The sequence below is a fragment of the Abrus precatorius genome, unplaced genomic scaffold (assembly GCF_003935025.1).
Source record: "Abrus precatorius isolate BTA unplaced genomic scaffold, Abrus_2018 Scaffold2, whole genome shotgun sequence".
NCBI lineage: Eukaryota > Viridiplantae > Streptophyta > Magnoliopsida > Fabales > Fabaceae > Abrus > Abrus precatorius.
The window spans coordinates 4,899,601-4,971,689 of record NW_020874362.1 but is presented as its reverse complement, the minus strand read 5'-3'; positions in this window follow the sequence as shown (position 1 = coordinate 4,971,689).

Below are 72,089 nucleotides of genomic sequence, written 5' to 3'. Positions count from 1 at the left end.
CAGTTTTGGTCTCTTTTGGTACCCTTTTTGCTTCCCGGCAAAGGAAGACATGCGAAACTCGTCTCAGGCCACTGAAACTCCTTGAATATCACTCCTAGGACTCAAAGGAAGGCTTTCTCACCAACTTCTCCTCTTCTGGCACTTTCCAGCCCCTTTGGAACCAAATTCCAGTTTTGGTCTCTTTTGGTACCGTTTTTGCTTCCCGGCAAAGGAAGACATGCGAAACTCGTCTCAGGCCACTGAAACTCCTTGAATATCACTCCTAGGACTCAAAGGAAAGCTTTCTCACCAACTTCTCCTCTTCTGGCACTTTCTGGCGCCTTTGGACCCAAGTTCGAGTTTTAGTCTCTTTTGGTCCCCTTTTGCTTCCCGGCAAAGGAAGACGTGCAAAACTCGTCTCAGGCCACTGAAACTGCTTCAATATCACTCCCAGGACTCAAATAAAGACTTTCTCACCAACTCCTCCCCTTCTGGCACTTTCCGGCGCCTTTGGACCCAAGATCCAGTTTTGGTCTCTTTTGGTCCCCTTTTGCTTCCCAGTAAAGAAAGACGTGCAAAACTCGTCTCAGGCCACTGAAACTCGTTGAATATCACTCCTAGTACTCAAAGGAAAGCTTTCTCTCCACCTTCTCCCCTTCTGGCACTTTCTGGCACTTTCTGGCACCTTTGGACCCAAGTTCCAATTTTGGTCTCTTTTGGTCCCTTTTGCTTACCGACAAAGCAAGACGTGCAAAACTCGTCTCAGGCCACTGAAATTCTTTGAATATCACTCCTAGAACTCAAAGGAAAGCTTTCTCTCCACCTTCTCCCCTTCTGGCACTTTCTGACACCTTTGGACCCAAGTTCTAGTTTTGGTCTCTTTTTGTCCCCTTTTGCTTCCTGGCAAAGGAAGACATGCGAAACTCGTCTCAGGCCATTGACACTCCTGGAATATCACTCCTAGGACTCAAAGGAAGGCTTTCTCACCAACTTCTCCCCTTCTGGCACTTTCCGGCGCCTTTGGAACCAAGCTCCAGTTTTGGTCTCTTTTGGTCCCCTTTTGCTTACCGGCGGAGGAAGACGTGCGAAACTCGTCTCAGGCCACTGAAACTGCTTGAATATCACTCTTAGGACTCAAAGGAAGGCTTTCTCACCAACTTCTCCCCTTCTGGCACTTTCTGGTCCCTTTGGATCCAAGTTCTAGTTTTGGTCTCTTTTGGTCCCCTTTTGCTTCCTGGCAAAGGAAGACATATGAAACTAGTCTTAGGCCACTGAAACTCCTTGCATTTCACTCCTAGTACTCAAAGGAAGGCTTTCTCACTAACTTCTCCCCTTCTGGCACTTTCTGGCGGCTTTGGACCCAAGTTCCAGTTTTGGTCTCTTTTGGTCCCCTTTTGCCTCCTGGCAAAGGAAGACGTGCGAAACTCGTCTCAGGCCACTGAAACTCCTTGAATATCACTCTTAGGACTCAAAGGAAGGCTTCCTCACCAACTTTTCCCCTTCTGGCACTTTCTGGCACCTTTGGAAGAGGAACATATTGCTCAAAATTTTCTTCTGCCTCGGTAGAAGTGGTATGAGCAGTAGGAGCAAATTCTACACTTGCTGGGCTGCAATCATTTGTTGGAGCAGTAGCATTAAGATCTTTATCTATTGGTTGCTACTTTTGCGGGTCTTGAATGGTCTTTCTTGAACTCAAAGTAACATTCTCTGGTTCAACAATTGGTTGTGCAGAAAGATTACTAGGACCTTGAGACTTCAGCTCGTTTACTGTTGTTGCCAACTGAACAATCTTATTTTTCAAGTTTTGAATGGATGCTTCTGTTCTTAGTTGGAAATTCAGATCGTTAATTGTCATCTCCCTTATCAACTCTTCCAAGGAGGGCTCATTCTTGGAAGGTGCAACATTTTATGGTGGGGGTTGATACTGTTGCTGCGTAAAATTCTCCCATCCCATGTTTGGATGACTCATCCAACCTGCAGGCTCATACAATGTAGGAAAGAAATTAGTATGATGTTCAGGTGAATTACAAATTTCACACAACATTATAGCCATTTGTGACAATGTCAATTGCTCGATCAAAGAAGCTAAATCATCTACCTTGTTCTCTAGTCTTCTATGATCAGCCATATAAAAAATTGTCTGAGCCATAATATCTAAATAAGAATGAAAAGAAATAATTTTTTTCAAAAACCACCAACCGGCCTCTGACCTATTGCCATAGCGTAGATGTAACGCCCCAATTTTCATAAATTAACTAATAGTTCTTAGATTTTAATTATTTATTGATTCTGACTTGCTAGTGTTGGAATAATTAGATAGATGCTGAATTTTCTATTTTTATTCACTAAGGAGAATAGTAACTTGATCTCTAAGTTCTGCATTTTAGAGTAACTGCATGCAATACACTTGGCTTCGATATCATCCAAGAATTGTCCTGATTGTATTCAGCTGTATTACCCAAAAATACCCCTGAGAATCTTGTTCAAAAAGCCATATTTTGTCTTATTTAAATTATTGAAAAATCGTAATTATCATTCTCGAAAAATGTGAGATTTTATAATTATTACGTAGATTTTGTAATCATTACGAAATATTCTATATTTATTTCAAAGGATTTTGTAATCACTGCAAAAAGATTTTGTAATCGTTACAAAATATTCCATATTTATTTCAAAAGATTTTGTAATTACTGCAAAACGATTTTGTGATCATTACATAGATTTTGTAATCATTTCAAAAGATTTTATATTTATTTCAAAAGATTTTATAATCATTTCAAAAGATTTTGTAATCATTACTTAGTCCTGTTATCATTACTTGAAATCTTTACAAATCTAGTATCGGCCACTAGATTTTCATGCAAAATATTCTTGTCCCCTAAAGTGCAAACACCATGATTACCCGAATCTTCCAAAATCTAGTACCGACCACTAGAATTACATGCAAGAGATTCTTGTCTCCCGATTCACCGGCAAAGTCATTTCGGAACTTTCTTTTCATCATGTCTTCCAAATTTCCGACACCATAATTACCTTAATTAATTGTCTTTCTTGAAATTAGCACCACATCAAATGTCTCGTCCAACCTAGTCATGTCGCATTCTTTTTCGAACAATCAAATTACATGCATTTGCTGCCCAAAATCTTAACCTTGGAGTTTTGTGCCAATTTTTGTAAATTGCTCCACCCAAAACCCTTTGCATGCAGCCCTAAATTATTCCATGCATTTTACTTGCCAAAATATACTAACTTTGCTTGCAAGTTTCCCTAAAAATATCTATTCCTACACTAAAAACCACAACACCTTTTTCTTGCACCATTCTTACCTATTTCACTTCAATTCTACTTCTTTTGTACCGTGAGCAAATTTTGGGACTTCCAAGGCTTATCCAATAAGCTAACCGTGAGTTCCTAATTACCTTGGACCATTAAGACCTTAACCTCCATATAAATTATTCATATTTTTTCCATTTGCCCATTTTGGAAACAAGAAATCGAGACCTCACTTCTCATTCTCTCCACTTGATTCTCATTTCTCTCTCTCACTTTGCTTCATCATTTTTATTCTCTCAAAGTCTCAAATTCTCTCAAACTCTCTCAAGAAAACCGAGAGCTTCCAGCCCCTCAAACACCACAATTTCTTCATCCAAATCACTCAAACACTTCACCCTTCCACCACTAACTTCTTTCTCCATCTTCTCTCCAATTTTCGTGTGCAAGGAACTAACCTTGAAGGAGAACTTTGAAGAACTTGGTTGCTGTTTTTGGTCCAGCAAGCTCTCTTTGAAGATCCACAAAAATCCAGCCCTTTCTCTCACCATTTCACGCCCAAAACTCAAAGGCAAGGGGGAGTTCTCACCTTTTATTTTGATTCTTGCTTTCCCTTGGTTAAATTGTGAAAAATCCTTAGAAAGTTTTCATTTTTATCTTCAATGATCTTGGACAAAATGATTGAACCCTTTGCATGTTAAGTTTGCATCTTGCTCTCCACTTTTATTACTTCTATATTCTCGATTTTATGCTTGGATGAGTGGACCCTTTGAAAGTTTGAATTTTTATTCTTTGCATGTTGAATCTTTTGGTGCATATCTTGATTTTACACTTGTCTTGGCTGAATCTTTGGTTTGAAAAATGGTTTACCCTTGGAGTCTTGGAACCGTGAAATGATTTGTTAAAATCCCTTTTTTTGCATGTTGATTTTGAACCTTGAAGGTTTCGGTTTTCCACTTTCTAAACTCAATATTAGTTTTTAACCAATGATCTTGCACTTGACTACTCAAATGATGCCTTGCATGTCTTGAACCCCTTTTGAGATCTATCTCTCTTTAAATAAGTGTACTCTTTGGATCACTAAAATGAAAGATCTAAGTGTCGAAAACCCTTATGTATTGCCTCGGTTTAGACTTTTTAAACTTAACCCTTTGCTGAAAATTAAAGTATTGCACTTGGATGATGGAACCTTGTGTTTGCATGTTGATTTTTCTCTATTTTGCTTATTGTGGACTTGATGAAAAATGAGTTTTTAAAGGCTGCACAGTTTTGATTATTATGAGGAAAAAGGCTAAGATTTATATATTTTGAAACCTTGGGACATTTGGAAAGGATTGGTATGATTCATTGTAATTAATTTCATAAAAAGAGAAAAGGAAAATCGCTTGGATGGTTTCGGTTTTGACATTCAAATGTGTTGCAAAATTTCTGAAAAATATCTTGTATGTACCTTGCATTTTAAGGAAACTAAAATTGAATTTGAAAGTGTGTTGCATTGATTTCAATGCCTTGAACCGTGTGGGACTTGGTTGAGTGTGTGATTGAATGATTGATTGTAAAATTGATTGTGATTGACCTTGATGTTGCTTGGTATTGGTACTTGAAATTGGTGATGTTTGCTTGAATGAGTTGCTGAAAAAATTAGAAGTGATGTGAAATAGTGTACTATTCATGAATTGTGTTATTCCTTAAAAAAAAAAACCGTGAAAAGGTTGAATTGACACTGTGTTAATAATACTACATGCATCATTTGCATCTCACTACAAAAGACTTGATGAACCAAGAGATTGTGCAGCGAAAAAATAATTATACAATGATATATTGATGTTGATCTAGAGCCCTTGAGGGCTGAATTATCAAAAAGGACCTTGGACCTAAATGGAATTATTGGAAATATTATGAATTTGACATATATTGAGTGGTTGAGTAAGTGGAGTGAGAAAACCACATATATCTTATAAGAAAAGTGTGAAAACCCGAGAGGATAGGACTTTGAACACCCTTAGATTATTGTGAATTAACTTGTTTAATTGATGGTTTAGAAAGGAATTAAGTTTTATGAATTGTACTTTTATGGAGAGAAAAAACCGAGAGGAAGAAATCAAGATAGCAAGAGTTTGAGTTGAATGATTTATGGTTTAGAAGGTGTTAGAGATTGATGGAAATAAATGTAATGGTTAGGATGAACTTGAATGGCGAGATTGCAAGGATGGGATTGTATTAAATTGAAAGAGAGATTGGACTTGAAATGTAAAAAAAAATGGTGAATTGAGAGAGAGGAAATGAATCAAGAAGGCTTGAATGATTTGCCTATGTTATGGTCCAATATATTAAGTGCTGCACTAAAATTATCCATGAGTGGGAAAATATAAAACCATGAGACTATAAATCTATGATGAAAGATATATTCTAAGCTATGAGTTCCAGAAACTATATTACTTTGAACTACTATGAACTCATTGAAATTGCTATGAAAACTCATGGAATCTATCCATGCTACTGTGAAACTCATGAATCTATCCATGCTACTAAGCCCTGTGATGGCTTCTATTATATTCTACTGTGCCTAGCCTCTAAGTGGCTACATGAAATGAGAAAACTATCAAAGAAAACTGAAAAATATCATTTTATGCATCATACTATTATTTTGAACGATTTGGAGGCATTACCGCGGCACAGCTTGGAGGTGTTGTAGGTTCGGTCCCGAGTAGATCTACTGGGGGTGGCAAAAGGGGGAATAGTCGACCTAAGTGGCGACAGTGATGCGCCTCTGTGGCCGGGTCGTGACCCACTGCAAACCTTAGCCAAACCTGACAAGGACCGCACATCCTATGGTCGTCGAGGTCCATTCCTGAAGAGACCCATCTTGGGCCAAACACCAGTGGTGTTCTACCAAAGCTAAATGCTGCTTCTATTCTATTCTACTATGCCAATCTAAATGCAGGGAATGGAGTCCTCCGATCGCCTCACGACTTGAATCTATCTATCTATGAGACTCTATGGTAAAAGCTGGGCAAGTCGCCAGTCATAGAGTGATGGGATCCCCATGCATCATTGCATACTATTAAAACATGAGAGACGATATGGGTGAGATTGAAACCTGCATTCATACATCATATGCATTACTACTAAGAATGATTGATTGACTGTGAAATTGGTAATGAATATGACTATTGCTTATTATTCTAATCTACTACTGAATACTTGATGATGGTGAATGCTGATTGTTGAAATTGCTTGTGATTGTGATGCCGCCTTCCTTGGGGTATGGCTATTTGATTATTGTTTGTGTGTGGAGAACTCACCCCTTTGAATTGTGTTGTATTGTGTCGTCCTTCTCTTTTATCTATATAGAGGGACCAGAACGAGGTGAAGGTATGGATCCTTCCTTCCGAGGAGGATCTATGGGTGTTCGACTCTGTGGCTCAGCAAAGTATCTCCCATGGACTAGCTCGTGTGAATCATGGATTAGAGAATGGAGGCTCTGTTGCTGCGGCTGCTTCTAGTTCTTCTTCCCTTACTTCCTTTGAGGAGTCGGATCCTATTAAGGATTACTCCCCTTACGACTATTGCTTTTGTTTGACTATGTATTAGGGGAATTGCTCTTAGGAAGTCTGGTCTTATTCTGTTATGTTTTGTATTTGGATAATGCTAATCGTCTTTAATTATGAATAAGTACTTGACTATGCTGCCAAACTGATATTTAATATATCAAGGTGTTATCATATTATGAGTTGTGTCTATTCTTACTCTATTAGGCTGTTGGGATTGAAATGTGGAATGATAATTAGCTATGGTATGGTTAGATGTTGAACAGATATGTATATTAACTCTCTTTTTCCAGAAAAAGGGAACCTATACTTATATTTCTATGTATGAAGAAAAAAAAAATTTACCAGATCTTGGTGTTTTTTGAGTTACTACATTAATAAAGAGAATAGGAATAACATTGGTCCTTAGACAAATCAAGCCATAACATACATTTATTCTCCTTGGACTTCCTTTTCCCTTCATCAAAATTTCCCATTTTCTTTGTAATAATTTTTTTTATTTATTATTTTTTTTCTTCTTTTTATTTCTTTTTCTTCATTTTTTTTTCTTCTTCTTGCATTCTTTCCGAACCCCCACACTTGAAATACAATAACATTAATGAAACCAATGCACTCCTTATTCCCTAAGGTTAGGTATAACATGGTTTTCCACTTAAAGCTTATAATGTGCTAGAAGCCAAAGAATGGTCCACAAGGCTCAAAGGGGCTAAACAAAGGGCAAAATGCAAGGTAAGCTATATGGCCAAGTGGGTAAAAATTTGAAAGAATACCTCTATCATGTTCATAATTGCATATGAAAATTGTAGACTCAAAGAAGAATCAAAACAAGTTCTAGAATGACAAAATCTAAGAGGGAAAGCACACAAGAAAGAAAAGAATGGCATGAACTTCAACCATCCAAAAATAAGGCTCAAAAGCTCACAAAGGTAAAGTCTAACATACTCAATCATACAAATCAAAATCAATCACCCAATTCACATATATCAAGAGGAAGAAGCAAGAATGAAATCATGTAGGAACTCTATCCTCCTTAATGACTAATGCCTTAACTTAACAACTTCCAATTCAACAAAGGAAAACAAAACAAAAACAATGCTAAAAAAAATAAAAATATTTATTTATTTATTTTTTATCAATAACCTATCATTCTCCCTCCCACACTTCAATTTTACATTGTCCTCAATGTAATGTATAATGGAAATGTAAGTAAAATATAGTAAGGAAAGGAAGAGGGGAACTCCCTAATTAAGCATAAGTGGCCGCTAGTAAGCGGACCTCCTCAGTGGTCTCCAAGGGTACGTCCTCATGAAATGGCTTTAAGCGGTGGCCATTCACTGTGAGTACTTTATTCGTTCCAGGCTTCAAAATCTGCACAGCACCATAGGAAAAATCTTAGTCACGATATAAGGCCCAAGTCACCTAGAACGAAGCTTACCTAAAAAGAACTTGAGGTGAGAAACTCAAATACAAGACCATTATTGAATGTAGAAAATAAATTGAAAACTTCTAAAAGAAAAAAAAATAATTGTGAGTTGTATCCCTAAATATTCCTCATTTTTCTCATAAATTTGCAGCACTTCATTTAATTGGGAACATTGAAGAAATAGTCACGGAGGGATTTCCAGCTGCTTCATGAATTTAATAAGCTTCTCTTCATGCTCTTCATTTCCTTGATGTGCAGAACATTGTGTCTTGCTGCTATACCTAGGCTGCTCCCTTGAATATACAATGATGTAATATTTATATTTCAACTGCTCAGGAAATGGCTTTAACTCAAATGCAGGGGGCAACTTTAGAGAAGGAGGCAGTGTAAAAATTGGAGTTGAATCTGCTGTGGATGCATCATGATTTACTTTTTCAGAATCTATAATAGCTACATCAAAATCACCATAAACATATGTATCAATCTCAACACAGATGCTACATTTTGCAGAATCATTACATGCATCGCAAGTAAAAGAATTAGGATAATTGGCTAGGTTAGGATAATTAATACAATCTGAAAATTCAGAAAACTCAGCCAAATTATCATCAACTAAATCATTCAACAAATTATCATATAAAACCGAATGAAATGGAAGAGGAACATATTGCTCAAAATTTTCTTCTGCCTCGGTAGAAGTGTTATGAGCAGTAGGAGCAAATTCTACACTTGATGGGCTGCAATCACTTGTTGGAGCAGTAGCATTAAGATCTTTATCTATTGGTTGCTGCTTTTGCGGGTCTTGAATGGTCTTTCTTGAACTCAAAGTAACATTCTCTAGTTCAACAATTGGTTGTGCAGAAAGATTACTAGGACCTTGAGACTTCAGCTCGTTTACTGTTGTTGCCAACTAAACAATCTGATTTTTCAAGTTTTGAATGGATGCTTCTGTTCTTAGTTGGAAATTCAGATCGTTAATTGTCATCTCCCTTATCAACTCTTCCAAGGAAGGCTCATTCTTGGAAGGTGCAACATTTTGTGGTGGTAGTTGATATTGTTGCTGCGTAAATTTCTCCTATCCCAAGTTTGGATGACTCATCCAACCTGCAGGCTCATACAATGTAGGAAAGAAATTAGTATGATGTTTAGGTGAATTACAAATTTCACACAACATTATAGCCATTTGTGACAATGTCAATTGCTCGATCAAAGAAGCTAAATCATCTACCTTGTTCTCTAGTCTTCTATGATCAGCCATATAAAAAATTCTCTGAGCCATAATATCTAAATAAGAATGAAAAGAAATAATTTTTTTTCAAAAACCACCAACCGGCCTCCGACCTATTGCCATAGCGTAGATCTCGTCGAGCTATATGAAATGCATATATTACAATAAGAAATAGGAGTTGTATGCAAAAAGTTATGTCACTTTTAAGTTTGGATAGAGATCTACATGTTCAGATATACAGCCGTGTACTTTTTCGATGAATGCAAAATGCAAAAATGCAGAAACACAACACAAAATGTAGAGAATTGAATGATGTAATACTAAGCAAGGATAGATGACTACCTACTATGCTATTCAAAGGCTACTAAAATAGAATGCATAGACACAATTATGCTAAATGAAAAAAGCTAATTATGCAGAATCCTAATTAGATGTAAAACGCAACACAAAATATGCAATGCAATCAAATTAACACATAATGATATAATCAAATAACATCATCATCCCCGGCAACGGCGCCAAAATTTGATCACGAGTGTCGCTCTCGGACAAATTAATAAAAATCGAATTGCATAAAAATTATGTAGTAAGTGGTGCAATCTGAGTCGTCTCCCAATGATGATAACGTTATACGATTATAAAATTTTTAGAGGGAGTTTGATTTATAGAATAACTAATTAGAATCAAAAGTTAAAAATAATTAAAAACTCTAATCCAAGAATTTAGAAGAACTACGACCACTCTATCACCGGATTCCAAGAGGATGCATCAACCAACAAATTAGTGATTAACATTAAATTCGAATGAAACCTCAATTCAAATTAAGCATTCACACAAGAACCCTCATGCATTCGATTAACACACAATTCACTCAAAGTTCAGAAACCTCTAAAACCTAATTGATTTGTGTTAAACCAATGCCATTAATCTTAGATCTCAAACTTGAAAATCTAATTCACAAACCTTCAAGAATTAATTACATACATCAATTGAATAATATGTAATCAAACAACTGCACAATTATCAATCCAAATGAACAACTTCAATTCAAAATCATAATTAGTAAAAGGAGAAAGAAGGAAGAGATGAAACCGAATTTATTGTTGAATAAATTGCAAAACCGATCCTCAAGAGTGTCTCAGCCCTTTTTCAATCCTTGGACTAGATGAAAATCTAAGCCTCCATGGATGGAGGGAAACAATTCGTGAAAGGGGAGAAAAAAAAATGAAAAAGAGAAGAGAAAAGAAGAAGAGAGGAGAGGAGCCAAAAACAACTTAAAATTTAAAATTCAAAATTCAAAAATTATGTTCGTCACTTTGTTCCCTTTTTTCTACTATGAAAACGACCTCCTTTTGGTTCGTGACCTTGCTTAGGATCCGTGACTGCAGCGTTCTGACTTTTTCCAGGCCCAGTTTCAGCTTCTTATCATCATAATTGGTTTCTAACCTCTTCATAGTCATTGTGCACCTTTCTCTTAGCTTTCCTACAAATCAAGAATCACAATTAAAGGAGTTCTACAACTCAAGATCTGGTCCAGAAACCAAAACAGTATCAGAATTTGCCAAATACTGGAAAAATTAAATAAAGTCCAAATAAAATCCAAACATCATAAAATGATCCAATTCAACCAAATAGGCATAAAAGAGGATTAATGAGCTAGGAATTAGAGGAAATAATGTTATAAAAATCCAATTGATCACTTACCGGCAAGGAAAGACGTGCGAAACTCGTCTCAGGCCGCTGAAACTCCTTAAATATCACTCCTAGGACTCAAAGGAAGGCTTTCTCACCAACTTCTCCCTTCTGGCACTTTCCGGCACCTTTGGACCCAAGTTCCAGTTTTGGTCTCTTTTGGTCCCCTTTTGCTTACAGGCAAAGGAAGACGTGCAAAAATCGTCTCAGGCCGCTGAAACTCGTTGAATATCACTCTTAGGACTCAAAGGAAGGCTTTCTCACCAACTTCTCCCCTTCTAGTACTTTCTGGCGCCTTTGGACCCAAGTTCCAGTTTTGGTCTCTTTTCGTCCCTTTTTCCTTACTGGCAATGGAAGACATGCAAAACTCGTCTCAGGCCACTGAAACTCCTTGAATATCTCTCCTACGACTCAAAAGAAGGCTTTCTAACCACCTTTTCCCCTTCTGACACGTTTCGGCACCTTTGTCCCCAACTTCCAGCTTTGGTCTCTTTTGGTTCCCGTTTGCTTACCAGCAAAGGGGGACGTGCAAAACTCGTCTCAGGGCACTGAAACTCCTTGAATATCACTCTGAGGACTCAAAGAAAAGGCTTTCTCACCAACTTATCCCCTTCTGGCACTTTCCGGCGCTTTTGGAACCAAGTTCCAGTTTTGGTCTCTTTTGGTCCCCTTTTGCTTACGGTGAAGGAAGACGTACGAAACTCGTCTCAGGCCACTGAAACTCCTTCAATATCACTCCTAGGACTCAAAGGAAGGCTTTCTCTCCACCTTTTCCCCTTCTGGCACTTTCTGGCACGTTTGGACCCAAGATCAAGTTTTGGTCACTTTTGGTCTGCTTTTGCTTACCGGCAAAGGAAGACGTGCGAAACTTGTCTCCGGCCACTGAAACTCCTTGAATATCACACCTAAGACTCAAAGGAACGCTTTCTCACCACCTTCTCCGCTTCTGGCACTTTCTGGCGCCTTTAGGCCCAAGATCTAGTTTTGGTCTCTCTTGTTCCCTTTTTGCTTACCGGCAAAGGAAGACGTGTGAAACTCGTCTCAGGCCACTGAAACTTATTGAATATCACCCCTAAGACTCAAAGGAAGGCTTTCTCACCAATTCCAGTTTTAGTCTCTTTTGGTCCCCTGTTGCTTCCCGGCAAAGAAAGACGTGTGGAACTCGTCTCAGCCCACTGGAACTCCTTCAATATCACTCCTAGGACTCAAAGGAAGGCTTTCTCATCAACTTCTCCCCTTCTGGCACTTTCTGGTGCCTTTGGACCCAAGTTCTAGTTTTGGTCTCTTTTGGTCCCCTTTTGCTTACCGGCAAAGGAAGACGTACAAAACTCATTTCAGGCCACTGAAACTGCTTGAATATCACTCCTAGGACTCAAAGGAAGGTTTCTCTCCACCTTCTCCCCTTCTGGCACTTTCTGGCGCCTTTGAACCCAAGTTCTAGTTTTGGTCTCCTTTTGCTTACCGACACAGGAAGACGTGCGAAACTCGTCTTAGGCCACTAAAACTCCTTGAATATCACTCCTAGGACTCAAAGGAAGGCTTTCTCTCAACCTTCTCCCTTTCTGGCACTTTCTGGTGCCTTTGGACCCAAGTTCCAGTTTTGGTCTCTTTTGGTCCCCCTTTGCTTACCAGCAAATGAAGATGTGTGAAACAAGTCTCAGGCCACTGAAACTCCTTGAATATCACTCCTAGGACTCAAAGGAAGGCTTTCTCACCAACTTCTCCCCATCTGGCACTTTCTAGCGCCTTTGGACCCAACTTCTTGTTTTGGTCTCTTTTGGTCCCCCTTTCCTTACCGGTAAAGGGAGACGTGCGAAACTCGTCTCAGGCCACTGAAACTCCTTGAATATCACTCCTAGGACTCAAAGGAAGGCTTTCTCTCCACATTCTCCCATTCTGGCACTTTCTGGCGCCTTTAGACCCAAGTTCCAGTTTTCGTCTCTTTTGGTCCCCCTCTGCTTACCAGCAAAGGAAGACGTGCAAAACTCGTCTCAGGCCACTGAAACTCCTTGAATATCACTCCTAGGACTCACAGGAAGGCTTTCCCACCAACTTCTCCCATTCTGGCACTTTCCGACGCCTCTGGACCCAACATCTAGTTTTGGTCTCTTTTGGTCCCCTTTTGCATACCGGCAAAGGAAGACGTGCAAAACTCGTCTCAGTCCACTAAAACTCCTTGAATATCACTCCTTGGACTCAAAGGAAGGTTTTTTCCCCACCTTCTCCCCTTCTGGCACTTTCTGGTCCTTTGGACCCAAGTTCCAGTTTTGGTCTCTTTTGGTTCCCAGTTGCTTACCGGCAAAGGGAGACGTCTGAAATAAGTCTCAGGAAACTGAAACTCCTTGAATATCCCTTCTGGGACAAAAAGGAAAGCTTTCTCACCAACTTCTCTTCTTTTGGCACTTTCTGGCGCCTTGGACCCAAGTTCCAATTTTGGTCTCTTTTGTTCCCCTTTTGCTTACCGACAGACGAAGACGTGCGAAACTTGTTTCAGGCCACTGAAACTCCTTGAATATCACTCCTAGGACTCAAAAGGAAGGGTTTCTCACCAACTTTTCCAGTTCTGGCGACTTTGGACCCAAGTTCCCGTTTTGGTCTCTTTTGGTCTCCTTTTGCTTACCGACAAAGGAAGACGTGCGAAACTCGTCTTAGGCCACTAAATCTCTTTGAATATCACTCCCCGGACTCAAAGGAAGGCTTTCTCATCAACTTCTCCCTGGCACTTTCCGGCGCCTTTGGACTCAAATTCCAGTTTTGGTCTCTTTTGGTCCCTTTTTGCTTAACAACAAAGAAAGACGTGTGAAACTCGTCTCAGGCCACTGAAACTCCTTGAATATCACTCCTAGGACTCAAAGGAAGCCTTTCTCACCACCTTCTCCCCTTTTGGCAATTTCTGGTACTTTTGGACCCAAGTACTAGTTTTGGTCTCTTTTGGTCCCCTTTTGCTTACAGGCAGAGGAAGACGTGCGAAACTCGTCTTAGGGCACTGAAACTCCTTTAATATCACTCTTAGGACTCAAAGCAAGGCTTTCTCACCAACTTCACCCGTTCTGGCACTTTCTTGCGCCTTTGGACCCAAGTTCTAGTTTTGGAGTCTTTTCGTCCCCTTTTGCTTACCGGCAGAGGAAGCATGCGAAACTCGTCCTAGGCGACTGAAACTCCTTAAATATCACTCCTAGGATTCAAAGGAAGGCTTTCTCACCAACTTCTCCCTTTCTGGCACTTTCTGGCGCCTTTGGACCCAAGTTCCAGTTTTGGTCTCCTTTTGGTTACGACAAAGAAAGACGTTCGAAACTCGTCTCAGGCCACTGAAATTCCTTGAATAGCACTCCTAGGACTCAAAGGAAGGCATTCTCACCACCTTCTCCCCATCTGGCACTTTCTGGCGCCTTTGGACCCAACTTCCAGTTTCGATATCTTTTTGTCCCTTTTTGCTTATCGGCAAAGATAGACGTGCGAAACTCGTCTCAGGCCACTAAAACCCCTTGAATATCACTCCTAGGAGTCAAAGGAAGGCTTTCTCCCCAACTTCTCCCCTTCTGGCACTTTCCTGCGCCTTTGGACCCAAGTTTCAGCTGTGGTCTCCTTTTGCGTACCGACAAAACAAGACGTGCGAAACTCGTCTCAGGCAACTTAAACTCCATGAATATCCCTCCTAGGACTCAAAGGAAGGCTTTCTCACCAACTTCTCCCCTTCTGGCACTTTCCGGCGCCTTTGGACCTAAGTTCTAGTTTTGGTCTCTTTTGGTCCCCTGTTGCTTACCGACAAAGGAAGACGTGCCAAACTCGTCTCAAGCCTTTGAAACTCCTTGAATATAACTCCTAGGACTCAAAGAAGGCTTTCTCTCCACCTTCTCCCCTTCTGGCACTTTCTGGCGCCTTTGGACCTAAGTTCCAGTTTTGGTCTTTTTTGGTCCCCTTTTGCTTACCAGCAAAGGAAGATGTGTGAAACAAGTCTCAGGCCACTGAGACTCCTTGAATATCACTCCTAAGACTCAAAGGAAACCTTTCTCACCAACTTCTCCCCTTCTAGCACTTTCCGCCGTATTTTGGACTCAGGTTCCAGTTTTGGTCTCTTTTGGTCTCCTTTTGCTTACAACAAAGGAAGACGTTTGAAACTCGTCTCAGGCCACTGAAATTCATTCAATAGCACTCCTAGGACTTAAAGGAAGACTTTCTCACCACCTTCTCCCCTTCTGGCACTTTCTGGCGCCATTGGACCCAACTTTCAGTTTCGATATCTTTTGGTCCCTTTTTGCTTATCGGCAAAGAAAGACGTGCGAAACTCGTCTCAGGCCACTAAAACCCCTTGAATATCACTCCTAGGACTCAAAGGAAGGCTTTCTCCCCAACTTCTCCCCTTCTGGAACTTTCCGGCACCTTTGGACCGAAGTTCCAGCTGTGGTCTCCTTTTGCTTACCGACAAAGAAAGACGTGCGAAACTCATCTCAGGCAACTGAAACTCCTTGAATATCACTCCTAGGACTCAAAGGAAACCTTTCTCACCAACTTCTCCCTTTCTGGCACTTTCCGGCGTCTTTGGACTCAGGTTCCAGTTTTGTTCTCTTTTGGTCTCCTTTTGCTTACGACAAAGGAAGACGTTTGAAACTCGTCTCAGGCCACTGAAATTCCTTCAATATCACTCCTAGGACTCACAGGAAGGCATTCTCACCAACTTCTCCCCTTGTGGCACTTTTCGGCGCCTTTGGACCGAAGTTCCAGTTTTGGCCTCTTTTGGTCCCTTTTTGCTTACCAACAAAGAAAGACGTGCCAAACTCGTCTTAAGCCATTGAAACTCCTTGAATATCATTCCTAGGACTCAAAGGAAGGCTTTCTCTCCACCTTCTCCCCTTCTGGCACTTTCTGACGTCTTTGGACCCAAGTTCCAGTTTTGGTCTCTTTTGGTCCCCATTTGCCTACCGGCAAAGGGAGGACTGAAACTACTTGAATATACTACTAGGACTCAAAGGAAACCTTTCTCACCAACTTCTCTCCTTTTGGCACTTTTCGGCGCCTTTGGACTCAGGTTCCAGTTTTGGTCTCTTTTAGTCTCCTTTTGCTTGTCGACAAAGGAAGACGTGCGACACTCGTGTTAGGCCACTAAAACTCCTTGAATATCACTTCTAGGACTCAAAGGAAGGCTTTCTCACAAACTTCTCTCCTTTTGGCACTTTCTGGTGCCTCTGGACCCAAGTTCAAGTTCTGGTCTCTTTTGTTCCCCTTTTGCTTACCGACAAACGAAGACGTGCGAAACTTGTTTCAGGCCACTGAAACTCCGTGAATATCACTCCTAGGACGCAAAGGAAGGATTTCTCACCAACTTCTCCACTTCTGGCACTTTCCGGCGCCTGTTGTTTGCAGTCTAAACACTAGCAAGTGCACTAGGATTGCAGCAAGTAATGAGTAAATTTAAGATCCGAGTATCGTTTCCACAAGGAATTAGGAACTCAATTATCACTTCACAGAAAAATAACCATTTGAGCCATACGAATTGGGAAAGAGAGTTGTATCATATAAAAGCAATAATCAGAGCAATCAAAAGTAAAGAACTTGCAGAAAAACAGAGTATAAGATTTGTGATGAAATGAAATAGCAATGAAGGATAGTTAGGAATTTACTTCACAAGAATATCAATATCAATCCAATTAAATCCTCTGAACATTCAAGCAATTGAATAATTGACAATCAGTTTCACATATACCTAGCCAAAGGCTAATTCCTTAACTCATTGACCCTAACAATCCACTAAACCTCCCTAATCCCTTAGGTGAGATTCAATTTCAGGTTGCATTAAGAATTAGAACTATAAGATTGCAGAATTAGGTCTCCTTATCCCTAAGAAATCCCTAAACTCTGGTTGCCAATTCAGATCGGAGCAAACAATCCAATTCCCATTGGTAAAGATTCCTCTTGATTAATCAAATGAATTTCCATTCAAAGATTGCATGAAAAGCAGAATTAACAACTCAATTAATCCAAGAACTTAAAGTTCAGAAGATAAAGTCGAATCAATACATCAATTTGAGTTCCATAAACCCCTAACTATGGGAAATTAAGCACACATTGCAACAAAAATAGAGAAAGAAGAAGATGAAGATGAAGAAGAATGCAGAGCAGCCATGGCCACGAGCTCCAATCCAATCCCTCTTCTTGGAGCTTCAAGCTTCGACCCCAATCTTCTCTCCACTCTCTCTCAACGAGAATCTAACTAACAAAACAGAAAATGAGCAAAAGACCCCTAGTTTCGCGCTTCAATCATGTATTTATAGAAACCCCAGTTCTGCGCGTTGTCACTTTTCTTCACAAGAGTAACCATGCAGAAGCTTTATGTAGTGCGCGTGTTCACTTTTAATAGCAAGAGTAACCACGCGCAACTTGCAGAGTTGAAGGCTTCTCTGGAACATTCACTTTAATTCATAAGAGTGGCAACGCAGGAGGTCGAGGGCTGCGCGTGATCACTTTCGTGAGTAATAGTAACCACGCGCAAGCTGTCCTGATACAAGTGCCTCTGGAACGCTCACTTTCGTTGGCGAAAGTGACAACGCGCAACTTATCAAGAATGAAGTCTCTCTGGAACGTTTACTTTCGTTGGCGAAAGTGATAACGCACACTGGCAACGCTCACTCTTGTAAATAAAAGTGATTACGCACAGGCTCCTCTTCTCATTTAGGCTCTGGAATGATCACTTTCACTAACAATAGTGATCACGCCCAGCCTGCATCCCATAATTCTTGTATTTTGGAGTCCAACATTGCCATTCTTCTTCTTCCTTTATATTGATAATCCATTTCCATGACTTTTGCTCAGATTATTCCTTCAAAAACAAGATAAACTCCTTAAGAACTAAGCATAAATTCTACAAATGCGAAAATAACTACAAATTGAAATAAAACTTTCAATCATTCTTTTTTTTTGAGTTTTTCTGCTTTCTTCATATATTTTCCTTATTAAATGAGCTAGAATTATGCTAAAATATCAGTAAAAATATGGATTCATCACTACCCCAAACTTAAATTTTTGCTTGTCCTCAAGCAAATCAAATTAAACCAAGGGTAAGTTCCTCCATTTTCAAATTCAATTAGCAAACTGCTTTTCTCAGATTTTCCAATTTCCAATTCTGTGTTTTCTGAAAAATTTTCAATCAAGTTGTTCATCTAAATACTCATCATGATATTCCTACTGCATAATCATCATTGAGTAAGAATTGCTATCTAAGTTTATATATTTCATCAAAATTCATGTGAGTACAATTAATCAACATGATCACAGCTCACTTGGAAGTGTTTCTCTCATCACTCAACAGTGTTTAGGTGTTGTTTTCACTCTAAATCATTAATTTCACTACACTCTACCATATGCTTGCCCATATTCTCAATCTCCTCTGCCTAATACATGTAATCACACATCTAGAGGACTTTTTCAGGTTATAACAAGGCTAAGGTTAAGGTAGGTATTAAAGAAAATGAAAAACAATACATGCAATTTCAAAAGATCAGAGGCATTTTGAGTGATTTGTTTTAAAACTAGCCTGGATCTGCATTATTCCTCCTTAATTCTCTCACTTATGCTGCAAATAATTTTTTTCTTGCAGCAAAATTTTCATCTCTTTTCTTCTTTTCTTGCTTTCAATCACTATCTTCTTTTTGTTGATATTCTTTTTCTTTTTCTGCAGCACTTTGCTGCACTTCTTTTCTTTTGAACTCACATTTTTGTTTTTTTCATTTTGCTGCAGAACTTTTGTTCTTTCTTTCTGGCTTGTTGAACTCAACTTAGATAGCATGCTATTTCTCACCCCAAACTTAGAACATTGCTTGTCCTCAAGCAATTAAAATCTGGATGCCACCCCAAACTTAGTTTTAAAACTCATTCTTGATTAAACTCATTATGCCTCTGATTAATTGAATGGTAAAAATTGGTTTTTCAGCAAGGCTTATAATGAGGTAATTTCAAGAAAAGGGATATTAAGCTCAAAAGGGTGAACTAAGACATTCAATCATAAAGGAAGGCATTTAGGCTGACTAGGTATAATCAAACATGGCCTCCATCATATATGTGAAAACTGTAAATTGCATATTCAACCAAGAAACAAGGCAAGTTCTAGAGAATGCAGCAAAATATGATCAATCACACATAAAAAGAAGGATGCAGCTCAAGTCTCACTAGGGATTTGTAAGTGACATGCTAATCAATGAACTCACAATTCACTTTTCAGAATTATATGCACCTAGTGGCAAGACTGCCTCATTTTGAAAATACAAGTGTGATTTCATTTTGAGAATGGGAAAAACAACTTAAAAAGAACAAGTTCAAACCGAATTCACAGAATTATCAATTAGCTTCATTTGATTCACAACCAGCAATTTAATATCTTATTCTAATATTTTGGTGTTTTCCAGAAATAATTTCAGTGTAATGTGAAGCTAACACATGAACAAGAGGTAGAGAATAAAACCCCCCTTTCATGGAAGCTTGTGCAAGTGTCATTATCCATTGTGTGTGAGTGCTGTGTGAAAGTGACAACTTCTGCACAAAACACCAAAAATTTATCAATTAGTAAGTAAAAAGGCAATTAATTGGAAAACTAGCAGATATTCAAAACAAAAATGTGAAATTTAAACCAAAATGTACCAAATTGTAATTACATCCCCAAAGGTCTGATATTTAATTACAACTATCTACACAAATTCTAAATGACAAAAATTTTAAAAGTCCTAAGCTATTCATCTGCTTCATCTTCATCTAAGGTTTCTTCTTCTTCTTCTTCTTCTTCTTCTCCACTTTAGCTGGCTGTGGGAAATGAGTTTTATAGATTGGCAGGTTTTTTAAAAACAGAGGAGCGCAAGCACTGAGCATTTTCTGTCAAATCTGGAGTAGAGTACATCTTATCCTTTGTTCTGAGGAGAAGGTTTTCTCTCCACCTTCTCCTCTTCTGGCAAGTTTTGGCTCCTTTGGACCCAAGTTCTAGTTTTGGTCTCTGTTGGTTTCCCTTTGCTTACCGGCAAAGAGAGATGTGTGAAACAAGTCTCAGGCCACTGAAACTCCTTGAATATCACTCGTAGGACTCAAAGGAAGGCTTTCTCACCAACTTCTCCCCTTCTAGAACTTTCCGGTGCCTTTAGACCCAAGTTCCAGTTTTGGTCTCTTTTGGTCCACTTTTGCTTACCAGCAAAGGAAGACGTGCGAAACTCGTCTCAGGGCACTGAAACCCCTTGAATATCACTCCTAGGACACGAAGGAAGGCTTTCTCACCAATTTCTCCCCTACTGGCACTTTCCCACGCCTTTGGACCCATGTTCCAGCTTTGGTCTATTTTTGGTCCCCTTTTGCTTTCCGGCAAAGGGAGAAGTGTGAAACAAGTCTCAGGCCACTGAAACACCTCGAATATCACTCCTAGGACTCACAGGAAGGCATTCTCACCAACTTCTCCCCTTGTGGCACTTTTTAGCGCCTTTGGACTGAAGTTCCAGTTTTGGGGTCTTTTGGTCCCCTTTTGCTTACCGGCAAAGGAAGACGTGCGAAACTCGTCTCAGGCCACTGAAACTCAAAAAAATATCACTCTTAGGACTCAAAGGAAGGCTTTCTCACCACCTTCTCCCCTTCTGGCACGTTCTGGCGCCTTTGGACCCAAGTTTCAGTTTTGGTCCTCTTTTGCTTACCGACAAAGGAAGACGTGCGAAACTCCTCTCAGGCCACTGAAACTCCGTGAACATCAGTCCTAAGACTCAAAGGAAGGCTTTCTCACCACCTTCTCCGCTTCTAGCACTTTATGGCGCCTTTGGTCCCAATTCTAGTGTTGGTCTCTTTTGGTCTCCTTTTGCTTACTGACAAAGGAAGACGTGCGAAACTCATCTTAGGCCACTAAAACTCCTTGAATATCACTCCTAGGACTCAAAGGAAGGCTTTCTCACCACCTTCTCCCCTTCTGGCACTATCTGGCGCCTTTGGACCTTAGTTCCAGTATTGGTCTCTTTTGGTCCCTTTTTGCTTACCGACAAAGGAAGACGTGCCAAACTTGTTTCAGGCCACTGAAACTCCTTGAATATCACTCCTCGGACTCAAAGGAAGGGTTTCTCACCTACTTCTCCACTTTTGGCACTTTCCGGCGCCTTTGGACCCAAGTTCCAATTTTGGTCTCTTTTGGTCTCCTTTTGCTTACTGACAAAGGAAGACGTGCGAAACTCGTCTTAGGCAACTAAAACTCCTTGAATATCACTCCTAGGACTCAAAGGAAGGCTTTCTCACCACCTTCTCCCCTTCTGGCATTTTCTGGCGCCTCTGGACCTAAGCTCCAGTTTTGGTCTCTTTTGGTCCCTTTTTGCTTACCGACAAAGAAAGACGTGCCAAACTCTTCTTAAGCCATTGAAACTCCTTGAATATCATTCCTAGGACTCAAAGGAAGGCTTTCTCTGCACCTTCTCCCCTTCTGGCACTTTCGGATGTCTTTGGACCCAAGTTCCAGTTTTGGTCTCTTTTGGTCCCCATTTGCTTACCGGCAAAGGGAGGACTGAAACTGCTTGAATATACTACTAGGACTCAAAGGAAACCTTTCTCACCAACTTCTCTCCTTTTGGCACTTTTCGGCGCCTTTGAACTTAGGTTCCAGTTTTAGTCTCTTTTAGTCTCCTTTTGCTTGTCGACACAGGAAGACGTGCAACACTCTTGTTAGGCCACTAAAACTCCTTGAATATCACTTCTAGGACTCAAAGGAAGGCTTTCTCACCAACTTCTCTCCTTTTGGCACTTTCTGGCGCCTCTGGACCCAAGTTCAAGTTTTGGTCTCTTTTGTTCCCCTTTTGCTTACTGACAAACGAAGACATGCGAAACTTGTTTCAGCCCACTGAAACTCCGTGAATATTACTCCTAGGACTCAAAGGAAGGGTTTCTCACCAACTTCTCCACTTCTGGCACTTTCTGGCGCCTTTGGACCCAAGTTCCAGTTTTGGTCTCTTTTGGTCTCCTTTTGCTTACTGACAAAGGAAGACGTGCGAAACTCATCTTAGGCCACTAAAACTCCTTGAATATCACTCCTAGGACTCAAAGGAAGGCTTTCTCACCACCTTCTCTCCTTTTGGCACTTTCTGGTGCCTCTGGACCCAAGTTCAAGTTTTGGTCTCTTTTGTTCCCCTTTTGCTTACCAACTAACGAAGACGTGCGAAACTTGTTTCAGGCCACTGAAACTCCTTGAATATCACTCCTAGGACTCAAAGGAAGGGTTTCTCACCAACTTCTCCACTTCTGGCACTTTCCGGCGCCTTTGGACCCAAGTTCCAGTTTTGGTCTCTTTTGGTCCCTTTTTGCTTACTGACAAAGGAAGACGTGCCAAACTCGTTTTAAGCCATTGAAACTCCTTGAATATCATTCCTAGGACTCAAAGGAAGGCTTTCTCTCCACCTTCTCTCCTTCTGGCACTTTCTGACGTCTTTGGACCCAAGCTCCAGTTTTGGTCTCTTTTGGTCCCCATTTGCTTACCGGAAAAGGGAGACTGATAACCACGTCGCAATGGTATCAAACAAGCTAGATTTTCTCAAAAATTTGTGCAATACAAGAAGCAAACCTAGGTCATCTCTCAAGGACATAAAATGCATTTTATTTTTAGTTCCATCATGCAATTTCAAATTAGATTGGGGGAGGATTTGTTTTGAATTTAAACGACAAAATAACAAAAACGAAAATTAAGGATTATGAAATTCAACCAATTCAAGATCTCAATCCCTACAATGCAATTCTTGTCGTTCACACAAATATAATCCCAACGAATTTCCAATCACACTAATTCAATGTGCATCAACAACCCTAAAATCTAAATCTAGATTATGAATTCCATCAAAACAAGAACCGCAATCGCAAACCCAATGCTTTAACAAAATTTAGAACAATTGATTGATTAAATTAGGTAAATCCAATTAATTCAAATCTGAAATTAACCTATTCTTTCTATTTAGGATGCAACGAAAATTCCATATCATGAAAAACGTAATTAACCTAATTAGAAAAGAGGAAGGAAGGGAGGAATTCGATAAAACCTATTTTGAAACTCGAATGCAATGTAGTTTTTGAAACCTTGAATCGGTTGATGAATTAGTCTTGCTTCATAATCATGTTGCTCGACCAATTAGAGAAGGGGATAAAGTTTTCGAAAATAAAAGAGAGGGAGACGAGAGAAATCCTTACGAAAGCTTTTATTTAAAATTCTGAAAATTAAGGCAAAAAAGAGGGAAGAAGATCCCCACGCGAAATCATAAACCCTATTTAAAGACAAAATAATTGGGCTTAATTAAGGCCCAGCTTCCTAACGAGGTTCCTAAAACCCTAATTAAGTAATGTCAGCAATAAAACCAAATTCTGAAAAATTTATTGCAGGACCGCAACACTGTGACGCAGTTTTGGGCCTGAAAATGTTCAAACTGGGCTTTTCTCGCAACAGAGAAGTTGTAGATCTCTCTCTCTTATCTTTCCAGGGACACCAATTTTGTCCAATTCCGAGTAGTGTAGCTCCAGATATGGTCTTTTCAAGAAACTGTGTCAAAACAAGAATTTATGGCGGAAATTAAGAAAGATTTAAATTTAAATCCTAAATGACTTACCAACACAAATCTAAACTAACACATCAAAATAATATACTAAAAAGACTCAATTAAATTGAAAACATAGAGAGAAAGATGTATTAAAATATGACTATCAAATACCCCCACACTTAATCCTTTGCACTCCGGGGCAAAACTTACAAAAATTCTCAAAACTTTCTAATGAATTTCCAATGCAAAGAATAAAGAAAGAGAACAAACACTTCTAGAATCAAGGCAACAAACAATCTATGAGACACAAATGACATTAAGAGTAAGCAAGAAGACAAGTCAAAATAAAGAAAGATTCAACAATGATAGAACCTCACAAGGTAGTATATAGCTCTTAACTGTAAAAAAAAATAAATAAATTTGGCTAGTGTTTACACTCAATCACAACATGAAAACTAGCACACTTAAGTTTTGACAAGCTTCTAATTTCCACAACTTGAAACACATGCAATTAAAGATCAAAAGGACTTTTATTTAGCTTGTAAAGTGGCCAAGGTAAAGGTTAGGTGAGAAAGATATTAAGGCTAAACAACCAAAGAGAAAAGAGGAGCAATGGGGAATAAGTTCAAATAAGCAAAGGGATTACCCCTTGAAACATCTCTTAAATCTTATGTCTTGCAACACATTTAATTTTATTTTTTTTTAATACCAAACAACTCAACATCAATATCCACAATTTAGAATAAGCATTCCCTAGAAGTACCCCCACACTTATTAAAGACCCATTCCCAAAACAATTCCAAAGCTCCTTTAATCCCTAAGGTTATGGAACATCATGGTTATTTAATTTTTTTTTTTATTTTTTTTTTTATAGTTCATAATGAGCTAAAGTCAAGGAAGGGTTATAAAGGCTCAAAGGGGGTAAACAAGTGGAATTAATGCGAGGTAAGTCAATTTGGCAAAGTGGCTACATTTTGAAAGAAGGCCTAAATCATATCAATAATGTATGTGACAAGAAGCTTCAAAAAGATACAAGGCAAAACCAAAGGTAATCTAGCAACATGAGTGAAATCACACAAGAAAGAAGTAAAATATGCTCAAAATTCTCACAAGGTTCATATTCTATCATTAATGAATCAAACTCATCCTTTTTCAAGTAACTTGCTCAACTAAAAATGTAAAAATGACTCATATCAAGTATTGCAACCTATCAACTAAAAATGGTGTAACAACTTTCACAATTCCTACATCTAGAAATTAAAAGGAAAGAATGAAAATTTGTGTAACTACTCCAACAAAACATCATCAAAACAGAAAAGTAGAGGCGCAAAAACATGCAGAATTTGTACTCCAAAACAGTAGAAAAACAGAAAATAGAATTATAAACAGCAGCAGAAAAACGAAATCTGCAACAGAAAATGAAAACTGCAGCAGAAAACGAAAACCAAAAACTGTAGAAATCAGCACAGCAGAAAAAATGAAAATAGAAAACAGCAAAACAGAAACAGCAGAAAATGAAAAATGAAAACAGAAACAGCAGAACAGAAAATGAAAACAGCAAACCAGAAAAATGAAAACAGAAAATAGCAACACAATATGCATGTAACTCCCCCCACACTAAAAATCACATTGCCCTCAATGCAGCAACACAACAAAGACAATTTCAAAGAATACAGAATGGGGAAAGAACTCCCTCAAGGTCCAAGGGTTGGTGCTTCCAAGGCTATGCTTTCTACATTTTTCTCCTCCAACTTTGGACTTTGATGAAATTCCTTGAGTTGATGTCCATTGACCTTGAAAATGCTACCGGTAACTTCATTCTTAATCTCAACTGCACCATGGGAAAACATATTAGTAATAACAAAAGGACCATCCCATCTAGATCTAAGTTTACCGGCTATAAGTTTTAGGCGGGAATTGAACAAAAGCACTTGTTGGCCCACTTTGAACTCCTTTCTCAAAATATTTCTATCATGAAAATGTTTGACTTTTTCTTTATAGATCTTTGAGCTCTCATAGGCCTCCAAGCGAAGCTCCTCAAGTTGTTGTAATTGAAGCTTCCTTTCCATACCTGCTTGTTCAAACTCTAAGTTACAATGTCTAACCGCCCAATATGCTCTATGCTCGATCTCAACGGGCAGATGACATGCTTTACCAAACACAATCCTGTAAAGGGACATCCCAATCGGTGTCCAGTAAGCCGTCCTATGGGCCCAAAGAGCATCCTCCAAAAATTTGCTCCAATCCTTTCTATTGGGGTGGACTATCTTCTGCAAAATCTGCTTGATTTCCCTGTTAAAAACCTCAGCCTGCCCATTAGTTTGGGGATGATAAGCTGTAGACACTCTATGCACAACCCCATACTTATGAAGCAAAGCCTGCATGCTCCTATTGCAGAAGTGGCTTCCCCTGTCAATGATAATGGCTTTAGGCACACCGAATCTGCAAAAAATGTTGGATCTAACAAAATCCACAACAACTTTGGAATCATTAGTTTTGGTGGCTTAGCCTCCACCCATTTAGAAACATAATCAACAGCTAGTAAAATGAATGTGTAACCAAAAGATGCAGGGAATGGACCTATAAAATCAATACCCCAAACATCAAAAACCTCACAGAAATGATCGATTGCTGGGGCATCTCATGCCTGTGTGTAAAGGCCGTCCCTGCTCTTTCACACTGCTCACAGGTGCTAGAGATCTTATGTGCATCTCTGAAAATGGTAGGCCAGTAAAACCCACTCTCCAACACCTTCCTAGCTGTCTTGTATAATCCATAATGTCCTCCCATAGGTGAACTATGACAAAACTGAAGCACAGAATGGATCTCCTGATCTGGAATGCACCTACAGATTACCTGGTCACTGCAAAATCTCCACAAATAAGGGTCATCCCAAACATAATATTTAGCCTCACTTTTCAGTTTGGCTATCTGTGCTCTAGATGCATCTGGAGGAAAGACACCTGCAACCAAGTAATTCACAATATCAGCAAACCAAGGAGTAATATCATGCAACTGCATCAACTGCTCCTCAGGAAAATCATCTCTAATAGGAAAGGGATCAACATTCCCTCCCTCAATCCTACTCAAGTGGTCTGCTACCAAGTTCTCTGCACCACTCCTATCTTTGATCTCAACATCAAACTCCTGAAGGAGAAGCATCCACCTGATCAATCTAGGTTTAGCATCGGGCTTCTTCAACAAGAATTTCAAAGCTGCATGGTCAGAAAACACAATAATCCTAGAGCCTAGCAAATATGAACGAAATTTATCTAAGGCAAATACAATAGCTAGAAGCTCTTTCTCAGTAGTGGTGTAATTAACTTGAGCTGCATCCAACGTGCGAGAAGCATAGGCTATAACATGAGAAAGTCTCCCAACCCGCTGAGCTAAAACAGCTCCAAGTGCAAAGTTGGATGCGTCGCACATGAGCTCAAAAGGAAGCTCCCAATCAGGTGGCTGAACAATGGGTGTGGTGGTCAGCCGCCTCTTCAGCTCCTGAAAAGCTAGCTGACAGGGCTCATCAAAAACAAACTCTACTTCCTTCTGCAGCAGCTTGGACAATGGTAATGCAATCTTGCTGAAGTCCTGTATAAACCTCCTGTAAAAACCAGCATGTCCAAGAAAGGAACGCACTTCTCTCACAGAAGTGGGGTAAGGTAGAGAAGCAATGATATCAATTTTAGCCTTATCAACCTGAATACCCTGACTGGAGACTAAGTGACCCAAGACTATACCCTGTGTGACCAAAAAATGACACTTTTCAAAATTTAACACAAGGTTAGTTTGGATGCACCTATGTAACACCTTCGATAAATTCTCTAGGCATGCATCAAATGAAGAACCATAGACAGTAAAATCATCCATAAACACCTCCATGCAACTCTCCAAAAGGTCAGAAAATATACTAACCATACACCTCTGAAAGGTGCCCGGAGCGTTGCACAAGCCAAATGGCATCCTAGTGTAAGCAAATGTGCCAAATGGGCAGGTGAATGTGGTCTTGTGCTGGTCCTCCGGTGCAATATGAACCTGCATGTACCCAGAAAATCCATCTAAAAAGCAGTAATGGGATTTACCTGCCAGCCTTTCCAATACCTAATCGATGAATGGAAGAGGGAAATGATCCTTTCGAGTTGCCTGGTTAAGTCTCCTGTAATCTACGCAAACTCGCCAACTATTTTGAACTATAGTTGGAACCAACTCATCATCCTGGTTCTTCACCACAGTCATCCCAGTCTTCTTTGGGACCACCTGCACAGGACTAACACACTTACTATCAGAAATAGGATAAATAATACCTGCTACCAGTAGCTTTGTGACCTCCTTCTTCACAACATCTAGAATAGTAGGGTTGAGTCACCTCTGTAGCTGTCTCACAGGTCGAAACTCATCCTCCAATAAAATTCGGTGCATACAAATGGCAGGACTAATTCCAGGAAGATCAGCAAGGGTCTAACCAATGGCCTTCCTATGATCTCTCAAGACCTGCAGTAATCTCTCCTCTTGATCAGATTTGAGATCCCGAGCTATAATGACAGGAAGTCACTGGTTGTCCTCTAGGTAAGCATACTTCAGATGTGCAGGTAAAGGCTTAAGCTCTATTGATGGAGATGGAGCTAGATCAACTGCTGGTAGTGAATCATCTACTGGTGTAACCATATCTGCTGCACCTGCAACATCAACACTACAAACAGCACACATAGAAGAATCATCACAAGCACATGATGGGTCAGTAAGGTCTGAGGAATCAGCAAACAAATCATCTAAATTTGTACAATCATCAACAAGTAAATCAATAACATCCAAATTGAAAACAGAATGGTTTTCTGTTGGGTGTCTCATTGCCTCAAAAATGTTGAACTGCACCAAATTGTCACCAAACTCCATAGAAAGGGTCCCTGCATGCACATCTATCTTTGTTCGCGCCGTCCTCAAGAATGGTCTCCCAAGGATCAATGTAGCATGGCTGGGCAAGTTATCCTCCATCTCTAGAATATAAAAATCAGTAGGGAAAAGGAGGTCCTCAACTTTGACAAGAACATCTTCTACGACACCAAGTGGCTGCACAGTGCTCTTGTTTGCTAGCTGGACTACAATTCCTGTAGGAATCAAATCTCCAATCTGCAAGGATCTAAAAACAAATGCAGGCATAACATTAATTGAAGCACCTAAATCCAGCATAGCATTTGTAAAAACTTCCTCTCCAATAGTGCAAGGGATGGTGAAAGTTCCTGGATCCTTGCACTTCTGTGGCAACTCAGGGAGCAAGTTTTGTGGAATGATTGCAGACACATTTTTATTCTGGAGGAGTGCAGAGCCATTTCTTCCCATGCTCACTCTCTCATTGCCCTTTAGCTTCCTCTTGTTGGTACACAATTCCTTTAGGAACTTTGCATATTTTGGAACTTGTCGGATGACGTCAAGGAGGGGAATATTTACTTCTATTCTGCTGAACATGTCCAGCAACTCATTGTCCGACTCTGGTTTTTTTCTTGCTGCTGTTGGTCTGCTCGGGAAAGGCAACGGAACATGTTTTTTTGTGGCACTACTCTCATTTTCAGAATCTGGTGCTGCAGCTACAACTGTTGGTAACTCTTTTCCACTTCGCAGGGTAATAGCACTCACATTGCCCTTTGGATTCATGATTGTTTGAGAAGGCAAATTACTGGAGCCTTGAGACTGAATCTGACTCACTTGAGTGGCTAGCTGTCCAACCTGAATCTTCAAATCCTGGACGGTTGCTTGCATGTTCTGTTGAAACTGCAGGTTGTTTGCAGCCATCTGTTGCATCATCTCTTGGAATGATGGCTCGCTCCTTTGTGCAGGAGAAGGTGTTGAAGGTGGAGGTGGCTGTTGCCTGAATGGAGGCTGATATTTGCCTGCAGCAAGTTGAAATGAAGATTCTTGACCTTGTTGCTACTGCCCCCATTTCAGGTTTGGATGATCTCTCCAGCCCGGGTTATATGTCTGGGAGTACGGGTTATAATTCTGCTGTTGGTGTGGAGATCTATATTGCTGCTGTTGGTTGGTGTAGATTCCAGAAACATTCACATCCGTCTCTTGCACGGTAGGGCATGAATCTGTAGGATGCTCAGTGGAAGTACATATCCCACAGACTCTTGCTAGCTGCTCACTTACTGGATTCACTTGTTTTTGGCCAATTGCCAAATGCCTCACCATGGTGGTAAGCTCATTTATTTTGTTTTCCAGCCTTTGATTTTCCACACCATAAACAGCACCAGTACCAGCACCAAGTGCTATCTCATTCACTCCCTTAGCGGCTCCTCTGAATCTGAATTGTTGAGTGTTGGCTGCCATGTTTGTAATAAGCTGTCTCGCAGCCTGTGGTGTCTTATCCATCAATGCGCCTCCACTTGCTGCATCTATCATGCTCCTGTCCATCAAAGTTAGCCCTTCATAAAAATATTGAATTAGTAATTGCTCACTTATCTGATGGTGAGGGCAGGTAGCACACAGCTTGTTGAATCTCTCCCAGTAGTCATACAAGGTCTCTCCATTCAGCTGCCTTATACCACAAATCTCTTTTCTTATTGCAGCGGTTCTGGAGGCAGGTGATGAATTCACTTTTTATTATATTTTTACTTGCCTTTTTGGTGCTTTTTAATAGAAGAAATGGACTTAGATAGTGCAAATAATATAGAAATCACATTTTGAGTAAATATCATAGGTTTACTAATTTTTGTTTAATTTGCATTTAATTACATAGATATAGATTACAATTTTAATTATCTTGATGATTTTGTAGAATGCCCAAGTTAAATTTGAGAAATCTTGGTCCTTGGATGAAAATTACCACCAAAGTAGCCACTTTTAGGAGCAAAAGTAGCAACTACAGCAAGTCTGGGCATTAAAAGTTCCAAAGTAGCCACTTTCAAGACCAAAAGTGACAACTCCAGAAGCTCCAGGGACGCTAAATTGGAAGCATGATGCGCGTGGCTACTATTGGCTCTCAAAGTAACCACGCGCACCAAAGTAGCTACTATCAAGCCCAAAAGTGACAACTCCAGAAGTTCTAGGGACGCTAATTTTGAAGCTTTCCTGCACGTGGCTACTATGGGCTCTCAAAGTAACCACGCGCACCAAAGTAGCTACTTTCAGCACAAATAGTGGCAACTCCAGAGAAGCGGCATTCCTTCCATCCTGCGCGTAGACACTTTCAAGGCCCAAAGTGGACACTTTCAAAGGAAAAAGTGGACACTTTGGTGACATGTCATCCACTATAAATAGATTTTAGGAATTAGGGTAGGGACTTTTGACACTTTACACAATTTTTCTTTGCCAAATTGGGATAATTTCTTACAACATTGGAGTCTTGGGTGACAGCCAAGGGTCCTCTATAGGTTTTAATTTCCAATTTCTCCTTTGATTGTTGTTGAATTTACATTAATGATGTTTACGTTCTTTCATTTCTTTCTCTCATTTGTGAAGCCCATCCATATGGAGGGCTAAAATTTCTTGTAATTCCTAGTCAATGCACATGAATCTTGAATTCTTGGGATTAATTGCAATACAAATCTTTCTTTCCTTGAATTTGTTAACCCCAATCTCTGAATGAAATGGAATTTGCATGAAGGGAACATTGCTTAATGAACCCTAATTTACCTAACGAAATTCTAATTCAAAATTGCTTAATTTTGATTAATCCTTGAGGTTGCTTAATCTTAGGGATAGAGATTGGAGCCCATTAAGATGCTTAATTTTAATTGGGATGTTAAAGTTAGTCTTCGCTTGTTAGATTAACTTAATTCAAGGGAAAGAAAGGGGATTATTGAATCATTTGAAAGAATAATGATAGAACTCATTGCTTGACTAGGGATTACTCATTTTAGTTGATTGAATTTCATTAAATTTACATTTCGTTCTTGATTAAAACCCAGAAATTGACAAACTCCTTCCAATTTACTTGCTTTAAAATACATGTTTACACTTGTTCGATGTATGTTCCCAACCAAAAATTCCTTGGAGACGACCTAGGATAAGACCCTAGTACTGCATTCATTTCTTTGCATATTTGATGAGGATTAACAAAAATCTTTTGCATGACGAGTAGCTAAAATTCGTTTCATCGGCAGGGAAGAATTTCTCCAGAAATAACCTCTTCATTTGATTCCATGTGGTGATTGTTGAAGGTAGGAAGTAGAGCCAATCCTTCGCAACACCATCCAGGGAGAAGGGGAACGCCTTCATCTTGACATGGTCTTCAGGCACTCCTTGTGGTCTCATGGTGGAACACACCACATGGAACTCTTTTAAATGCTTGTGAGGATCTTCACTTGCAAGTCCATGAAACTTTGGCAACAAATGGATAAGTCCAGATTTAAGCTCATAAGAGGTTGTTTCATCTTCAGGATATTGGACACACCATGACTGATACACAACATTAGGTGTGGCCAATTCCTTCAAAGTTAGCTAAGGATTATCAGCCATGTTCTCCCTAACAACAGGAATAACAGTAATAGTTTCAGAATCACCAAGTAAGCTACCACTACCACTACCACTATTTTTGCTAGATCTTATCCTCTGAAGTGTTCTTTCTATTTCAGGGTCAGGTTCATGCAATATAACAGGGTTGGCCCTGGTCATTCAAGGTTAGAACCAACAAGAACAAAAAATACTCAATGAATGCACAAAGTCAGTTTACAAAGCAAGTACCATCAAAATGCAAGATATGAATGAAGGGGGACCATGATAAATCTCTTTTTGGTATGGGAAAACACCACAAAAATTTTCAGATTTTTTTGAATTGAATTGCTATGGGAACTAGAAGCCTAAAGTCAAGAAAAATAGGTCAATAAATACCAAAAAATAAAAAACTTTTAGAAAACAAGCAATTTTTGAAATTCTGGGCAGTCTCAACCGGCAAAGCAATTACTTGGAACAGGAAATTTTTTTCTACCCCAAATGCATATGCAATAAGCTCAATTCTGAGTTTTCTAGCAAAAGTTATGCCACTTTGAAGTTTCGCAAAAATTTTCTCGGCCACCAAGATGTATCTTTTTTTCTATAAATGATTTTTGCAATCTACCAACTCTAAACCTTAATAGACACTAAAAGAAATGTGGACACAAAAATTCAGATCAAAATTCAATCTCTAGCTATTTTTTTTGGAATTTTTCAAAATCGGATGAATAGTGCATGAATAGTGTGTGAACAGTACGTGAACAGTGCACGATGAACAGTGAAATCTGATAGCAATTATGCAGCATCTATGTTTTCTATTCCTACTAGTCCTCTGTTTTTCGCATCCAGCCACACACAATTGACCACAATGGCACCAATCACACAACTAAACACTAAAAACACGAATTAAATCTGCAAAACTAAATGTAATAAACAAAAAAAAATAGACAAACAGAATCCCTACGACGAAAACGAAAACGCCCAAGAAAATGCACATGAAAACACAAACAAAAATGCACACGAAAACGCAAATGCAGAAGAGTGAATCACAAAAACACACAATCACAGAATGATGAAATAAAAACAGAATGACTTATGTTCCCGGCAACGGCGCCATTTTGATAACCACGTCGCAATGGTATCAAACAAGCTAGATTTTCTCAAAAATTTGTGCAATACAAGAAGCAAACCTAGGTCATCTCTCAAGGACATAAAATGCATTTTATTTTTAGTTCCATCATGCAATTTCAAATTAGATTGGGGGAGGATTTGTTTTGAATTTAAACGACAAAATAACAAAAACAAAAATTAAGGATTATGAAATTCAACCAATTCAAGATCTCAATCCCTACAATGCAATTCTCGTCGTTCACACAAATATAATCCCAACGAATTTCCAATCACACTAATTCAATGTGCATCAACAACCCTAAAATCTAAATCTAGATTATGAATTCCATCAAAACAAGAACCGCAATCGCAAACCCAATGCTTTAACAAAATTTAGAACAATTGATTGATTAAATTAGGTGAATCCAATTAATTCAAATCTGAAATTAACCTATTCTTTCTATTTAGGATGCAACGAAAATTCCATATCATGAAAAACGTAATTAACCTAATTAGAAAAGAGGAAGGAAGGGAGGAATTCGATAAAACCTATTTTGAAACTCGAATGCAATGTAGTTTTTGAAACCTTGAACCGGTTGATGAATTAGTCTTGCTTCATAATCATGTTGCTCGACCAATTAGAGAAGGGGATGAAGTTTTCAAAAATAAAAGAGAGGGAGACGAGAGGAATCCTTACGAAAGCTTTTATTTAAAATTCTGAAAATTAAGGCAAAAAAGAGGGAAGAAGATCCCCACGCGAAATCATAAACCCTATTTAAAGACAAAATAATTGGGCTTAATTAAGGCCCAGCTTCCTAACGAGGTTCCTAAAACCCTAATTAAGTAATGTCAGCAATAAAACCAAATTCTGAAAAATTTATTGCAGGACCGCAACACTGTGATGCAGTTTTGGGCCTGAAAATGTTCGAACTGGGCTTTTCTCGCAACAGAGAAGTTGTAGATCTCTCTCTCTTATCTTTCCAGGGACACCAATTTTTCCAATTCCGAGTAGTGTAGCTCCAGATATGGTCTTTTCAAGAAACTGTGTCAAAACAAGAATTTATGGCGAGAATTAAGAAAGATTTAAATTTAAATCCTAAATGACTTACCAACACAAATCTAAACTAACACATCAAAATAATATACTAAAAAGACTCAATTAAATTGAAAACATAGAGAGAAAGATGTATTAAAATATGACTATCAAATACCCCCACACTTAATCCTTTGCACTCCAGGGCAAAACTTACAAAAATTCTCAAAACTTTCTAATGAATTTCCAATGCAAAGAATAAAGAAAGAGAACAAACACTTCTAGAATCAAGGCAACAAACAATCTATGAGACACAAATGACATTAAGAGTAAGCAAGAAGACAAGTCAAAATAAAGAAAGATTCAACAATGATAGAACCTCACAAGGTAGTATATAGCTCTTAATTCTCAAAGAAAGACGTGCGAAACTCGTCTTAGGCAAGTGAAACTCCTTGAATATCACTCCTAGGACCCAAAGGAAGGCTTTCTCTCCACCTTCTCCCCTTTTGGCACTTTTTGGCGCCGTTGGACCCAAGTTCCAGTTTTGGTCTCTTTTGGTCCTCCTTTGCTTACCGGCAAAGGAAGACGTGCAAAACTCGTCTCAGGCCACTGAAACTCCTTGAATATCACTCCTAGGACTCAAAGGAAGGGTTTCTCACCAAATACTCCACTTCTGGCACTTTCCGGCCCCTTTGGACCCAAGTTCCAGTTTTGGTCTCTTTTGGTCTCCTTTTGCTTACTGACAAAGGAAGACGTGCGAAACTCGTCTTAGACCACTAAAACTCCTTGAATATCACTCCTAGGACTCAAAGGAAGGCTTTGTCACCAACTTCTCCCCTTCTGACACTTTCTGGCGCCTTTGGACCCAAGTTCCAGTGTTGGTCTCTTTTGGTCCCCTTTTGCTTACCGCTAAAGGAAGACGTGCGAAACTCGTCTTAGGCCATTGAAACTCCTTGAATATCACTCCTAGGACTCAAAGAAAGGCTTTCTCAACACCTTCTCCCCTTCAGGCACTTTCTGGCGCCTTTGGACCCAAGTTTCAGTTTTGGTCTCTTTTGGTCCCCCTTTGCTTACTGGCAAAGGAAGACGTATGAAACAAGTCTCAGGCCACTGAAACCCCTTGAATATCACTCCTAGGACTCAACGGAAGGATTTCTCTCCACTTTCTCCCCTATTGGCACTTTCTGGCGCCTTTGGATCCAAGTTCCGGTTTTGGTCTCTCTTGGTCCCCTTTTGCTTACCGACAAAGGAAGACGTGCGAATCTTGTCTTAGGCCACTGAAACTCCTGGAATATCACTTTTAGGACACAAAGGAAGGCTTTCTTACCAACTTCTCCTCTTCTGGGACTTTCTGGCGCCTTTAGACCCAAGTTCCAGTTTTGGTCTCTTTTGGTCCCCTTTTGCTTACCAGCAAAGGAAGACGTGCGAAACTCGTCTCAGGACACTGAAATTCCTTCAATAGCACTCCTAGGACTCAAAGAAAGGCTTTCTCACCACGTTCTCCCATTCTAGCACTTTATGGCGCCTTTGGACCCAAGTTCCAGTTTTTGTCTCTTTTGGTTCCCTTTTGCTAACCGGCAGAGGAAGACGTGCGAAACTCGTCTCAGGCCACTGAAACTCCTTGAATATCACTCCTAAGACTCAAAGGAAGGCTTTCTCACCAACTTCTCCCCTTCTGGCACTTTCCGGCGCCTTTAGATCCAAGTTCCAGTTTTGGTCTCTTTTGGTCCCCTTTTGCTTACCAGCAAAAGAAGACGTTCGAAACTCGTCTCAGGCCACTAAAACTCCTTGAATATCACTCCTAGGACTCAAAGGAAGGCTTTCTCCCCAACTTCTCCCCTTCTGGCACTTTCCGGCGCCGTTGGACCCAAGTTCCAGTTGTCGTCTCCTTTTGCTTACTGACAAAAGAAGACGTGCGAAACTCGTCTCAGGCATCTCAAACTCCTTGAATATCACCTCTAGGACTCAAAGGAAGGCTTTCTCACCAACTTCTCCCCTTATGGCACTTTCCGGCGCCTTTGGACCCAAGTTCTAGTTTTGGTCTCTTTTGGTCCCCTTTTGCTTACCGACAAAGGAAGACGTGCCAAACTCGTCTCAAGCCTTTGAAACTCCTTGAATATCACTCCTAGGACTCAAAGGAAAGCTTTCCCACCACCTTTTCCCCTTTAGGCACTTTTTGGCGCCTTTAGACCCAAGTTCCAGTTTTGGTCTCTTTTGCTCCCCTTTTGCTAACCGGCAGAGGAAAACGTGCGAAACTCATCTCAGGCCACTGAAACTCCTTGAATATCACTCCTAGGACTCAAAGGAAGGCTTTCTCACCAACTTCTCCCCTTCTGGCACTTTCCGACGCCTTTAGATCCAAGTTCCAGTTTTGGTCTCTTTTGGTCCCCTTTTGCTTACAAGCAATGGAAGACGTGCGAAACTCGTCTCAGGCCACTGAAATTCCTTCAATAGCACTGCTAGGACTCAAAGGAAGGCTTTCTCACCACCTGCTCCCCTTTTAGCACTTTCTGGCGCTTTTGGACCCAAGTTCCAGTTTTGGTGTCTTTTGGTCTCCTTTTGTTTACGACAAAAGAAGACGTTCGAAACTCGTCTCAGGCCACTAAAACTCCTTGAATATCACTCCTAGGACTGAAAGGAAGGCTTTCTCCCCAGCTTCTCCCCTTCTGGCACTTTCCGGCGCCTTTGGACTTAAGCTCCGGTTGTCGTCTCCTTTTGCTTACCGAATAAAAGAAGACGTGCGAAACTCGTCTCAGGCATCTTAAACTCCTTGAATATCACTCCTAGGACTCAAAGGAAGGCTTTCTCACCAACTTCTCCCCTTATGGCACTTTCCGGCGCCTTTGGACCCAAGTTCTAGTTTTTGTCTCTTTTGGTCCCCTTTTGCTTACCGACAAAGAAAGACGTGCCAAACTCGTCTCAAGCCTTTGAAACACCGTGAATATCACTCCTAGGACTCAAAGGAAAGCTTTCACACCACCTTTTCCCCTTCAGGCACTTTCTAGCGCCTTTAGACCCAAGTTCCAGTTTTGGTCTCTTTTGCTCCCCTTTTGCTTACCAGCAAAGGGAGACGTGCAAAACTCGTCTCAAGCAACTGAAATTCCTTCAATAGCACTCCTAGGACTCAAAGGAAGGCTTTCTCACCACCTTCTCCCCTTCTAGCGCTTTATGGCGCCTTTGGACCCAAGTTCCAGTTTTGGTCTCTTTTAGTCTCCTTTTGCTTGCCAACAAAGGAAGACGTGCGAAACTCGTCTTGGGCCACTAAAACTCCTTGAATATCACTCCTAGGACTCAAAGGAAGGCTTTCTCACCAACTTCTCCCCTTCTGGCACTTTCTGGCGCCTTTGGACCCAAGTTCTAGTTTTGGTCTCTTTTGGTCCCCTTTTGCTTACCCACAAAGGAAGACGTGCAAAACTCGTCTCAAGCCTTTGAAACTCCTTGAATATCACTCCTAGGACTCAAAGGAAAGCTTTCACACCACCTTTTCCCCTTCAGGCACTTTCTGGCGCCTTTAGACCGAAGTTCCAGTTTTGGTCTTCTTTTGCTCCCCTTTTGCTTACCAGCAAAGGGAGACGTGCGAAACTCATCTGAAGCCACTGAAATTCCTTCAATAGCACTCCTAGGACTCAAAGGAAGGCTTTCTCACCACCTTCTCCCCTTCTAGCGCTTTATGGCGCCTTTGGACCCAAGTTCCAGTTTTGGTCTCTTTTGGTTCCCTTTTGCTAACCGGCAGAGGAAGAATTGCAAAACTCGTCTCACGCCACTGAAACTCCTTGAATATCACTCCTAGGACTCAAAGGAAGGCTTTCTCAGCAACTTCTCCCCCTTTGGCACTTTGCGGCGCCTTTGGACCCAAGTTCCAGTTTTGGTCTCTTTTGGTCCCCTTTTGCTTACCAGCAAAGGAAGACGTACGAAACAAGGCTCAGGCCACTGAGACCCCTATAATATCACTCCTAGGACTCAAAGGAAAGCTTTCTCACGACCTTTTCCACTTCAAGCACTTTCTGGCGCCTTTAGACCTAAGTTCCAGTTTTGGTCTCTTTTGGTCCCCGTTTGCTTACCAGCAAAGGAAGACAAGCGAAACTCGTCTCAGGCCACTGAAACTCCTTCAATATCACTCCTACAACTCAAAGGAAGGCTTTCTCACCAACATTTCCCCTTCTGGCACTTTCTGGCACCTTTGGACCCAAGTTCCAGTTTTGGTCTCTTTTGGTTCCCTTTTGCTAACCGGCAGAGGAAGAATTGCGAAACTCGTCTCACGCCACTGAAACTCCTTGAATATCACTCCTAGGACTCAAAGGAAGGCTTTCTCATCAACTTCTCCCCCTTTGGCACTTTGCGGCGCCTTTGGACCCAAGTTCCAGTTTTGGTCTCTTTTGGTCCCCTTTTGCTTACCAGCAAAGGAAGACGTACGAAACAAGTCTCAGGCCACTGAGACCCCTATAATATCACTCCTAGGACTCAAAGGAAAGCTTTCTCACGACCTTTTCCACTTCAAGCACTTTCTGGCGCCTTTAGACCTAAGTTCCAGTTTTGGTCTCTTTTGGTCCCCGTTTGCTTACCAGCAAAGGAAGACAAGCGAAACTCGTCTCAGGCCACTGAAACTCCTTCAATATCACTCCTACAACTCAAAGGAAGGCTTTCTCACCAACATTTCCCCTTCTGGCACTTTCTGGCACCTTTGGACCCAAGTTCCAGTTTTGGTTTCTTTTGTTCCCCTTTTGCTTATCGGCAAAGGAAGACGTGCGAAACTCGTCTCAGACCACTGAAACTCCTTAAATATCACTCATAGGACTCAAAGGAAGGGTTTCTCTCCACCTTCTCCCTTTCTGGCGCTGTTGAACCCAAATTCCAGTTTTGGTCTCTTTTGGTCCCCTTTTACTTACCGGCAATGGACAACGTGCAAACTCGTCTCAGGCCACTGAAACTCCTTGAATATCACTCATAGGACTGAAAGGAAAGGTTTCTCTCCACATTCTCCCTTTCTGGTGCTTTTGGACCCAAGTTCCAGTATTGGTCTCTTTTGGTCCCCTTTTGCTTACCGGCAGAGGAAGACGTGCGAAAGTTGTTTCAGGCCACTGAAACTCCTTGAATATCACTCATAGGACTCAAAGGAAGGGTTTCTCTCAACCTTCTCCCCTTCTGGCACTTTTTGGCGCCTTGGAGCCAAGTTCCAGTTTTGGTCTCTTTTGGTCCCCTTTTGCTTATCGACAAAGGAAGACGTGCGAAACTCGTCTCAGACCACTGAAACTCCTTGAATATCACTCATAGGACTCAAAGGAAGGGTTTCTCTCCACCTTCTCCCTTTCTGGCGCTGTTGAACCCAAGTTCCAGTTTTGGTCTCTTTTGGTCCCATTTTACTTACCGGCAAAGGAAAAAGTGCAAACTCGTGTCAGGCCACTGAAACTCCTTGAATATCACTCACAGGACTGAAAGGAAGGGTTTCTCTCCACATTCTCCCTTTCTGGTGCTTTTGGACCCAAGTTCCAGTTTTGGTCTGTTTTGGTCCCCTTTTGCTTACCGGCAGAGGAAGACGTGCGAAAGTTGTTTCAGGCCACTGAAACTCCTTGAATATCACTCATAGGACTCAAAGGAAGGGTTTCTCTCAACCTTCTCCCCTTCTGGCACTTTCAGGCACCTTTGGACCCAAGTTCCAGTGCGAAACTCGTCTCAGGCCATTGAAACTCCTTGAATATCACTCCTACGACTCAAAGCAAGGCTTTCTCACCACCTTTTCTCCTTTTGGCACTTTCTGGCGCCTTTGCACCCATGTTTCAGTTTTGGTCTCTTTTGGTCCCCTTTAGCTTACCGGTAAAGGAAGACGTGCCAAACTCGTCTCAGGCCACTGAAACTCCTTGAATATCACTCATAGGACTCAAAGGAAGGGTTTCTCTCCATCTTCTCCCCTTCTGGCACTTTCAGGCGCCTTTGGACTCAAGTTCTAGTTTTGGTCTCTTTTGGACCCCTTTTACATACCGGCAAAAGAAGACATGCAAAACTCATCTCAGGCCACTGAAACTCCTTAAATATCACTCATAGGACTCAAAGGAAGGGTTTCTCTCCACCTTCTCCCCTTCTGGCATTTTAAGGCGACTTTGGACCTAACTTCCAATGCGAAACTCGTCTCAGGCCACTAAAACTCCTTGAATATCACTCCTAAGACTCAGAGGAACGCTTTCTCACCACCTTTTCCCCTTCTGGCACTTTCTGGCGCCTTTGGACCCAAGTTCTAGTCTTGGTCTCTTTTAGTCCTCTTTTGCTTACTGACAAAGGAACACATGCGAAACTCCTCTCAGGCCACTGAAACTCCTTGAATATCACTTCTAGGACTCTAAGGAATGGTTTCTCTTTACCATCTCCCTTTCGGGCGCTTTTGGACCCAAGTTCCAGTTTTTGTCTCTTTTGGTCCCCTTTTGCTTTCTAGCAAAGGAAGACGTGCGAAACTTGTCTCAGGCCACTGAAACTTCTTGAATATCACTCCTAGAACAAAAAGGACGGCTTTCTCACCAACATTTCCCCGTCTGGCACTTTCTGGCACCTTCTGGCACTTTCTGGCACTTTCTGGCGCCTTTGGACCCAAGTTCTAGTTTTGGTCTCTTTTGGTCCCCTTTTGCTTACTCACAAAGGAAGACGTTTGAAACTCGTCCCAGTTTCACTGAAACTCCTTGAATATCACTCCTAGGACTGAAAGGAGGGCTTTCTCTCCACCTTCTCCCTTTCTGGCGCTTTTGGACCTAAGTTCCAGTTTTTGTCTCTATTGGTCCCTTTTTGTTTATCGGCAAAGGAAGACGTACGAAACTCGTCACAGGCCACAGAAACTCCTTGAATATCACTCCTAGGTCTCAAAGGAAGGCTTTCTCACCCTCTTCTCCCCTTTCTGGCGCCTTTGGACCCAAGTTCCAGTTTTGGTCACTTTTGGTCCCCTTTTGCTTACCGGCAAAGGAAGACATGCCAAACTCATGTCAGGCCACTGAAACTCCATGAATATCACTTATAGGACTCAAAGGAAGGGTTTCTCACCACCTTCTCCCCTTCTGGCACATTCATGCGCCTTTGGACCCAAGTTCCAGTGCGAAACTCGTCTCAGGCCACCAAAACTCCTTGAATATCACTCCTACGACTCAAAGGAAGGCTTTCTCACCACCTTTTCCCCTTCTGGCACTTTCTGGCGCCTTTGGACCCATGTTCCAATTTTGGTCTCTTTTGGTCCCCTTTTTCTTACTGGCAAAGGGTGACGTGCGAACCTCGTCTTAGGGCACTGAAACTCCCTGAATATCACTCCTAGGACTCAAAGGAAGGCTTTCACACCAGCTTCTCCCCTTTTGGCGCTTTGTGACGCTTTTGGACCCAAGTTCCAGATTTGGTCTCTTTTGGCCCCCTTTTGCTTACCGGCAAAGGAAGATGTGTGAAACTCGTCTCAGGCCACTGAAACTCCTTGAATATCACTCATAGGACTGAAATGAAGGGTTTCTCTCCACATTCTCCCTTTCTGGTGCTTTTGAACCCAAGTTCCAGTTTTAGTCTCTTTTGGTCCCCTTTTGCTTACCGGCAGAGGAAGACGTGCGAAAGTCGTTTTAGGCCACTGAAACTCCTTTAATATCACTCATAGGACTCAAAGGAAGGATTTCCCTAAACCTTCTCCCCTTCTGGCACTTTAAGGCGCCTTTGGACCCAAGTTGCAGCGCTAAACTCGTTTCAGGCCACTGAAACTCCTTGAATATCACTCCTACGACTCAAAGGAAGGCTTTCTCACCACCTTTTCCCCTTCTGGTACTTATTGGCACCTTTGGACCCATGTTCCAATTTTGGTCTCTTTTAATCCTCTTTTGCTTACCGGCAGAGGAAGACGTGCGAAAGTCGTTTCGGGCCACTAAAACTCCTTGAATATCACTCCTACGACTCAAAGGATGGCTTTCTCACCACCTTTTCCCCTTCTGGCAAGTTCTAGCGCCTTTGGACCCATGTTCCAATTTTGGTCTCTTTTGGTCCTCTTTTGCTTACCGGCAGAGGAAGACGTGCGAAAGTCGTTTCAGGCCACTAAAACTCCTTGAATATCACTCCTACGACTCAAAGAAAGGCTTTGTCACCACCTTTTCCCCTTATGGCACTTTCTGGCGCCTTTGGACCCAAGTTCCAGTTTTAGTCTCTTTTTATCCCCTTTTGCTTATCGGCAGAGGAAGACGTGCGAAAGTTGTTTCAGGCCACTGAAACTTCTTGAATATCACTCATAGGACTCAAAGGAAGGCTTTCTCAGCACCTTCTCCCCTTCTGGCACTTTCTGGCACTTTTGGACCCAAGTTCTAGTTTTGGTCTCTTTTGGACCCCTTTTACTTACCGGCAATGGAAGACATGCCAAACTCGTCTCAGGCCACTGAAACTCCTTGAATATCACTCATAGGACTCAAAGGAAGGGTTTCTCTCCACCTTCTCCCCGTCGGGCACTTTCATGCGCCTTTGGACCCAAGTTCCAGTGCGAAACTCGTCTCAGGCCACCAAAACTCCTTGAATATAACTCCTACGACTCAAAGGAAGGCTTTCTGACCACCTTTTCCCGTTTTGGTACTTTTTGGCGCCTTTGTACCCATGTTCCAATTTTGGTCTCTTTCGGTCCTCTTTTGCTTACCGGAAGAGGAAGACGTGCGAAAGTCGTTTCAGGCCCCTAAAACTCCTTGAATATCACTCCTACGACTCAAAGGAAGGCTTTCTGACCACCTTTTCCCCTTCTGGCACTTTCTGGCGCCTTTGGACCCCTGTTCCAGTTTTGGTCACTTTTGGTCCCCTTTTGCTTACCGGCAAAGGGAGACGTGCCAAACTCATGTCAGGCCACTGAAACTCCTTGAATATCACTCATAGGACTCAAAGGAAGGATTTCCCTCCACCTTCTCCCCGTCGGGCACTTTCATGCGCCTTTGGACCCAAGTTCCAGTGCGAAACTCGTCTCAGGCCACCGAAACTCCTTGAATATCACTCCTACGACTCAAAGATAGGCTTTCTGACCACCTTTTCCCCTTCTGGCACTTTCTGGCACCTTTGGACCCCTGTTCTAGTTTTGGTCACTTTTGGTCCCCTTTTGCTTACCGGCAAAGGGCGACGTGCCAAACTCATGTCAGGCCACTCAAACTCCTTGAATATCACTCATAGGACTCAAAGGAAGGGTTTCTCTCCACCTTCTCCCCGTCGGGCACTTTCATACGCCTTTGGACCCAAGTTCCAGTGCGAAACTCGTCTCAGGCCACCGAAACTCCTTGAATATCACTCCTACGACTCAAAGGAAGGCTTTCTGACCACCTTATCCCCTTCTGGCACTTTCTGGCGCCTTTAGACCCCTGTTCTAGTTTTGGTCTCTTTTGGTCCCATTTTGCTTACCGGAAAAGGGAGACGTGCAAAACTCATGTCAGGCCACTGAAACTCCTTGAATATCACTCATAGGACTCAAAGGAAGGGTTTCTCTTCACCTTTTCCCTTTTGGGCGCTTTTTGACCCAAGTTCCAGTTTTTGTCTCTTTTGGTCCCCTTTTGCTTTCCAGCAAAGGAACACGTGCGAAACTTGTCTCAGGCCATTGAAACTCCTTGAATATCACTCCTAGAACATATAGGAAGGCTTTCGCACCAACATTTCCCCTTCTGGCACTTTCTTGCACCTTTGGACCCAAGTTCCAGTTTTGGTTTCTTTTGGTCCCCTTTTGCTTACCGACAAAGGATAACGTGTGAAACTCGTCTCAGTTGCACTGTAACTCCTTGAATATCACTCTTAGGACTCAAAGGAAGGCTTTCTCTCCACCTTCTCCCCTTCTGACACTTTTTGGCGTCTTGGACCCAAGTTCCAGTTTTGGTCTCTTTTGCTCCCATTTTGCTTATCGGCAAAGGAAGACGTGCGAAACTCGTCTTAGGCTATTGAAACTCCTTGAATATCACTCATAGGATTCAAAGAAAGGGTTTCTCTCCACCTTCTCCCTTTCTGGCGCTGTTGAACCCAAGTTCCAGTTTTGGTCTCTTTTGGTCCCATTTTGCTTACCGGCAAAGGAAAACGTGCAAACTCGTCTCAGGCCACTGAAACTCCTTGAATATCACTCATAGGACTGAAATGAAGGGTTTCTCTCCACATACTCCCTTTCTGGTGCTTTTGAACCCAAGTTCCAGTTTTAGTCTCTTTTGGTCCCCTTTTGCTTACCGGAAGAGGAAGACGTGCGAAAGTTGTTTCAGGCCACTGAAACTCCTTGAATATCACTCATAGGACTCAAAGGAAGGGTTTCTCTCAACCTTCTCCCCTTCTGGCACTTTCAGGAGCCTTTGGACCCAAGTTCTAGCGCGAAGCTCGTCTCAGGCCACTGAAACTCCTTGAATATCACTCCTAGGACTCAAAGGAAGGCTTTCTGACCACCTTATCCCCTTCTGGCACTTTTTGGCGTCTTGGACCCAAGTTCCAGTTTTGGTCTCTTTTGCTCCCATTTTGCTTATCGGCAAAGGAAGACGTGCGAAACTCGTCTTAGGCTATTGAAACTCCTTGAATATCACTCATAGGACTCAAAGAAAGGGTTTCTCTCCACCTTCTCCCTTTCTGGCGCTGTTGAACCCAAGTTCCAGTTTTGGTCTCTTTTGGTCCCATTTTGCTTACCGGCAAAGGAAAACGTGCAAACTCGTCTCAGGCCACTGAAACTCCTTGAATATCACTCATAGGACTGAAATGAAGGGTTTCTCTCCACATTCTCCCTTTCTGGTGCTTTTGAACCCAAGTTCCAGTTTTAGTCTCTTTTGGTCCCCTTTTGCTTACCGGCAGAGGAAGACGTGCGAAAGTCGTTTTAGGCCACTGAAACTCCTTTAATATCACTCATAGGACTCAAAGGAAGGATTTCCCTCAACCTTCTCCCCTTCTGGCACTTTCAGGCGCCTTTGGACCCAAGTTGCAGCGCTAAACTCGTTTCAGGCCACTAAAACTCCTTGAATATCACTCCTACGACTCAAAGGAAGGCTTTCTCACCACCTTTTCCCCTTCTGGTACTTATTGGCACCTTTGGACCCATGTTCCAATTTTCGTCTCTTTTAATCCTCTTTTGCTTACCGGCAGAGGAAGACAAGCGAAAGTCGTTTCGGGCCACTAAAACTCCTTGAATATCACTCCTACGACTCAAAGGATGGCTTTCTCACCACCTTTTCCCCTTCTGGCAAGTTCTAGCGCCTTTGGACCCATGTTCCAATTTTGGTCTCTTTTGGTCCTCTTTTGCTTACCGGCAGAGGAAGACATGCGAAAGTCGTTTCAGGCCACTAAAACTCCTTGAATATCACTCCTACGACTCAAAGAAAGGCTTTGTCACCACCTTTTCCCCTTATGGCACTTTCTGGCGCCTTTGGACCCAAGTTCCAGTTTTAGTCTCTTTTAATCCCCTTTTGCTTATCGGCAGAGGAAGACGTGCGAAAGTTGTTTCAGGCCACTGAAACTTCTTGAATATCACTCATAGGACTCAAAGGAAGGCTTTCTCAGCACCTTCTCCCCTTCTGGCACTTTCTGGCACTTTTGGACCCAAGTTCTAGTTTTGGTCTCTTTTGGACCCCTTTTACTTACCGGCAATGGAAGACATGCCAAACTCGTCTCAGGCCACTGAAACTCCTTGAATATCACTCATAGGACTCAAAGGAAGGGTTTCTCTCCACCTTCTCCCCGTCGGGCACTTTCATTCGCCTTTGGACCCAAGTTCCAGTGCGAAACTCGTCTCAGGCCACCGAAACTCCTTGAATATAACTCCTACGACTCAAAGGAAGGCTTTCTGACCACCTTTTCCCGTTTTGGTACTTTTTGGCGCCTTTGTACCCATGTTCCAATTTTGGTCTCTTTTGGTCCTCTTTTGCTTACCGGAAGAGGAAGACGTGCGAAAGTCGTTTCAGGCCTCCAAAACTCCTTGAATATCACTCCTACGACTCAAAGGAAGGCTTTCTGACCACCTTTTCCCCTTCTGGAACTTTCTGGCGCCTTTAGACCCCTGTTCTAGTTTTGGTCTCTTTTGGTCCCATTTTGCTTACCGGCAAAGGGAGACGTGCAAAACTCATGTCAGGCCACTGAAACTCCTTGAATATCACTCATAGGACTCAAAGGAAGGGTTTCTCTTCACCTTCTCCCTTTTGGGCGCTTTTTGACCCAAGTTCCAGTTTTTGTCTCTTTTGGTCCCCTTTTGCTTTCCAGCAAAGGAACACGTGCGAAACTTGTCTCAGGCCATTGAAACTCCTTGAATATCACTCCTAGAACATATAGGAAGGCTTTCGCACCAACATTTCCCCTTCTGGCACTTTCTTGCACCTTTGGACCCAAGTTCCAGTTTTGGTTTCTTTTGGTCCCCTTTTGCTTACCGACAAAGGAAGACGTGTGAAACTCGTCTCAGTTGCACTGTAACTCCTTGAATATCACTCTTAGGACTCAAAGGAAGGCTTTCTCTCCACCTTCTCCCCTTCTGACACTTTTTGGCGTCTTGGACCCAAGTTCCAGTTTTGGTCTCTTTTGCTCCCATTTTGCTTATCGGCAAAGGAAGACGTGCGAAACTCGTCTTAGGCTATTGAAACTCCTTGAATATCACTCATAGGACTCAAAGAAAGGGTTTCTCTCCACCTTCTCCCTTTCTGGCGCTGTTGAACCCAAGTTCCAGTTTTGGTCTCTTTTGGTCCCATTTTGCTTACCGGCAAAGGAAAACGTGCAAACTCGTCTTAGGCCACTAAAACTCCTTGAATATCACTCATAGGACTGAAATGAAGGGTTTCTCTCCACATTCTCCCTTTCTGGTGCTTTTGAACCCAAGTTCCAGTTTTAGTCTCTTTTGGTCCCCTTTTGCTTACCGGAAGAGGAAGACGTGCGAAAGTTGTTTCAGGCCACTGAAACTCCTTGAATATCACTCATAGGACTCAAAGGAAGGGTTTCTCTCAACCTTCTCCCCTTCTGGCACTTTCAGGCGCCTTTGGACCCAAGTTCTAGCGCGAAGCTCGTCTCAGGCCACTGAAACTCCTTGAATATCACTCCTAGGACTCAAAGGAAGGCTTTCTGACCACCTTTTCCCCTTCTGGCACTTTCTGGCGCCTTTGGACCCCTGTTCCAGTTTTGGTCACTTTTGGTCCCCTTTTGCTTACCGGCAAAGGGAGACGTTCCAAACTCATGTCAGACCACTGAAACTCCTTGAATATCACTCATAGGACTCAAAGGAAGGGTTTCTCTCCACCTTCTCCCCGTGGGGCAGTTTCATGCGCCTTTGGACCCAAGTTCCAGTGCGAAACTCGTCTTAGGCCACTGAAACTCCTTGAATATCACACCTACGACTCAAAGGAAGGCTTTCTGACCACCTTTTCCCCTTCTGGTACTTTTTGGCGCCTTTGGACCCATGTTCCAATTTTGGTCTCTTTTGGTCCTCTTTTGCTTACCGGCAAAGGAAGACATGCCAAACTCGTCTCAGGCCACTGAAACTCCTTGAATATCACTCATAGGACTCAAAGGAAGGGTTTCTCTGCACCTTCTCCCTTTCTGGCGCTGTTGAACCCAAGTTCCAGTTATGGTCTCTGTTGGTCCCATTTTGCTTACCGGCAAAGGAAAACGTGCAAACCTGTCTCAGGCCACTGAAACTCCTTGAATATCACTCATAGGACTGAAATGAAGGGTTTCTCTCCACATTCTCCCTTTCTGATGCGCGCTTTTGGACTCAAGTTTCAGTTTTAGTCTCTTTTGGTCCCCTTTTGCTTACCGGCTGAGGAAGACGTGCGAAAGTTGTTTCAGGCCACTGAAACTCCTTGAATATCACTCATAGGACTCAAAGGAAGGGTTTCTCTCCACCTTCTCCCCGTCGAGCACTTTCATGCGCCTTTGGACCCAAGTTCCAGTGCGAAACTCGTCTCAGGCCACCGAAACTCCTTGAATATCACACCTACGACTCAAAGGAAGGCTTTCTGACCACCTTTTCCCCTTCTGGTACTTTTTGGCGCCTTTGGACCCATGTTCCAATTTTGGTCTCTTTTGGTCCTCTTTTGCTTACCGGCAAGGGAAGACGTGCGAAAGTCGTTTCAGGCCACTAAAACTCCTTGAATATCACTCCTACGACTCAAAGAAAGGCTTTGTCACCACCTTTTCCCCTTATGGCACTTTCTGGCGCCTTTGGACCCAAGTTCCAGTTTTAGTCTCTTTTTATCCCCTTTTGCTTATCGGCAGAGGAAGACGTGCGAAAGTTGTTTCAGGCCACTGAAACTTCTTGAATATCACTCATAGGACTCAAAGGAAGGCTTTCTCAGCACCTTCTCCCCTTCTGGCACTTTCTGGCACTTTTGGACCCAAGTTCTAGTTTTGGTCTCTTTTGGACCCCTTTTACTTACCGGCAATGGAAGACATGCCAAACTCGTCTCAGGCCACTGAAACTCCTTGAATATCACTCATAGGACTCAAAGGAAGGGTTTCTCTCCACCTTCTCCCCGTCGGGCACTTTCATGCGCCTTTGGACCCAAGTTCCAGTGCTAAACTCGTCTCAGGCCACCGAAACTCCTTGAATATAACTCCTACGACTCAAAAGAAGGCTTTCTGACCACCTTTTCCCGTTTTGGTACTTTTTGGCGCCTTTGTACCCATGTTCCAATTTTGGTCTCTTTTGGTCCTCTTTTGCTTACCGGAAGAGGAAGACGTGCGAAAGTCGTTTCAGGCCCCCAAAACTCCTTGAATATCACTCCTACGACTCAAAGGAAGGCTTTCTGACCACCTTTTCCCCTTCTGGCACTTTCTGGCGCCTTTAGACCCCTGTTCTAGTTTTGGTCTCTTTTGGTCCCATTTTGCTTACCGGCAAAGGGAGACGTGCAAAACTCATGTCAGGCCACTGAAACTCCTTGAATATCACTCATAGGACTCAAAGGAAGGGTTTCTCTTCACCTTCTCCCTTTTGGGCGCTTTTTGACCCAAGTTCCAGTTTTTGTCTCTTTTGGTCCCCTTTTGCTTTCCAGCAAAGGAACACGTGCGAAACTTGTCTCAGGCCATTGAAACTCCTTGAATATCACTCCTAGAACATATCGGAAGGCTTTCGCACCAACATTTCCCCTTCTGGCACTTTCTTGCACCTTTGGACCCAAGTTCCAGTTTTGGTTTCTTTTGGTCCCCTTTTGCTTACCGACAAAGGAAGACGTGTGAAACTCGTCTCAGTTGCACTGTAACTCCTTGAATATCACTCTTAGGACTCAAAGGAAGGCTTTCTCTCCACCTTCTCCCCTTCTGACACTTTTTGGCGTCTTGGACCCAAGTTCCAGTTTTGGTCTCTTTTGCTCCCATTTTGCTTATCGGCAAAGGAAGACGTGCGAAACTCGTCTTAGGCTATTGAAACTCCTTGAATATCACTCATAGGACTCAAAGAAAGGGTTTCTCTCCACCTTCTCCCTCTCTGGCGCTGTTGAACCCAAGTTCCAGTTTTGGTCTCTTTTGGTCCCATTTTGCTTACCGGCAAAGGAAAACGTGCAAACTCGTCTCAGGCCACTAAAACTCCTTGAATATCACTCATAGGACTGAAATGAAGGGTTTCTCTCCACATTCTCCCTTTCTGGTGCTTTTGAACCCAAGTTCCAGTTTTAGTCTCTTTTGGTCCCCTTTTGCTTACCGGAAGAGGAAGACGTGCGAAAGTTGTTTCAGGCCACTGAAACTCCTTGAATATCACTCATAGGACTCAAAGGAAGGGTTTCTCTCAACCTTCTCCCCTTCTGGCACTTTCAGGCGCCTTTGGACCCAAGTTCTAGCGCGAAGCTTGTCTCAGGCCACTGAAACTCCTTGAATATCACTCCTAGGACTCAAAGGAAGGCTTTCTGACCAACTTTTCCCCTTCTGGCACTTTCTGGCGCCTTTGGACCCCTGTTCCAGTTTTGGTCACTTTTGGTCCCCTTTTGCTTACCGGCAAAGGGAGACGTGCCAAACTCATGTCAGACCACTGAAACTCCTTGAATATCACTCATAGGACTCAAAGGAAGGGTTTCTCTCCACCTTCTCCCCGTGGGGCAGTTTCATGCGCCTTTGGACCCATGTTCCAGTGCGAAACTCGTCTTAGGCCACTGAAACTCCTTGAATATCACACCTACGACTCAAAGGAAGGCTTTCTGACCACCTTTTCCCCTTCTGGTACTTTTTGGCGCCTTTGGACCCATGTTCCAATTTTGGTCTCTTTTGGTCCTCTTTTGCTTACCGGCAAAGGAAGACATGCCAAACTCGTCTCAGGCCACTGAAACTCCTTGAATATCACTCATAGGACTCAAAGGAAGGGTTTCTCTGCATCTTCTCCCTTTCTGGCGCTGTTGAACCCAAGTTCCAGTTATGGTCTCTTTTGGTCCCATTTTGCTTACCGGCAAAGGAAAACGTGCAAACCTGTCTCAGGGCACTGAAACTCCTTGAATATCACTCATAGGACTGAAATGAAGGGTTTCTCTCCACATTCTCCCTTTCTGATGCGCGCTTTTGGACTCAAGTTTCAGTTTTAGTCTCTTTTGGTCCCCTTTTGCTTACCGGCAGAGGAAGACGTGCGAAAGTTGTTTCAGGCCACTGAAACTCCTTGAATATCACTCATAGGACTCAAAGGAAGGGTTTCTCTCCACCTTCTCCCCGTCGGGCACTTTCATGCGCCTTTGGACCCAAGTTCCAGTGCGAAACTCGTCTCAGGCCACCGAAACTCCTTGAATATCACACCTACGACTCAAAGGAAGGCTTTCTGACCACCTTTTCCCCTTCTGGTAATTTTTGGCGCCTTTGGACCCATGTATCAATTTTGGTCTCTTTTGGTCCTCTTTTGCTTACCGGCAGAGGAAGACGTGCGAAAGTCGTTTCAGGCCACTAAAACTCCTTGAATATCACTCCTACGACTCAAAGGAAGGCTTTCTCATCACCTTTTCCCCTTCTGGCACTTTCTAGCGCCTTTGGACCCATGTTCCAATTTTGGTCTCTTTTGGTCCTCTTTTGCTTACCGGCAAAGGAAGACATGCCAAACTCGTCTCAGGCCACTGAAACTCCTTGAATATCACTCATAAGGCTCCAAGGAAGGGTTTCTCTCCACCTTCTCCCCTTCCGGCACTTTCAGGCGCCTTTGGACCCAACTTCCAGTGCAAAACTCGTCTCAGGCCACTGAAACTCCTTGAATATCACTCCTACGACTCAAAGGAAGGCTTTCTCACCACCTTTTCCCCTTCTGGCACTTTCTGGGGCCTTTGGACCCCTGTTCCAGTTTTGGTCACTTTTGGTCCCCTTTTGCTTACCGGCAAAGGGAGATGTGCCAAACACATGTCAGGCCCCTGAAACTCCTTGAATATCACTCATAGGACTCAAAGGAAGGGTTTCTCTCCACCTTCTCCCCGTTGGGCACTTTCGTGCGCTTTTGGACCCAAGTTCCAGTGCGAAACTCGTCTCAGGCAACCGAAACTCCTTGAATATCACTCCTACGACTCAAAGGAAGGCTTTCTGATCACCTTTTCCCGTTTTGGTACTTTTTGGACCCTTTGGACCCATGTTCCAATTTTGGTCTCTTTTGGTCCTCTTTTGCTTACCGGAAGAGGAAGACGTGCGAAAGTCGTTTCAGGCCACTAAAACTCCTTGAATATCACTCCTACGACTCAAAGGAAGGCTTTCTCACCACCTTTTCCCCTTCTGTCACTTTCTAGCGCCTTTGGACCCATGTTCCAATTTTGGTCTCTTTTGGTCCTCTTTTGCTTACCGGCAAAGGAAGACATGCCAAACTCGTCTCAGGCCACTGAAACTTCTTGAATATCACTCATAAGACTCAAAGGAAGGGTTTCTCTCCACCTTCTCCCTTTCTGGCGCTGTTGAACCCAAGTTCCAGGTATGGTCTCTTTTGGTCCCATTTTGCTTACCCGCAAAGGAAAACGTGCAAACTCGTCTCATGCCACTGAAACTCCTTGAATATCACTCATAGGACTGAAATGAAGGGTTTCTCCCCACATTCTCCCTTTCTGGTGCTTTTGGACCCAAGCTCCCGTTTTAGTCTCTTTTGGTCCCCTTTTGCTTACTGGTAGAGGAAGACGTGCGAAAGTTGTTTCAGGCCACTGAAACTCCTTGAATTTCACTCCTACGACTCAAAGGAAGGCTTTCTCACCACCTTTTCCCCTTCTGGCACTTACTAGCGCCTTTGGACCCATGTTCCAATTTTGGTCTCTTTTGGTCCTCTTTTGCTTACCGGCAAAGGAAGACATGCCAAACTCGTCTCAGGCCACTGAAACTCCTTGAATATCACTCATAGGACTGAAATGAAGGGTTTCTCACCACATTCTCCCTTTCTGGTGCGCGCTTTTGGACCCAAGTTCCAGTTTTAGTCTCTTTTGGTCCCCTTTTGCTTACTGGCAGAGGAAGACGTGCGAAAGTTGTTTCAGGCCACTGAAACTCCTTGAATTTCACTCCTACGACTCAAAGGAAGGCTTTCTCACCACCTTTTCCCCTTCTGGCACTTACTAGCGCATTTGGACCCATGTTCCAATTTTGGTCTCTTTTGGTCCTCTTTTGCTTACCGGCAAAGGAAGACATGCCAAACTCGTCTCAGGCCACTGAAACTCCTTGAATATCACTCATAAGACTCCAAGGAAGGGTTTCTCTCCACCTTCTCCCCTTCCGGCACTTTCAGGCGCCTTTGAACCCAACTTCCAGTGCGAAACTCGTCTCAGGCCACTGAAACTCCTTGAATATCACTCCTACGACTCAAAGGAAGGCTTTCTCACCACCTTTTCCCCTTCTGGCACTTTTTGGGGCCTTTGGACCCCTGTTCCAGTTTTGGTCACTTTTGGTCCCCTTTTGCTTACCGGCAAAGGGAGATGTGCCAAACTTATGTGAGGCCACTGAAACTCCTTGAATATCACTCATAGGACTCAAAGGAAGGGTTTCTCTCCACCTTCTCCCCGTCGGGCACTTTCATGCGCCTTTGGACCCAAGTTCCAATGCGAAACTCGTCTCAGGCCACCGAAACTCCTTGAATATCACTCCTACGACTCAAAGGAAGGCTTTCTCACCACCTTTTCCACTTCTGGCACTTTCTAGCGCCTTTGGACCCATGTTCCAATTTTGGTCTCTTTTGGTCTTCTTTTGCTTACCGGCAAAGGAATACATGCCAATCTCGTCTCAGGCCACTGAAACTCCTTGAATATCACTCATAGCACTCAAAGGAAGGGTTTCTCTCCACCTTCTCCCTTTCTGGCGCTATTGAACCCAAGTTCCAGTTTTGGTCTCTTTTGGTCCCATTTTGCTTACCGGCAAAGGAAAACGTGCAAACTCGTCTCAGGCCACTGAAACTCCTTGAATATCACTCATAGGACTGAAATGAAGGGTTTCTCTCCACATTCTCCCTTTCTGGTGGTTTTGGACCCAAGTTCCAGTTTTAGTCTCTTTTGGTCCCCTTTTGCTTATCGGCAGAGGAAGACGTGCGAAAGTTGTTTCAGGCCACTGAAACTCCTTGAATATCACTCATAGGACTCAAAGGAAGGCTTTCTCAGCACCTTCTCCCCTTCTGGCACTTTCTGGCACTTTTGGACCCAAGTTCTAGTTTTGGTCTCTTTTGGACCCCTTTTACTTACCGGTAATGGAAGACATGCCAAACTCGTCTCAGGCCACTGAAACTCCTTGAATATCACTCATAGGACTCAAAGGAAGGCTTTCTCTGCACCTTCTCCCCTTCTGGCACTTTCAGACGCTTTGGACCCAAGTTCCAGCGCGAAACTCGTCTCAGGCCACTGAAACTCCTTGAATATCACTCCTACGACTCAAAGGAAGGCTTTCTCACCACCTTTTCCCTTTCTGGCACTTTCTGGCGCCTTTGGACCCATATTTCAGTTTTGGTCTCTTTTGGTCCCCTTTTGCTTACCGGCAAAGGAAGACATGCCAAACTCGTCTCAGGCCACTGAAACTCCTTGAATATCACTCATAGGACTCAAAGGAAGGGTTTCTCTCCACCTTCTCCCCTTCTGGCACTTTCAGACGCCTTTGGACCCAAGTTCCAGCGCGAAACTCGTCTCAGGCCACTGAAACTCCTTGAATATCACTTCTACGACTCAAAGGAAGGCTTTCTCACCACCTTTTCCCCTTTTGGCATTTTATAGCGGCTTTGGACCCCTATTCCAGTTTTGGTCTCTTTTGGTCCCCTTTTGCTTACCGGCAAAGGAAGACGTGCCAAACTCGTCTCAGGCCACTGAAACTCCTTCAATATCACTCATAGGACTCGAAGGAAGGGTTTCTCTCAACCTTCTCCCCTTCTGGCACTTTCAAGCGCCTTTGGACCCAACTTCCAGTGCGAAACTCGTCTCAGGCCACTGAAAGTCCTTGAATATCACTCCTACGACTTAAGGGAACGCTTCCTCACCACCTTGTCCCCTTCTGGCACTTTCTGGCGCCTTTGGACCCAAGTTCCAGTTTTGGTTTCTTTTGGTCCCCTTTTGCTTACCGACAAAGGAAGACGTGTGAAACTCGTCTCAGTTCCACTGTAACTCCTTGAATATCACTCTTAGGACTCGAAGGAAGGCTTTCTCTCCACCTTCTCCCCTTCTGGCAATTTTTGGCACCTTGGACCCAAGTTCCTGTTTTGGTCTCTTTTGGTCCCCTTTTGCTTATCGGGAAAGGAAGACGTGCGAAACTCGTCTCAGGCCACTGAAACTCCTTGAATATCACCCATAGGACTCAAAGGAAGGGTTTCTCTCCACCTTCTCCCTTTCTAGCGCTGTTGAACCCAAGTTCCAGTTTTGGTCTCTTTTGGTCCCTTTTTGCTTACTGGCAAAGGAAAACGTGCAAACTCGTCTCAGGTCACTGAAACTCCTTGAATATCACTCAGAGGACTGAAAGGAAGGGTTTCTCTTCACCATCTCCCTTTCGGGAGCTTTTGGACCCAAGTTCCAGTTTTTGTCTCTTTTGGTCCCCATTTGCTTTCCAGCAAAGGAAGACGTGCGAAACTTGTCTCAGGCCACTGAAACTCCTTGAATATCACTCCTAGGACTCAAAGGAAGGCTTTCTAACCAACTTCTCCCCTTCTAGCACTTACCGGCGCCTTTGGACCCAAGTTCCAGTTGTGGTCTTTTTTGGTCGCCTTTTACTTATCGGCAAAGGAAGACGTGCGAAACTCGTCTCAGGCCACTGAAACTCCTTGAATATCACTCCTAGGACATAAAGGAAGGCTTTTTCACAAACTTTTCCCCTTCTGGCCCTTTCTAGCTTCTTTGGACCCAAGTTCCAGTTTTGGTTTCTTTTGGTCCTCTTTTGCTTACTGACAAAGGACAACGTGTGAAACTAGTCTCAGTTCAACTGTAACTCATTGAATATCACTCTTAGGACTCAAAGGAAGGCTTTCTCTCCCCCTTCTCCCTTTCTGCCACTTTCTGGCGCCTTTGGACCCAACATCCAGTTTTGGTCTCTTTAGGTCCCTTCTTGTTGACCGGCAAAGGAAGACGTGCGAAGCTCGTCTTAGGCCACTGAAACTCCTTGAATATCACTTATAAAACTGAAAGGAAGGGTTTCTCTCCACCTTCTTTCTTTCTGGTGCTTTTGGACCCAAGTTCCAATTTTGGTCTCTTTTGGTCCCCTTTTGCTTACCAGCAAAGGAAGACGTGGGAAACTCGTCTCAGGCCACTGAAACACCTTGAATATCACTCCTAGGACTCAAAGGAAGGCTTTCTCACCAACTTCTCCCCTTCTAGCACTTATGGGCGACTTTGGACCCAAGTTCCAGTTTTGATCTCTTTTGGTCCCCTTTTACTTACCAGCAAAGCAAGATGTGCGAAACTCGTCTCAGGCCACTGAAACTCCTTGAATATCACTCCTAGGACATAAAGGAAGGCTTTCTCACAAACTTTTCCCCTTCTGGCACTTTTTGGCCCCTTTGGACCCAAGTTCCAGTTTTGGTCTCTTTTGGTCGCCTTTTGCTTACCGGCAATGGAAGACGCGTGAAACTCGTCTCGGGCCACTGAAACTCCTTGTATATCACTCCTAGGACTCAAAGCAAGGCTTTCTCTCCACCTTCTCCGCTTCTGGCACTTTCTGGCGCCTTTGGACCCAAGTTCCAGTTTTGGTCTCTTTTGGTCCCCTTTTGCTTACCAAAAAGCAAGATGTGCGAAAGTCGGTTTAAGCAACAGAAACTACTTGAATATCACTCCTAGGACTCAGAGGAAGGCTTTCTCACCGCCTTCTCCACTTCTGGCAGTTTTTCGCGCCTTTGGACCCTAGTTCCAATTTTGGTTTCTTTTGGCCCCTTTTTGCTTACCGACAAAGGAAGACGTGCGAAAGTTGGCTCAAGCCACAGAAACTCCTTGAATATCACTCCTAGGACTCAAAGGAAGGCTTTCTCACCGCGTTCTCCCCTTCTGGCATTTTCTGGCGTCTTTGGACCCAAGTTCTAGTTTTGGTCTCTTTTGGTCCCGTTTTGCTTACCGGCATAGGATGACGTGCAAAACTCTCCCAGGCCACTGAAACTCCTTGAATATTGCTCGTAGGACTCAAAGGAAGGGTTTCTTTCCACCTTCTCCGCTTCTGGCACTTTCTGGCGCCTTTGGACTTAAGTTACAGTTTTGGTCCCTTTTAGGTTCCCTTTTGCGTACCGACAAAGCAAGACGTGCGAAAGTCGGCTCAAGCCACATATACTCCTTGAATATCACTCCTAGGACTCAAAGGAAGGCTTTCTCACCGCCTTCTCCCCTTCTGGCACTTTCTGGCGCCTTTGGACCCAAGTTCCATTTTTGGTCTCCTTTTGCTTACCGACAAAGGAAGACGTGTGAAAATCGTCTCAGCCACAGAAACTCCTTGAATATCACTCCTAGGACTGAAAGGAAGGCTTTCTCTCTACCTTCTACCCTTTTGGCACTTTCTAGCACCTTTGCACCCAAGTTCCAGTTTTGGTCCCTTTTGGTCCCCTGTTGCTTACTGGCAAAGGGAGACGTACGAAACTCATTTCAGGCCACTGAAACTCCTTGACTATCACTCCTAGGACTCAAAGGAAGGCTATCTCACCGCCTTCTCCCCTTCTGGCACATTCTGGCCCCTTTGTACCCAAGTTCCAGTTTTGGTGTCATTCGGTCCCCTTTTGCTTACCGACAAAGGAAGATGGGCGAAACTCTTCTTAGGCCACTGAAACTCATGAATATCACTCTTAGGACTCTAAGGAAGGATTTCTCTCCAACTTCTCCCTTTCTAGCGCTTTTGGACCTAAGTTCCAGTTTTGGTCTCTTTCATTCCCTTTTTGCTTACTGACAAAGCAAGACGTGCGAAACTCGTCACAGGCCACTGAAACTCCTTGAATATCACTCCTAGGACTCTAAGGAATGGTTTCTCTCCACCTTCTCCCTTTTTGGCGCTTCCTGGCGCCTTTGGACCAACGTTCTAGTTTTGGTCTCTTTTGGTCCCCTTTTACTTACCGGCAAAGTAAGAAGTGCAAAACTCGTCTCAGGCTACAGAAACTCCTTGAATATCACTCCTAGGTCTCAAAGGAAGGCTTTCTCACCACCTTCTCCCCTTCTGGCACTTCCTGGCGCCTTTGGACCCAAGTTCTAGTTTTGGTCTCTTTAGGTCCTCTATTATTTACCGGCAAAGGAAGACGTGCGAAAGTCGTCTCAGGCCACAGAAACTCCTTGAATATCACTCCTAGGACTCAAACGAAGGCTTTCTCACTACCTTCTGCCCTTCTGGCACATTCTGGCGCCATTGGACACAAGTTCAAGTTTCGGTCCCCTTTTGCATACCGACAAAGGAAGACGTGCGAAAGTTGGCTCAAGCCACAGAAACTCCTTGAATATCACTCCTAGGACTCAAAGGAAGGCTTTCTCACCGCGTTCTCCCCTTCTCGCACTTTCTGGCGTCTTTGGACCCAAGTTCTAGTTGTGGTCTCTTTTGGTCCCGTTTTGCTTACCGGCATAGGATGACGTGCAAAACTCGTCTCAGGGCACTGAAACTCCTTAAATATCGCTCATAGGTCTCAAAGGAAGGGTGTCTCTCCACCTTTTCCCTTTCTGGCGCTTTTAGACCAAGTTCCAGTTTTGGTCTATTTTGGTCTCCTTTTGTTTACCGGCAAAGGAAGACGTACGAAACTCGTCTCAGGCCACAGAAACTCCTTGAATATCACTCCTAGGACTCAAATGAAGGCTTTCTCACTACCTTCTGCCCTTCTGGCACATTCTGGCGCCATTGGACACAAGTTCCAGTTTCGGTCCCCTTTTGCATACCGACAAAGGAAGACGTGCGAAACTCCTCTCAGGCCACTGAAACTCGTTGAATATCACTCTTAGGACTCTAAGGAAAGGTTTCTCTCCAACTTCTCCCTTTCTGGCGCTTTTGGACTCAAGTTTCAGATTTGGTCTCTTTTGGTCCCCTTTTGCTTACCGGCAAAGAAAACGTGCGAAACTCGTCTCAGGCCACTGAAACTCCTTAAATATCACTCCTAGGACTCAAAGGAAGGCTTTCTCACCACCTTCTCCCCTTCTGGCACTTTCTAGCGCCTTTGGACCCAAGTTCTAGCTTTGGTCTCTTTTGGACCCCTTTTGCTTACCGACAAAGGAAGACGTGCGAAACTCTTCTCAGGCCACTGAAACTCCTTGAATATCATTCCTAGGACTCTAAGGAAGGCTTTCTCCCCACCTTCTCCCCTTCTGGCACTTTCTGGCGCCTTTGGACCCAAGTTCTAGTTTTTGTCTCTTTTGGCCCCTTTTGCTTACCGATAAAGGAAGATGTTCGAAACTCGTCTCAGGCCACTGAAACTCCTTGAATATCACGCATAGGACATAAAGGAAGGGTTTCTCTCCACCTTTTCCCTTTCTGTCATTTTTGGACCCAAGTTCCATTTTTGATCTCTTTTAGTACCCTTTTGCTTACCGGCAAAGGAAGACGTGCGAAACTTGTCTTAGGCCACTAAAACTCTTTGAATATCACTCCTAGGTCTCAAAGGAAAGCTTTCTCACCACCTTCTCCCCTTCTGGGACTTTCTGGCGCCTTTGGATCCAAGATCCAGTTTTGGTTTCATTCAGTCCCCTTTTGCTGACCGACAAAGGAAGATGTGCGAAACTCCTCTCAGGCCACTGAAACTCATTGAATATCACTCCTAGGACTCTAAGGAAGGGTTTCTCACCACCTTCTCCTCTTCTGGCATTTTCTGGCGCTTTTGGACCCAAGTTCAAGTTTTTGTCTCTTTTCGTCCCCTTTTGCTTACCGGCAAAGGAAGACATTCGAAATTCATCTCAGGCCACTGAAACTCCTTGAATATCACTCCTAGGACTCAAAGGAAGGATTTCTCACCACCTTCTCCCCTTCTGGCACTTTCTGGCGCCTTTGGACCCAAGTTCCACTTTTGGTCCCTTTTGGTCCCCTTTGGTCCCCTTTTGCTTACCGACAAAGGAAGACGTGCGAAACTCTTCTCAGGCCACTAAAACTCCTTCAATATGACTGTTCGGACTCCAAGGCAGGGTTTCTCACCAACTTCTCCCCTTCTAGCACTTTCTAACACCTTTGAAACCAAGTTCCAGTTTTGGTCTCTTTTGGTCTCCTTTTGCTTACCAACAAAGGAGGACGTGCGAAAGTCGTTTCAGGCCACAGAAAATCCTTAAATATTACTCCTACGACTCAAAGGAAGGTTTTCTCACCACCTTCTCCCCTTCTGGCACTTTCTGGCGCCTTTGGGCCCAAGTTCTAGTTTTGGTCTCTTTTGGTCCCCTTTTGGTTACCGACAAAGAAAGACGTGCGAAATTCCTCTCAGGCCACCGAAAATCCTTGAATATCACTCCTAGGACTCTAAGGAAGGGTTTCTCTCCACCTTCTCCCTTTCTGGCGCTTTTGGACCCAAAAGCCAGTTTTGGTCTCTTTTGGTCTCCTTTTGCTTACCGACAAAGGACGACGTACGAAACTCATCTTAGGCCACAAAAACTCCTTGAATATCACTTCTAGGACTTAAAGGAAGGCTTTCTCACCACCTTCTCACCTTCCGGCACTTTTTGGCGCCTTTCGACCCAAATTCCTGTTTTGGTCTCTTTTGGTCACCTTTGGGTCCCCCTTTGCTTACCGACAAAGGAAGACGTGCAAAACTCGTCTCGGGCCACTGAAACTCCTTGAATATCACTCATAAGACTAAAAGGAAGTGTTTCTCTCCACCTTCTCCCCTTCTGGCACTTTCTGGCAATATTTGGCCTAAGTTCAAGTTTTGGTCTCTTTTGGTCCCCTTTTGCTTACCGGCAAAGGTAGACGTGCGAAACTCGTCTCAGGCCACTGAAACTCCTTGACTATCACTCATAGGACTCAAAAGAAGGGTTTGTCTCCACCTTCTTCCTTTCCGGCGCTTTTGGACCCAAGTTCCAGTTTTGGTCTCTTTTTGTCCCCTTTTGCTTACCGGCAAAGGAAGACGTGCCAAAGTCGTCTCAGGCCACTGAAACTTCTTGAATATCACTCCTAGGAATCAAAGGAAGGCTTTCTCACCACCTTCTCCCCTTCTGGCACTTTCTGGCGCCTTTGGGCTCAAGTTCCAGTTCTAGTCTCTTTTCGTCCATTTTTGTTTACTGGAAGAGCAAGACGTGCGAAACTCTGCCCAGGCCACCATAACTCCTTGAATATCACACCTAGGACTCTAAGGAAGGCTTTCTCACCACCTTCTCCTCTTCTGTCACTTTCTGCCGCCTTTTGACCAAAGTTCCTATTTTGGTCTCTTTTGGTCCCCTTTTGCTTACCGAGAAAGGAAGATGTGCGAAACTCGTCTCAGGCCACTGAAACTCCTTGAATATCACTCATAGCACTGAAAGGAAGGGTTGCTCTCCACCTTCTCCCTTTTTGGCACTTTTGGACCCAACTTCCAGTATTGGTCTCTTTTGGTCCCCTTTTGCTTGCAGACAGAGGAAGACTTGTGAAACTCGTCTCAGTTCCACTGAAACTCCTTGAATATCACTCCTAGGACTCAAAGGAAGGCTTTCTCTCCACCTTCTCCCTTTCTTGCGCTTTTGGACCCAAGTTCCAGTTTTGGTCTCTTTTGGTCCCCTTTTGCTTACCAGCAAAAGAAGACGTGCGAAACTCGTCTTAGGCCACTGAAACTCCTTGAATATCACTCTGAGGACTCAAAGGACGGCTTTCTCACCACCTTCTCCCCTTCTAGCACTTTCTAGCGCCTTTGGACCCAAGTTCTAGTTTTGGTGTCTTTTGGTCGCCTTTTCCTTACCGGCAAAGGAAGATGTGTGAAACTTGTCTCAGGCAACTGAAACTCCTTGAATACCACTCCTAGGACTCTAAGGAAGGCTTTCTTACCACCTTCTCCCCTTCTGGCACTTTCTGGCACTTCTGGACCCAAGTTCCAGTTTTGGTCTCTTTTGATTCCCTTTTGCTTAGCGACAAAGGAAGACGTGTGAAACTCGTCTCAGGCAAGTGAAACTCCTTGAATATCACTCCAAGGACTCAAACGACCCCATGTGGCACTTTCTGGCGCCTTTGGACCCAAGTTCCAGTTTTGGTCTCCTTTGGTCCCCTTTTGCTTACCAGCAAAAGAAGACGTGCGAAACTCGTCTTAGGCCACTGAAACTCCTTGAATATCACTCAGAGGACTCAAAGGAAGGCTTTCTCACCACCTTCTCCCCTTCTAGCACTTTCTAGCGCCTTTGGACCCAAGTTCTAGTTTTGGTGTCTTTTGGTCGCCTTTTCCTTACCGGCAAAGGAAGATGTGTGAAACTTGTCTCAGGCAACTGAAACTCCTTGAATACCACTCCTAGGACTCTAAGGAAGGCTTTCTTACCACCTTCTCCCCTTCTGGCACTTTCTGGCACTTCTGGACCCAAGTTCCAGTTTTGGTCTCTTTTGATTCCCTTTTGCTTAGCGACAAAGGAAGACGTGTGAAACTCGTCTCAGGCAAGTGAAACTCCTTGAATATCACTCCAAGGACTCAAACGACCCCTTGTGGCACTTTCTGGCGCCTTTGGACCCAAGTTCCAGTTTTGGTCTCCTTTGGTCCCCTTTTACTTACCGGCAAAGGAAGACGTGCCAAACTCGTCTCAGGGCACTGAAACTCGTTGAATATAACTCATAGGACTGAAATGAAGGGTTTCTCTCCACCTTCTCCCTTTTACACGCTTTTGGACCCAAGTTCCAATTTTGGTCTCTTTTGGTCCCCTTTTGCTTACCGACAAAGGAAGACGTCTGAAAGTCGTCTCAGGCCACCGAAACTCCTTGAATATCACTCCTAGGACTCAAAGGAAGGCTTTCTAACCACCTTTTCCCCTTCTGGCACTCTCTGAAGCCTTTGGACCCAAGTTCCAGTTTTGGTTTTTTTGGTCCCCTTTTGCTTACCAGCAAAGGAAGACGTGCGAAACTCGTCTTAGGCCACTGAAACTCCTTGAATATCACTTATAGGACTCAAAGGAAGGTTCTCTCCACCTTCTCCTTGTCTGGCGCTTTTGGACCCAAGTTCCAGTTTTGGTCTCTTTTGATCTCCTTTTGCTTACTGACAAAGGACGACGTGTGAAACTCATCTCAGGCCACAGAAACTCCTTGAATATCACTCCTAGGTCTCAAAGGAAGGCTTTCTCACCACCTTCTCCCCTTCTGATATCATCTCGTCTCAGGCCAGTTGATGAATCCATATTTTGACTGATATTTTAGCATAATTCTAACACATTTGATAAGAAAAATATATAAAGAAAGCAAAAAAAACTTAGAAAAATAAAAGGAATTGAAGTTTGTTTAAATTTGTAGTTATTTTAGTAATTGTGAAATTTTTGCTTAGGAATTAAGTTTTTAATCTTATTTTTGAAGGAATAAATTGAGCAAGGATCATATTCATGGAAGTTTGATGACAAGGAAGAGGGAAGAAGCAAGCCTGGACTCTATAAACTCAAGAATAAGAAATTGCAGACTGGGCGTGATCACTATTATCAGTGAAAGTGATCACTTCAGAAGTTCAAAGAAGAAAGAAAGCTCTGCGTAACCACTTTTATCATTAAAAGTGATAGTTCCAGAGAGGCAAAATATCACGACAGCCCTGCGTAACCACTATTGTCATCAAAAGTGAGCGTTCCAGAGAGTCTTCAACTTGGCGAGTTGCGCGTAGTCACTTTTATCAACAATAGTGATAACGCGCAACTACCTTGGCTCTGCGTTGTCACTTTTATCATCAAGAGTGATCGTTACAGAGAGCCCTCAATATCAGGAAAATGCGCGTGGCCACTATTTCTAGGAAAAGTGTTAACGCGCAACCAAAAACTCTCTGCGTAACTACTATTTCTCATAAAAGTGATGACGTGAAAATATGAGAAATTTTATAAATACCAGAAACGATCCAGAAATTGGGGATTCTGTTCATTTTCAGTTTTTTTAGTTAGTTTCTAGTTAGAGGAAGTGAGAGAGAGGAGTGGGGATTCAGATCTTGGAGCTTCACGAAGAGGAACTGGAGTGGAGCAAGCTTCCATGGCATTTCTGAGTTTCTTCTTCTCTTTCTTTTTCTTCTTCTGCTGCCATGGCTGTGTAATTCGTTCATAGTTAGGGATTGTAGATCTGAAACGAACATGTTGAATTGATTTGGATCTGAATTTCAAGCTTTGGAATAGATTGAGTGATTGATTCTGAACTTCACGTGGAAATTGAATGGAAATTTGATTAACTAAATTCAGAGGAAATCTTTTCAATGAAAATTGAATTTGTTCCTCAGATCTGAACCAATCACCGAGATTATAGTTTTCTTAAGGATAAGGAACTTTGATCTTGCAATCTTCTGGTTTCTTACACTTAAAGCAATATTGAATTGAATCAGATCTAAGGAATTAGAATGGTTTAATTGAATGTTAGGTTCACTGAGTTAAGGAATTAACCTCTGAATAATATAATGTGAAACTGATTGTCATTCTTTCCAATTGCTTGTTAATTCAGAACTTTATTGATTAAACATTGGAGTTTTGGTTAAACAATTCCCTAGCTATGGTTTCTCCCTTTGTTATCACATAATTGTGTGTTCATTATTCTGTTTTCTGCAAGTTCATTTTACTTCTAATTGTTTTAGTTTGCTGTTGTTACATGTTACCACTCTCCTTACAAATTCGAAAAAGCTTAAATGGTTATAATTCTATGAAGTGATACTTGAATCTAAATTCCCTGTGGAGACGATATTTGGATCTTAAATTTACTCATCACTTGCTGCAATCCTAGTGCACTTGCTAGTGTTAGATTGCGAACAACAAGTTTTTGGTGCCGTTGCCAGGGAAGTTTGCATTTCAATATCATTAGTAGTAGAAAAGTAACTAGATTGAGCATTTATTTTGTTGCTTTGCTTTCAAATTGCTTTCTGCATAATTTTACTGCACCTTGTGTAGTATTCTGCATAATATTTCTGTCTGCTGCATTTAGTTTTTACATCATTGTTTATCTGCATAATTTCAGTTTTCATTGTTCTTCATAGTTGTAATTGCCATTCTGCATATTTGTACATGATTTTACAATTCTGTAACTGCTAGATTTAAGTTTCTATATGCTTTTACTGATAGATTTTGCATGAATTCTGTTGTACATTTCTGAATATCAACTGTAGTCTAATTTTGCTTCAAACTGATTTGTATATGCGTGGTAAAAACAAGAATAAATCAATTCTGGTCTTTGATCCTGACATAGACATAACTTTGAGAAGATTGAGAAAAGAGTCTAGAGCAGAAAAAGCCATAGGGAGTGATAGTGAGTTAGAAGCTGTCCATTCTCCAGAATCTCAGAGTAATCTTAGAGTAAAAAGAACATCTACACCCTTGAGACAACCAAATCCATTCTCCAGAATCTCAGAGTAATCTTAGAGTAATCTTAGATTGGATGCAATTGGAGACTTTTTATAATGGGATGAATGCGGTAACAAGAACAATGGTTGATGCTGCTGCTGGAGGTTCATTAAATACAAAGTCCTTGGAAGAAGCTCAGAGAATTATTGAGATGATGGCATCTTCAATGTATCAGAATTCAAACTCAAGAAATCAAGGAAGAAATTCTGGTCATGAAGCTAGGGTTCTGGAAACTTTTCTTGCACAGAATCAGCTACAAAATCAAATGTTTTCAGAACAATTAGCTGCCTTAACACAACAAATCAGCAACTTGCAAATAGGGAGTATACCTACCAGTCAGCTAAGTTGTGATTTTTGTGGAGGAAACCATGCAAATGGTGCATGTGAGGCATCTATAAGTGAAACACAAGAGCAAGTGAATTATATGAATAATTTTTAGGGACAACAGCCATCATACCCTCCAAAATTTCAATTTTCGAATAATAGAACTCAGCAGTATGCTAATTAGAATAATCAATATTCTGCTGCAAAGAATTCTAATTCAAATTTTCCTTTTTCTAATGCAGGTTCAGCAACACAACAGCCTTATTTTCAGAGGAATTCATCCACTCAACCTCAAGGAAATTAGAAATTTTCCAAGCCTATGAATGAGAGGTTGACTGAGATGGAAGAGACTATGCTGCAATTCATGAAGGTGACTCAAACAAGCTTCAAAAACCAAGAAGCCTCCATGAAGAAACTAGAGACACAGATCGGACAATTAGCTGAACAACTATCCAGCAGGGATGAAGGAAGATTTCCAAGCAATACAGTAATCAATCCTAAAGAACAATGTCAAGCCATAACTACAAGGAGTGGAGTTGTAGTTGCAAGCCCTAAACCAGCAGAAAAGAAAGTGAATGATGCAGCAGAGAGAAAAATTGAACAAGATCTGCAACAAGGAAATTTTAAGCTATTGAAGAAAGACCATTCAGAAGAAAAAGTAGATGTTCCTATGAATTCTGAAAGGAAAACCAAAAAGCAACTTTTTGAGAAGGCTTGTAAGCCAATAGATCTAGAAAAATACAAGAGGCTGCCCTATCCTCAAAGAGTCCAGAATCCTAAACAAGAGGAACAATTTGAAAGGTTTATGAATGTCTTTAAGAAATTACAAATTAATATTCCTTTTGCAAAAGCTTTGGAGCAAATGCCCTCATATGCAAAGTTTATGAAAGAACTACTTTCCAGAAAAAGAAAGCTAGAGCATGATAAAACAGTACCTTTGACAGAGGAGTGCAGTGCCATTCTCAAGAGAAAGCTTCCTCAAAAGCTGAAAGATCCTGGATCATTTAGCATTCCTTGTGAAATAGGGAACTGCACTGTGGGAAGAGCATTATGTGACTTGGGAGCAAGCATAAATCTGATGCCATTGGCGGTTCTGCAGAAACTTGGCATAGAGGAAGTGAAGCCCACCAACATTACACTGCAGCTAGTTGATAGATCATACACTTATCCATATGGAGTTGTTGAAGATTTATTAGTTAAAGTTGACAAGTTCATTTTTCCTGCAGATTTTGTAATTCTGGACATAGAGGTGGATTCTAACAATCCCTTGATCCTAGGGAGACCATTTCTTGCAATCGGGAGAGCCTTAATAGATGTGCAGAAAGGTGAACTTATGCTTCGAGTTCAAGATGAGAAGGTAGTATTTAATGTGTTTGAAGCTTTAAAATATCCAATTGAAGATAGCACATGTATGAAGGTAGATATACTGGATGCTTTCATTACACAACGCCATATTAATGAAATTGATGAACTTGCTGTGTTAGAAGAAATAATATCTGCAGGAAATAACAAATCTAAATTTATGCATGAAGAATACATTATGGAAGTGCAGCAGCAACTAGAATTCAAAAATCTGCAGAAAATTCAGTGAAGGAGAAGCTAGAAAAGAATGATAAAGAAGAGGAAAAGCAAAGGCTAGAACTGAAACAACTCCCTTCCCACCTGCGGTATGCATTTATGGATGAGAAACATGAAAATTCAGTCATCATCAATAATGAACTTAAGGAAGAATAAGAGAAAAAATTGTTCAGAATTTTGAGAGAACACAAATCTGCAATTGGATGGAGTATTGCAGATCTGAAAGGTATAAATCCTTCATTTTGTAAGCACAGAATTTTATTTGAAGAGAATTTTAAACCTGTTGTGTAGCCATAAAGGAGGTTAAACCCAGCCATGAAAGAGGTAGTTAAAAAAGAAGTTATGAAGTTGTTAGATGCAGGAATAATATACCCTATTTCTGACAGCAATTGGGTAAGTCCAGTCCAAGTTGTTCCAAAGAAAGGTGGTATGACAGTTGTACCTAATGAAAAGAATGAACTTGTCCCTGCTAGGACTGTGACTGGATGGAGAATGTGCATAGACTATAGGAAATTAAATGATGCAACCAGAAAAGACCATTTCCCACTACTATTTGCAGATCAAATGCTAGAAAGACTTGTTGGACATTCATTTTATTGTTTTCTTGATGGGTATTCAGGATATAATCAAATAGCTGTGGATCCTTTAGATCAAGAGAAAACTGCATTTACATGTCCATTTGGAGTCTTTGCATATAGGAGAATGCCATTTGGTTTGTGTAATGCCCCTGCCACTTTCCAAAGATGCATGCTTTCTATTTTTTCTGATTTGGTAGAAAACATCATAGAAGTGTTCATGGATGATTTCTCTGTTTTTGGTGATTCTTTTGATGATTGTTTAGCTAATCTATCCACTATTTTGCAGAGATGTCAAGACGCTAACCTTGTGTTAAATTGGGAGAAGTGCCATTTCATGGTACAAGAAGGCATTGTCCTTGGTCACAAAATTTCAGAGAAAGGAATGGAGGTGGACCAAGCTAAGATAGAAGTCATTAGTAAATTGCCTCCACCTATCAATGTTAAGGGAGTTAGAAGTTTTTTAGGACATGCTGGTTTTTATAGAAGATTCATAAAAGATTTTTCCAAGATTGCTAAACCCTTGAGTAATTTACTTATAAAGGATGCAGATTTCATATTTGATGATAATTGTTTGCATGCATTTTCTGTTTTAAAAGAGAAACTTATTTCGGCACCTATTCTTGCAAAACCAAATTGGAAATTACCTTTTGAACTCATGTGTGATGCAAGTGATAGTGCAGTAGGTGCTGTGTTAGGACAGAGGAAAGATAGGAAATTATATGCTACCTATTATTCAAGCAAAGTGTTAAATCCTGCACAAGTGAATTACATAACAACAGAAAAAGAACTTTTAGCTGTTGTATATGCTTTTGATAAGTTTAGATCATATTTAATGGGTTCAAAAGTGATTCTATACACTGATCATGCTGCTCTTAAATATCTTTTGACAAAACAGGATGCAAAGCCCAGATTATTAAGATGGATTCTACTCCTCTAAGAATTTGAGCTAGAGATCAAAGACAAGAAAGGGAAAGAAAATAGTGTTGCTGACCACCTATCCAAATTACCTTTGGAGAGTTCCCCCACTAAATCATTGGAAATAAATGAAGAATTTCCAGATGAAAAGCTGTTCGTAGTGGAAAACATGCCTTGGTTTGCTGACATTGCAAATTTTAAAACCACTCAATTCATTCCAAAGAGGTTTACTTGGCAGCAAAAGAAGAAGTTCCTACATGACAGCAAATTCTATGTGTGGGAAGACCCATACCTGTTCAAAATTGGAGTAGATGGGTTACTTAGATGATGCATTCCACAAAGTGAGCAAGCTGAGATATTATGGCATTGTCACAATTTAGAATATGGAGGTCACCATGCAAGTTCAAGGACTGCTGCAAAAGTCTTGCAAGCAGGTTTCTTTTGGCCCACACTCTTCAAGGATGCCAAGAGGTATGTAGAAAACTGTGACAAATGTCAAAGAACTGGAAATATCTCAAGAAGACATGAGCTGCCATTAACCAACATCTTAGAAGTGGAACTATTTGATGTATGGGGGATTGATTTCATGGGACCATTTCCCTCATCATTTTCACACGAATACATTCTAGTGGCAGTGGATTATGTGTCTAAATGGGTAGAAGCAATTCCCACCAGATCAAACGATGCGAAGGTAGTGATTTCTTTTATAAGAAAGAACATTTATTCAAGATTTGGTGTGCCTAGAGTATTGATAAGTGATTGAGGTACTCACTTCTGCAACAAGTATCTTGAAGCTGTATTAAGGAAATATGGTGTGAAGCATAAGGTTGCTACTCCATATCATCCACAAACAAGTGGACAAGTGGAGGTTTCAAATAGAGAAATCAAGCAAATTTTGGAGAAAGTAGTGAACAGCTCAAGGAAGGATTGGTCAAAGAAGCTGGATGATTCATTGTGGGCATACAGAACTGCTTTTAAAACTCCAATTGGTATGTCTCCATATCAGTTAGTATTTGGAAAGGCCTGTCACATACCCCTAGAGCTGGAACATAGAGCATATTGGACTACAGAATGGCTTAATTTTGATCTGTCAAGTGCTGGAAGGAATAGAGTTCTGCAGCTACATGAATTGGAGGAATTCAGACAGCAAGCATATGAGAATGCAAAGTTGTACAAAGAAAGAACCAAGAGAATCCATGAAAAGTTCATTCTGCAAAAAGATTTCAGACCTGGCCAGCAAGTGTTGTTATTCAATTCAAGATTAAAATTGTTTCCAGGGAAATTGAAATCTAGATGGTCTGGACCATTTTTAATAAAGGAGACCTCTCCCTTTGGAGCAATTCTTATACAAGATCAGAAAACAGGGAGGGAATTCAAGGTCAATGGCCAAAGATTGAAGATCTATCATGGAGAAGAGTTTGCAAGAAACATATCATGCTTGAAATTGGTTCCTCTTGAGTGAGGAACAACTAATGTCAAGCTAGTGACATTAAAGAAGCACTTTGTGAGAGGCAACTCACATTTCTAACCCAGTTTAAGCTTTCTATAGTGTTTTTAGAATTTTGCATACTATTATTCTGTAAATTTTTGATATTCTGCAAAAATTCTACACAAATATTGTTGAATCTGAGTTTCTGAGGTGCATTTGCTTGCTTAATCTGAGAATTGATGAGGTGAATGTGTAGTTAAGAGTTTAAGATTCTACATAATCTGATTTTATCAATTTCTGGAAGTTTCTGCATAATGTATATGAATATTCTGTTGAATCTGATTGTCTGAGGCATAATTGAGATACTTGAATTAAGATTCAATGTGGAGAGTGTGTATTTAATGGATTAAAGAGTGAAAATTGAATTAATTGAGGTTTTAAAGGTATTTGATTAATGTGAGGGGTCACGCTATTGCAGAAAAGAAGCTACGCAGAGAATGCAATTTGAGGTCTTATGCTGGAACAATCACTTTTACTGATAAAAGTGATCACGCAGAGACAGATGGGAAAATGAGCCCTCTGGAACGCTTCCGTTTTCTGTCAAGAGTGACTACGCACAGGTAAGTAAACTTTTAATACTTCTGCGTTAGTACTTTTACTGAAAAAAGTTATCACTTTGCTGCGCGTTATCACTTTGCTCAGCAATAGTTATAACGCGTGCCTCACTATGAAAAATCCACTCTCTGGAACATTCACTCTTATGAATAATAGTGATAACACTGGGAATTTTAATAACATAAAAGTCACTTTTATTCTCCAAAGTAGGCACGTGCTTGGGCGTGCCTATAAATATTGCTAAGGGTGAATACGCACATACGTTTTTTTTAAATCAAAAATCCCTTCCCTCTCTGAGAGCTTTCCACTCATCAATCTCTGCATTGCGATTCAGAAGCTTCTTCTTCCCTGTTCGAACATCATTTCTGCATCTCAACCAAGGTATACTTCCCTCACTTCTAAAATCTGTGATTGGGGTTTTTGTATATGTTTAAATATTTTGGGGAAGTTGTTGAAAAAGGGTAAATAAGAACGTTCGAGGCATTTAAATCAATTTGGGAAATAGAAAATACTGAGACTAGGTTTTGCTGTAACGTGAGTTTTCTGAGAAGATTCAATTCTGCATTGCACTTTTCACATTAATACACTTCTGCAGAAATTGACTTGACCTAAAAAGACTTTAATCATAATATTTTGATTGAGAGATATTGAATTTGAAGTCTGAATTTATCTATTGAGCTGTGTATTGCATAGTGTGTCTTGGGAAAATGTCGAGATGAGTGTTGGGAAACTATTTTGATAGCATTTGCTTCAAGAATGGAATGAACAATACTTTGAATCGGTCTTTCCCTATCAACTATGACATTTCTGTTGGGATAATTTAAACTGCATTGCATATTATATGTACCACAGTCTGCAACATTTTAATTGACTTAAATTGAAGTGTGTGAATTGGTTGGGTGGAAATTTCTGAATATGACTATTTGAAATTACCTGCTGTGATGGGTGAGCATCTATTCTGTGCATATGTATAATACATGATCTGACAGCAAACTTAAATTCAAATTCTGAGGCTATTTGGTTCAAAATAGAATGGATAATACTTCAGATAGCTGCTCTCTGTCATGTATGATTAGTTTGATGGGATAGTTGAAATTACATTGCATTATATGAACCACATTTCTGCAGAATCTGAACTGATAGCAACAGAACTTTCTGAAACTGTGGAATTGAAAATTAGAATACATAGTTGTGCTGAAATTGAGTCAGACATTAAATTGGGAATATCTAAAATGCATACTTGATTGCAAAATGAATACAATTTGGGAATTTTGGCTGTCAGCACAAAATCAGTTTGAAAATTTGGTCAAGGCATGTAATTATCTTTCTGCGTTACCCTGATATTAGATAAGAGTGTGCACTCTGAATTCTACTGTTAGATTTTGCATGTTTTGAATAAGTTGTGCAATTGGGTGTTGGTATTTGAATGTGAATGATATTATTAGCAGATTGCATGATGAGAAGTATTAGAAAATTTAAATTTCTGCAAACTGCTTGATTAAATTTTCTGCAGTATAGGATTATTCTTTGATTCAAAAATTTTAAACTTACAATTACTCCCTTCATGCAGAAAATTCCAAAATGGTTAGGACTTCATTCAACACACCTGTGGGTCCTCCTAAGAAGAAGCAAGCTGCATCTTCTACCACTCCTAAGAAGAAGCAAGCTATATCTTCTACCACCCCTAAGAAGAAGCGAGTTGCATCTTC